The sequence below is a fragment of the Oratosquilla oratoria genome, chromosome 12, assembly GCF_046742065.1.
Source record: "Oratosquilla oratoria isolate Oo_2021 chromosome 12, ASM4674206v1, whole genome shotgun sequence".
NCBI lineage: Eukaryota > Metazoa > Arthropoda > Malacostraca > Stomatopoda > Squillidae > Oratosquilla > Oratosquilla oratoria.
In genome coordinates this window covers 40,375,466-40,443,106 of record NC_134788.1, presented here as the reverse complement: position 1 = coordinate 40,443,106, position 67,641 = coordinate 40,375,466, and the positions used below count along the sequence as shown (strand labels likewise).

Below are 67,641 nucleotides of genomic sequence, written 5' to 3'. Positions count from 1 at the left end.
CAGGTCTGGCAAGCGGTTCGTCAAACGTGGTCGAAAATGCATTCAAACGGTCAAACCAGGTGTGGCAAGCGATTCGTCAAACGCGGTCGAAATTGCATTCACACGGTCAAACCAGGTCTGGCAAGTGGTTCGTCAAACGCGGTCGAAAATGCATTCACACGGTCAAACCAGGTCTGGCAAGCGGTTCGTCAAACGCGGTCGAAAATGCATTCACACGATCAAACTAGGTCTGGCAAGCTGTTCGTCAAACGCGGTCGAAAATGCATTCACACGATCAAACTAGGTCTGGCAAGCTGTTCGTCAAACGCGGTCGAAAATGCATTCACACGGTCAAACCAGGTCTGGCAAGCGGTTCGTCTAACGCGGTCGAAAATGCATTCACACGGTCAAACCAGGTCTGGCAAGCGGTTCGTCAAACGCGGTCGAAAATGTATTCACACGGTCAATCCAGGTCTGGCAAGCGGTTCGTCAAACGCGGTCGAAAATGCATTCACACGGTCAAACCAGGTCTGGCAAGCGGTTCGTCAAACGCGGTCGAAAATGCATTCACACGGTCATACCAGGTCTGGCAAGCGGTTCGTCAAACGCGGTCGAAAATGCATTCACACGGTCATACCAGGTCTGGCAAGCGGTTCGTCAAACGCGGTCGAAAATGCATTCACACGGTCAAACCAGGTTTGGCAAGCGATTCGTCAAACGCGGTCAAAAATGCATTCACACGGTCAAACCAGGTTTGGCAAGCGGTTCGTCAAACGCGGTCGAAAATGCATTCACACTGTCAAACCAGGTCTGGCAAGCGGTTCGTCAAACGCGGTCGAAAATGCATTCACACGGTCAAACCAGGTGTGGCAAGCGGTTCGTCAAACGCGGTCGAAAATGCATTCACACGGTCAAACCAGGTCTGGCAAGCGATTCGTCAAACGCGGTCGAAAATGCATTCACACGGTCAAACCAGGTCTGGCAAGCGGTTCGTCAAACGCGGTCGAAAATGCATTCACACGGTCAAACCAGGTCTGGCAAGCGGTTCTTCAAACGCGGTCGAAAATGCATTCACACGGTCAAACCAGGTCTGGCAAGCGGTTCGTCAAACGCGGTCGAAAATGCATTCACACGGTCAAACCAGGTCTGGCAAGTGGTTCGTCAAACGCGGTCGAAAATGCATTCACACGGTCAAACCAGGTCTGGCAAGCGGTTCGTCAAACGCGGTCGAAAATGCATTCACACGGTCAAACCAGGTCTGGGAAGCGGTTCGTCAAACGCGGTCGAAAATGCATTCACACGGTCAAACCAGGTCTGGCAAGCGGTTCGTCAAACGCGGTCGAAAATGCATTCACACGGTCATACCAGGTCTGGCAAGCGGTTCGTCAAACGCGGTCGAAAATGCATTCAAACGCTCAAACCAGGTCTGGCAAGCAATTCGTCAAACGCGGTCGAAAATGCATTCACACGGTCAAACCAGGTCTGACAATCGGTTTGTCAAACGCGGTCGAAAATGCATTCACACGGTCAAACCAGGTCTGGCAAGTGGTTTGTCAAACGCGGTCGAAAATGTATTCACACGGTTAAACCAGGTCTGGGAAGCGGTTCGTAAAACGCGGTCGAAAATGCATTCACACGGTCAAACCAGGTCTGGCAAGCGGTTCGTCAAACGCGGTCGAAAATGCATTCACACGGTCATACCAGGTCTGGCAAGCGGTTCGTCAAACGCGGTCGAAAATGCATTCACACGGTCAAACCAGGTCTGGCAAGCGGTTCGTCAAACGCGGTCGAAAATGCATTCACACGGTCAAACCAGGTCTGACAAGCGGTTCGTTAGACGCGGTCGAAAATGCATTCACACGGTCATACCAGGTCTGGCAAGCGGTTCGTCAAACGCGGTCGAAAATGCATTCACACGGTCAAACCAGGTCTGGCAAGCGGTTCGTCAAACGCGGTCGAAAATGCATTCACACGGTCAAACCAGGTCTGGCAAGTGGTTCGTCAAACGCGGTCGAAAATGCATTCACACGGTCAAACTAGGTCTGGCAAGCGGTTCGTCAAACGCGGTCGAAAATGCATTCACACGGTCAAACCAGGTCTGGCAAGCGGTTCGTCAAACGCGGTCGAAAATGCATTCACACGGTCAAACAGGTCTGGCAAGCGGTTCATCAAACGCGGTCGAAAATGCATTCACACGGTCAAACCAGGTCTGGCAAGTGGTTCGTCAAACGCGGTCGAAAATGCATTCACACGGTCAAACCAGGTCTGGCAAGCGGTTCGTCAAACGCGGTCGAAAATGCATTCACACGGTTAAACCAGGTCTGGCAAGCGGTTCGTCAAACGCGGTCGAAAATGCATTTACACGGTCAAACCAAATATTTTTGCCTAATGTGAAGGTGAAAATCGACGGTATTTTTGCTTAGTGTGAAGATGGAAATCGACGGCATTTTTGCCTAGTGTGAAGATGGAAATCGACGGCAGTTTTGCCTAGTGTGAAGGAGGAAATCGACGGTATTTTTGTCGAGTGTGAAGATGAAAATCGACGGCATTTTTGTCCTGTGTGAAGGAGAAAATCGACGGTATTTTTGCTTAGTGTGAAGATGGAAATCGACGGCAGTTTTGCCTAGTGTGAAGATGGAAATCGACGGTAGGTTTGCCTAGTGTGAAGGAGGAAATCAACGGTAATTTTGCCTAGTGTGAAGATGAAAATCGACGGCATTTTTGCCAAATGTGAAGGAGAAAATCGACGGCATTTTTGCTTAGTGTGAATGTGGAAATGGACGGCAGTTTTGCCTAATGTAAAGATGAAAATCGACGGTATTTTTGGCTGGTTGTGTAGATGGAAATCGACGATATTTTGGCCTGTGTGAAGGAGGAAATCGACGGCATTTGTGCCCAATGTGAAGATGGAAATCGACGGCATTTTGGCCAAGTGTGAAGATGGAAATCGACGGTGTTTTTGCTTAGTTTGAAGATGGAAATCGACGGTCTTTTTGCCTAGTTTAAGACGACGTGAAAGGGAAATCCAGATGTTATGGTATCAGGGGGCGAAGTTTTCAGGTCAGCACGTGGCCTTACGTAACACTGAACGAAACATTCTGGGAAAGCCGTGTAGAGAAAAATGTTTTAAGAATATAGAAGAGACGATGAATCTTGACAATTGTGTTCTTATTAAAACTGAGCAAAACATTCTGAGAAAATCCTTAAATACATGTAGAGAGAAACGTTAATAGACGATGAATTTTGACATTTGTGTTGAACGAAACGTTCTGAGAATTTTTTTAAATACGTGGAAAGATGTTTTAAAAATGTAGAAAATATGATGGATTTTGATGCGACGTGACGTCATAACGTCGGCATCAGAGCGCGGGAAGATTTTTCGGTCCTTGTGTATGGTCATCGCGCGTAGGCAACTTTTTCCTTGACTTTTGACGATGAAAACGTATTTCTGTATTTAGAGGACCAAAAACTCGATTGAGATAATCAGGAAACTTAAAATGTATATATACAAATATAGCGTTTTCTATCGACGTCATGAAAATAATGACGGCAATGGAGCGCGGTGCATTGTGGGATTAATGACGTCTTTCCCAATGTGAGAATCTAAGAATTAGTGTTTTTGTCATCTTTGCATGAGCACAGTTGTATGATTAAGCAGTTGTTACACATAGATTATATTTCTGACAACATATTTCCACCAAAATGTAAATATTTCTTGTCCAAACTCACCCTTTTTGGCGCATTTCATTTACTGCAAAGTATCTACATCAAATACAATGTCTTCATTTTATTCCTTCTTCCTTAAAGAACCTAATTTTGCAAATTAATCGACAAAAGTAATTATAAAGATACCAAGTATCAAGATGATATCATGCTAATCATCAAAATTCGCAAACACAATAGCAAATGTACTCGTACCTCCAACCTTCATTTGAATAACGACAATATCACTTCCGTTGTAGACATCTAGACGTCTCTAATGACATATTCAACAGCATATGACGGAAAGATAATTTGTTGTTTGGAGATTTGAAAAATTAAAATTTGTAACCATATATCAAAATCCCACGAATCAAAATGCCAGTCAATATCATCCCATTGCTCATAATCCCACACATAATATTCCAGGATGTTGATAGTATTAATAAACACTATATGTTAAAGTATAATTTAATTTGATAAATTCACTAATGATAGGCCTAGGTTAATTGGCGTGGGATTTTCACCAATGGGATTATGACCTTATGGGACTCTGTCATGGATTCGACACAGGCAAGGTCATCATATCAAGACAACAGGTCAGGACTCACAGTAATAGATTTAAACTGGACAAATTTAGATTAAGTTGTTTTAAGAAACGGTTAGACAACTTTATGCATGGGGATGACAGGTTTTAATGGACATGGAACTGCCTAGTGTAGGCTACATGGTCTCTTGCAATCTCCTTCGTTCTTATGTTTTTATCCCACGGGGCGTCGACGACCGTTGAGAGTTCATTCGAGTCAAAAACGACGTTGGTTACAAAATTCAAATTTTCAAATAATATTTCCGTTACATCTAGCAAAGATGAAGGATGAACTAAGAGATTGTGTAAATCTAGATACGGATGTTAGACATACTGTTGAATTGTGCTTGGGATGTCTAGGTTTCTATAATAAGCGAAGTCATATTCTAGTTATATTCAATCTAGGTTGGAGGTAGGATGTCGGAGGAATAATAGCCCAGTGATTGATAACCCTCCTGGAGGTCAGCCATATTGGATTTGCAAGTCTGCACCTAGATGCTACGCAATTTTAACGACAATTATTAAAAGATCAAACTATTTGTTACGAAAATTCCCTTAATAAGAAATATAAAATAATGAAAATAATTATATATATTTTGGGATCCGGTGAATTCACCGACAACAATTCATCGAAGAATAAAAATATTCTAATTTGAAATATATAACTAGGTTGTGTTTTCATCCTTGATTTGGCATACTTTTACCTTTGATAATGAAATAATTACTTTCATAACCTTTATTTAGGATGAAGAATTTCTTTTCGTAGTATTTAATCAAGAATAGTTAAAATTACTTACTGACAGAACTATTGAAAATGACAAATTGGTCAGAACTATAAATTGGTTTACTTAAAATTATAAAGCTAGGTCATGGACTATTGCCTGCAAATAATCAACGACGTTGCTGTATGAAGGATATCTTTCTACAATTTTTTTTTTATCCGTTCAGAAGAGTCACGATATTTCTTTCTTTGTAGTCGAGATAAGCAACAGGCAAGTATTAATCGACTTTGACTTCATTATAGTTTTGTTCCTTGATTTAGCACACTTTACCTTTGATAATGAAATAGTTGCTGTCATAGCCTTTATTTAGGATACTACAAAACAAGGTAGGATTTCTTCTCGTATCTATTAAGAATAGTTCAAATTCTTTAATGACAGAACTATTAAAAATGACAAATTAGTACTTTTTAAAACTATGGCATAGGACATTTGAGACACAGGTTGCTGGACACCACCCTAATATTTGGAATTTTTTCGACTGCCTGAAGAAAGAACAAAACTATAATGAAGTCAAAGTCAATCAATTCTTGGCTGCCACCATCTCAACCACAAAGAAATATCATGACTCTTCTGAACGAGAAAAAAAAAAAAAAAAAAAAAAAAAAAAAAAAATTGTAGAAAGATGTCCTTCATATAGCAACGTCGTTGATTATTTGCGGGCAAACATGTTTGTCAAACGTGTATATAGTGATGTTTGACCGTGTGAATGGTTGTCAAACAGTTTGTCAAACGTGTTTGAAATTATGTTTGACTGTGGGAATGTTTGACAAACCGTTTGACTGTGTGAATGGTCCTTTTATACGTGAATATCTACCTTCGACATGTTGATCTGTACACAAACATTTCACATTGATATGTTTAGTTGACAAAGGTGTTTGAAGTGACATTTGACTATGTGAATGTCAATTGATTCATCAAATGTGTTTGAAGTGATGTTTGACCGTGGGAATGTTTGACAAACAGTTTGTCAAATGAATGAAAAGTAATGATACAAGATCCATTTTAACATTCTTGTAAGTTTTGACTAATGCATTACATAATGATGGATATGTATATGTTCAATATAATTCTTCTTTCCAGGCATTCTACCCATCACAACTGATTGTTTTGGAGTTCTATGGTCCTCCATACGTGCCACATGTCCTGCAGCCCATCTCAGTTTTGTTCTGCTTACAAATGTTAAGAATAATAATAAAGAAAATCAAACTAAAGGCTGCATGTAAAGGTGACACACACACCCCAACACATGCTGTTCCACAACTGCAGGTTCACATATTCTTATCTTTAGCATACTCGTAGACGTAACAGCTCCACATTTTGTGTCGAAAATAATTTCTTTTAAATGATTTTTGTTTGTTTAGGGGGCGTTGAAAATTAATTTGGCCCCTTCCAGTGGTTATTACCTTTTTTTGTTCATTAGTTAGAAGGCAGGATAGGTAAGATGGGGGAGAGGGAGGGAGGTGGGGATTTGGGGGTTTAGTGGAAGGAAAGAAAGAAATGGAAGGAAGTTAAGAGTTAAGATAGATGTGGGGCAGACCCTTTGTTCGGTCTTTTTTTTTTTCTTTTTTTTTTTTTCTTTTTTGTCCGTTGCTTTGAATTTACTCTCATAAATTCCACATTGATGGGCGTCATGTGTACATTGTATTGAGATTAGCGATGCGAAAGAAACATTTTTTTTAATAGCAAGTTTGATCTATATATATATATAATTATATATATATATATATATGTATATATATATATATATATATATATTTTAATAGCAAGTTTTATCTATATATATATATATAATGTATATATATATATATATATATATATATATATATATAATGTATACATATATATATATGTGTGTATATATATATATATTATATATACATTTGTACGTGTCCAAATTTGCTCAGATATTAAATATCAAGTATATGAAAACAGGTGTAAGTACTTGATTCATACCCCCACATATGCGTATCTACCTTATCCAAAGAGACATCAGACATCAGTATAAAAATAAACAAGTAATTGACCTTTTCAGTCAGGACTCAGATGCTGCAACAAGTGGAGATACTGCATATGGGCCAATATGCTATCTTCATAGATGAAACACTCCAAATTTCCTTGTCATGAATGGTTAAACATAAACATGAAATAGGATATACAATAAGGTGGTATGGATGCACAAATTCATCATGGTCTATGGGCCTGGAAGGAAAAAGCAAGAAGAGAGTGCAAGGAAGGAAGGAAAGGGGCAAATGGAGCCTTCGATCTGTCATGGCCATCCCCTGGAGGGGGCAGGTTCCTAGGAACAGGTCATCAGACTCAGACATTGTAGATATAGTAGGCTCTGAACTTCTGACTCCATCAATCCAAGTCCTGTGGTTCCTCTTCAGGCTCCTCTATATCAGATGGGGCCTATATCTGGGGCTGGGCGGTTCATCAATTGAGCCCTCAGAATATTCTGTTTCTGAATCATCCGACTCAAGCTGGAAAATAGGGATGTTGCTTGAAGCAGTAGAATCTCTGCTGGTTGATGACTGTGGTTGTAGTAGTGGATAAGTGGCAGGAGCTGCAAAAAAAACAAAATATTAAAATAAAAAAAAGTATCCATTTTTTGTTTGTCAAGATTTTTTTCTTTTTATAATTTTTTTCTTTTTTCATATAAAAAACAGTATTTTTTGTTTTGTTTGAGTTACATCTATAATTGAGATCAATCCATCAGTCCATTGGCCTTGGTCTCTCTTGCAGAAGGCCCATGGTCATGAGGCTCCCAGTAACAGCCTCCATCCAATATGGACAAACAAGTTTTGCAAATGTTACATTTTTGGGGGCACGTGAAGAATTGTCACCCCAGTATGCCAAATATCAACAGTGGGATAAAATTTTTGTTAGGTTAGGTTGAATGAGGGTTATGCTTAGTGTTATCAACTTTACAACCAAAGAGTCGTAAACCCAGGATGGCCCACGTGAAGAATTGTCACCCTGTCGAAGACTGGGGTGACGATTCTTCATGTGATCCCATTTTTCTTTATATCATCCACTGCAGACATTTTTTGTTTTATTGTAGAGATTATATCAAGAAGGATTTGATCAACTCTGCCAACAACAACCCTGGCGTGGTGATGTACCTAAAATCTTGGAGGCATCGACCACCTTGCATCAAGGCAGACTACTGTAAGTTTGACTTTTGCAACAGGTGGTAGCCTCTTTTAGATTGGAGCTTAAACTCAGGAACCTTGTAAAGCATGAGGGCCCCACACCTGCAGCAGTGACAAACCTAAGACCCTCATACTCCTGGTACAGTAACAGCTCTCGCCCTAATCCCTTGTAACAAAAACACTGTTACCTGCATTAATGAAAAAAAGGCATTTTCTTCCCTTTGAAGAGCTGGAGTTCTTCTTGGCCTAATAAAATTTACTGGTGTTAGCCTGAATTAAAGATTTTATATTTGATGACATTCACAGAGAATTCACTTCTAAAAGCATGCCCCCACATCAATGTTCCCTCTTAATTCTTTGCTGTGAGTGAGCACAGAAATTTGGTTGTGTGCAAATTTTGCCTTCTTTGCAAAGTATGTGTGTACTTATGTGGGTCACCATACTGACTGCAGAACACAGTACAAAGAATCTCAAAACATGTGATTTTATGAAATTGACAAATTCTCAAAATCACCTTTCTTTTGTTTTGTTATGAAATCATACAAATATTTCTTTAATTAGAAAATTTCAATTTCATCTTGAAAACCTTGTGTGCACACATCTTTTCCTTTGTGTACTATTTGTAAAACGTGTGTGCATGCACATACACACAGTTTAGAAGGAACATAGTCCTGCACCCCACCTGTCCTGCAGCATAGTAATTGAGCAAACCAAGAAATTAATTTACAATTTGATTATGACTGAGATGTATTTTTAAAGAAAATGTATCTAAAATATATAATCTTGACAATTTGTTTATGGATTTATTATCATTGTCATTATTTTTTTTTTCTACTCATGGCATATTACTATCTAGATCTATGGTTTCAATAAATGGAGGAGAGGAGTATATAAACACCCATGACCTGAATGGGGAGGAGCTAGTTGCAAAGTGGGTCGAATACATGCATGTGTGGGTGATCAGGGTACCCAGTGGAGCGTCTCCACAAATATCAACACACAGATTTCACATCAATACAGGGGACCCTGGACACGGACACATCGACACCCAGCGGTTAACACAGTCACTTTCCCAGCTGTAGTAATAACAGGTGTATATCAAGTGGGAATTATTGTAGTTTCTGGTAAAGTGATGCAGGTAATGGTTAAAGGCAGTTCTTGAGAACATATTTTGATTGCCAGATGATGATAATTGTCATGTGAAAGTAATGACTTGTTCGGAAATATTGACCATGGTGGACTTGGAAGATTTGTACAGAATAATTTCAGACACTCATACAGGGTTTGGGTATGATATATTCTTGTCTAACTTCAGTGCAAACTCCATTCAAATGAAAGCCTCTACTATGGAGTGTACTTGGGAGCCTCTTATGTATAAAATACCAATGTGTTTCCTTGGATAATATCCTGTAAAGTGTGCTAGTGCTTACAGGATTAACAGTTAGCATACGATGACGCTGGTGTCGGCATCATGAGGCATGAGCATGTATATGAGGATACTGGTGTCAGGGTCCTGATTATATTCATTTTGTAGTTGTAACTGAGTGTTGCTGTGGATGTGCTGTGTCTTATGACACTGCTCCCAGGGCAGTGGACAGGATGCAGGGATGACCCGTCATCCTGGAGGTGCCAAGATGAGAGGGAGGGGAGTGGAGTGTATTGGGGATGGAATGGGTAGGAGTGATTTCTATGCCTTTTTCTTTTTGGCTAACACACACACACACACACACCCGTGCAAGGGGGGAAAAAGCCTTTGGTATATTGGTATATGTAATGTATGTATGTAACAGATTGACCCAATGTATTCTGTGGACGGACTTGATCTTGTTTTCTGTGGTTATCCACATTCAGGGTAGAAGAGAACAAGTATTACAGCCATAACTTTATATTCTATATTGAGTGTATTGTGATGCATCATTGCATATTAGGCAGCTGTGCATGAGTATTCGACGTGTATTGAAGAGGTTGATAGTGCAATCTGTCAGTGTGTTCCTGGTTCTCTCTTTGGAAGCTAGTTAGTTCATTGGTTCATCCCATAAGTCACTCAAAGGTTCTTGTCTGATAGTTTTGGTGCTAAAAATAGTCATTATTGCATGGTAGACGTAGTGTTGAAAGTGATTTTTTTTTTTTTTTTTTTTTTTTTACAGAGCCATATAGTTTGTACTTTTATTGCTAAAATTTCCAGTTGTTTCTGCTCATATGTAAGTCTACTACTCTGATTTGTCCCAATCTTGTCATATTTGAACTGTTTCATCCATTCCCCATTTCTTTAAGATTTCATTTATTATGACAAAACTCTTGAGCAAAATTCTTAAAAAAAAAAAATTCTGTTTGAAGGAAGAATTCTCTGCAGCTCCTCCAGAATTACAGAAACAACTCAGCTGTTTGAACTGTGTGAGCAGCTGAAGAAGGACACCAGTGTCTAAATCAATTCATCAGTTGTTTTATAACTTTGTAATATACTGTATGTAGCATCTTCAGCAAAGTGTTTCTTTTACTCCAAGTATTCTTAGTTCTACGGTACTGTATGGGCTTGAAACATGCAACACTAGAGAGTAGGAGTTTGTATTGACCTAGTTGTATTTTACGGGACGAGAGCTATGCTTGTAGTGACCCGTTTTCGTATTTCTCCCCATCTAGTTTATTCTTAAAATTGTGTATAGCTTTGGCACTTACTGTTTCTCCATTTAGTTTGTTCCAGACGTCAATCACTCTATATGGGAAGCTATTCTTTTTCAGGTCTCTTCTGTAACTGTCCTTCTTTAGTTTCTTTTCCTGTCCTCTTGTTTCTCTTCTGCCCCACTTTAACAAGTCGTCTCTATCGAGAATTTCCATCCCTTTCATAATTCTGTGTTTGAGATGAGGTGTTACTAGGCTGAATAGAATGAGACACAAGGAAATGAGGAGAGTGGGGTGGAAAAGGAGTTGGAAGATGGGGTCAGTAACAATTAGCAAGTACATTATGCATTGTTGAAGTTTTTTTCTTTTTTCTTTTTCAAGACCTATTCTTTGTGTGTGTGTGTGGGGGTGGAGGCACCAAGTTGCTTTAACATATGTTGGATGTTGTCTAATAACAGCTTAACCCATAAATTGTTAGCCCAGTGTTTACCTCAAATGCTGGCATAGGCTGAATTTTGATTTTTTTGTTTTTTATTGCATGTGTCATAACATAAAAGGGGGATGGAGCATCAAAAAATTATTCACAGTTGAATATATCTGCATCTGTGACCACTCGACAGTGCAGGATGGGTCTCTTGCATGAAGATTTTCAAGAAGGGATATGTTTTTGGGAATGTACTGCTACCTGAATAGGTATGGGAATGGATGCTAAGATGAAATTGTATGAAGGGGTGATTTTGCTAAAAACATTGTATGGGGCAGGAACATGGAACATATGAGAGGAAGAATTTATATGTGTTTGACCTGAGTATGGTAGGGGTGACAAGGCTGGGTAGAGAAACAAGGAGATGGGGTGGATGAAAGAGTGTTGGGATGGTTTGGACACATGGAAAGATTGAGTGAAGAAAGATTAGTAAAAGAGGTGTGGAAGGAGTGAACATGAAGGGGTGACCAAGGATGATAAGATGGATGGGGTAAAAGAAGCATTGGGAAAGAGGGGAATGTCTGATGAGGAAGGAAGGTAGAAGACAGAAGACAGGGGTAAGTAGAGAATGGTTGTGTATGGATGATGCTGTGATGCATGGAAAGGAGTGGGTGGGTGAGGGGTGAGAGAGTATGCATGAATGATATTTTGATGTGCAGCCCAAAGGGATTTTCCCCCGTCTTCTCTTTTTCTGGATGAGGGGGTGTCGCAGATTAAATAAAGTGGCCTTACTGTGGATGTGCTGTGTCTTGCTACACTGCTTCTGACCCAGAGCAGTGGGTGAGATGCAGGGATGACCCATCATCCATGAGGAGCCAAGAAAAGAGGAAGGTCGGGGTTGTGAATGGGAGTGGAGTATGTGGGGATAAAATGGGTGGGAGTGGTTTCTATGCCTTTGACTTTGGGTATCCCTTGTACATACACACATATACCAAAGGCTTTTTTCCCCCTTACAAAGGAGGTAGCCAAAAAGAAAAAGGCATAAAAACCACTCCCACCCCTTCCATCCCAACACTTGACTCCCCTCCACCCTCTACCCTCCTTCTTATCTTGGCACCTCCTGGATGACAGGTCATCCCTGCATCTTGTCCACTGCCCTGGGTCAGAGGCAGTGTAGCAAGACACAGCACATCCACAGCAAGGCCACTTTATTAAATCGGCGACCCCCCCCTCTCCATCCCCCCCATGCAGAAAAGGAGATGGGGAGAAATCCCTTTGGGCTTCATCAAATTTTTCTCACACATACTACCTCACCCCCATCCCCGCACCCATTCCATGCATCACATCATCCATATACAACCATTCTCCATTCACCCCTGTCTTCTGTCCTCTCCCATCCTTCCTCAACAGACATTCCCCTCTTCCCCAAAGCCCCTTTCACCCCATCCATCCATCTCATCCTAGGTCGCCCCCTCATCTTCACTCCCTCCACATCTGCCTTCCGTACCTCTTTTACTAATCTTTCTTTACTCATTCTTTCCATATGTCCAAACCATCCTAATACTCTTTCATCAAACCTATCTCCCAACTCCCTTACCACCCCTGTTCTCCTCCTCACCTCCTCATTTCTCACTCTATCCAGCCTAGTAACCCCCATCATACCTCTCAGACACCTCATCTCAAACACATTCAAACTTGGTCGCCGTGGGACCAAGAAGAGGATTTATGACGAAAAAGGAAACCTGGTTTGTATTGTAGGGGTGGGGAGTGATCGTGAGTGTCCGAAATGATATCTGCAGTGCTGGTCAATTGTATTAACATGGAATTAGCAAAAATGAAAGAAAACAACGACTCGAAAGCCAACCACGAACCAGAGCCATCTGGCATCAGTCTGTCGAACCATGATGTGAACAAACACTCCCAAACCACGTGCAACAACGACAAAGAAGATTTTCCAGGATTTAGTGAGTATGAAAGCAGAAACTTAAGTCGATTATTAGAGATACAGAGGGAAATGAGCAAAAATAGGATACGGTGGGAGAATGAAATTATGGGCTTAAGAAAGGATATCATTGGCCTAATGGAAATTTCTGACCTAAGAAGAACCAACTTGGATCTTACAAACAAGATTAAAGAAATGAATAGGGATATAAATGAGATGAAGAGTGATAACGAGAAGAGAATTAATGATAATACCAATAGCGAAAACTTAAAGAAAGAGGTGAACAAAAAATACAAGAAATGACGGAAAAAATCGAAGAGAACCTAGGTGAGGAAAATATTCAGAAAATTAAGAAGTGGAAGGAAAACATTGATAATAAGGAAATTGCTTCCAAAGAAATAGTCAAGCAGCAAATGCAGGATAATGCAAAGGACACAATTATTCAAGTGATTATTGAAAAAGCTAATTGGGTCAGAGATACAAAGGATAGGAAAAAATGTATTGTGGTGTATGGACTAAAAGAAAAACAGGGATTGGCGAGGTACACAAGAGAAAAAAAAGAAAAAGAGACAGCAGTAGAAATCCTAAGTGAAATTCAGGGGGAAGACCGAGATGGAGGCAAAGACCTGGATGAGACATATAGAATCGGTCACAATTCTTAGGATAGAAATCGACCTCTAAAGATAAAATTAAGGTCACAGATGGTAGTAGAAGACATATTTGAAAAAGTAGGCAACTTGGCAAGGAATGAAAAGTACAATAGGATATGGATAAAGAGAGAAATGAATACTGAGGAATTATAAAAAGAAAAGTCACTAAGAGAAGAAGCAAAGAAAAAAAAAACTCGAAGAGAACGGAGACAGAAAGCAAGGAATTCCATTGGAGAGTAATCGACATGAGATTGAGGAAATGGCACATCAAAACGAACAAACCAAAGACAGAAAAAATAATGGAGGAAGAAGAAAATTAAAAGTGGCCTATACTAACATTGACGGATTAATTTCAGGTCTGAATGAACTCAATGATTACCTGCTAGAAGAAAAAACAGACATAATGGGAATTGTAGAGACGTCTAAACTAAGAGGTGAAATATCATCCATCGATATTGGACAAGGACTATATAATTACTGGATAAAAAACAGGGACAAGAAACAGGGAGGATGATTCATGTTCTTGGCCAAGAAAGACATAACGTGACAAAAATTGCGGAGGGCAAAGGTAATGCTGTTCTGATCATGATAAAAGTCGAAGACAAGAAAATGAAAAGTAGAAAGTTTGTGGTGACCTATGTGCCCCCAAAAATGAACGCTTGGAAAGAGAAGGAACATACAAAAATGCTAGACGATACAAGGAAATTACTAAATGAGATACTAATGGGCAGGGGTAATATGGTATTTATGGGGGACTTCAATTGCAAAGAAATTTGTTGGGATAACATGACAGTGCAAGGAGGAGACGACTTGTGGAGTAATGTACTGCTGGACATGACCATGGAATACACAATGACCAATGGGTCAGTGAAAACATCAGATACAGAAGCAATGAAGAGCTGTCGAAACTAGATTTAATATTTACAAACAGAACCTGAAATTGTGGACAAAATCCATTACAAGACACCATTTGGAAAGAGTGACCATATACTCATCGAAACTGTACTAAAAGGAGAAATAGACATGGAGAGAAATGAAAATCATAGGAAAGGAAGATTGATGTACAACAAAACGGACTTTGCAAAACTAAAGATATTCTTCCGGAATGCAAACTGGGAAAAATTCTACATGGAAGAGACAAAAGTGGAAGAGAAATGGAATATTTTAATGAAGGGGTAAACAGGCATGTACCAAGACAAAAGTGAGAGAGAGTGTACATTAAATGTTGGTTCAACAAAAGATGCAGTGAGGCAAAAGACAGAAGGGACAAAGCTTGGAAAAGGTGGAGAAAAAGATTAAAAAAAACCTAGTAAATGGCAAATAAACTATAGAAATGAGTATGATAAAGTGAGAAGAGAGGAGAAAAGGAACCATGAAAAGGATATTATAGATAAATGCACAGATCAACCTAAACTATTCTATAGATATGTGAATGGGAAACTTAAAAACAAACAGGAAATGGTGAAACTATGCCAAGGGAATATAGAATACACAGAAGAATTAGAAATGGCCCAAGTCATGAACAATCACTTTAAATCTGTCTTCACCAGAGAGAAAGTACAAAATTGGGACCAAGAAAATAACAAGCGATCTCCCACCATGAGTGAGTTTACAACACAAAAAGAAATATCAGAACACCTATCAAACCTTGATGTCAGAAAATCACATGGCCCTGATGGAATTGCAAATTGAATTCTAAAGGAATGCAAAGAAGAACTAACGGACAAAATACACAACATAATAAATAGCTCACTCAAAGAAGGAAAGATACCTAAAGACTGGAAAAATGCTAACATTGTACCAATATATAAAGGAGGAAACAAAGAAGAACCCACCAACTATAGACCAGTATCACTAACAAGCACTATAGCCAAAATTTGTGAGAAAATCATCAAGAATAGATGGGTAAAACACCTGGAAGATAACAACATATTAAACCCAAGACAATTCGGGTTCAGACAAGGTAGATCGTGCACCACAAACTTAATATGCTTTTACTCAAGACTAATAGACATAGTGCAAGAAAGAAATGGATGGGCTGATTGTGCCTTCCTAGACTTGCAAAAAGCTTTTGACAAAGTACCACACAGAAAATTACTAAAAAAAACTGGAACAGAGGAATACAAAGGAACCTACTAAAATGGATGGATGACTTCCTGACTGGTAGAAAGATGAGAGTAGGGCTCAGAGAAAAATATTCAGATTGGAAAGAGGTGATCAGTGGAGTACTGCAAGGATCTGTATTGGCACCAATGTTTGCTATTTATGTGAATGACATGGATGAGGATGTGAAATGTTACATGAGCTTCTTTGCAGACGACGCCAAACTGTTAAGGAAAGTAGAATCTGATACGGACTGTGAAGCACTGCAGGAAGACCTGAATAAGGTATGGAACTGGAGTCAGAAATGGGAAGTGGACTTTAATACTAAGAAGTGCAGCATAATGGAGTTTGGAAAAAGAAAAACAGAATATCAGGAAAATATACAATTGGAACCAAGGAGGTAAAGAAGGTAGGATCTGAAAAAGATTTGGGGGTAATTATTACAAACGACTTGTCCTATGACAAACAGATTAACAAAATTGTCGGGGAGGCATACAACTTTCTAAGATCAATAAAAGTGGCATTTGCATACTTGGACGAAGACATGATAAAAAAAATATTGGTTACATTGATAAGGCCTAGACTAGAATATGCAGCAACATTGTGGTCACCCAGTACCAAAAAGAATATAAAGAAAATAGAAAGAATCCAGAGAGCAGCAACAAAAATAGCACCTGCACTTGCAAACCTATCATGTGAGGAGAGATTTGCTAAATTGGAGTTACCGACGCTGGAGCAAAAAAGAGAGAGAGGTGACCTATTGACCATCTACAGCAGGGGTTCCCAAAGTGGTCGATATCGACCCCCAGGGGTTGATGACACCATCCAAGGAGTCGATAAATAGCCAAGGGGTCGAAAGGGGGTCAGTAGATTGCTAGGGGGTCGATATCTTTAAAATTAAATGGTTGGCATGAAATGATCCTGTTCTCTTCCAGTACTGAAAAAGTGAGAATAATCAATCAACCAATATCTAAACTTAAAGAAAAACCATGTTAGTTCACTCTGAGTCAAAAATTCTCCCCATTCTGTGCATGTAGGGAGAATCTCACATACACACAACCACATTGTGAATTAACATCAAGACGACGAGCTTGTGTAATATTATTGGCTTAACCCCTTCCATACGGTGCCGCACACGTAGGCGTCATGGACTTAGATCTCGGTGGCAGCAGCCAATGCCAGCCGTACGACGTGTCGAAATAATAATCGCATCATAAAATATAGTCACCGCTTATATCGATCGTTCTCTCTTCACCCGTGAATTTTGATAACCATAGAAAATGCGATTACAAAAGAATTAGAAAGAATGTCATTATGGAGGGGCGACTACAATAAATATAATCAAGACGCCGATATGGCAGCCTCGCGAATACACTCGCTCCCCATGACGCCTACGTGTGCGGCCCCGTATGGAAGGGGTTAAGTATCACTTATAGTAATACAATAAATAATATATGATATCACTCTTAAAGCTATTGGTAAATTATATATATTAATTTTAAAACACTTATGTTTATGTATATATGAAAGTATCTATTATTATTGGAATGCTGTCGCCTTGATGAATGTTGCCAATTGGCCTTTTTATAACGGATCAAAATAAAAAATGAATAAATGAATAGATAAAAATAAACGAATAGAATAAGTAAAATCCACAAACATGAAAACTGTGACTATGGTACAGTACTTTAAAATTACCATAAGTGATTTATGAGACCAAACAAGAACTACAGTAAAGAATTAAAACAATATTTTCAACAACAAAAATTATAATAATCATAATGATGATAATAACACTATTGATAACTAAAATCATAGTAATAATAATAATAAAAGTAATAATAATAATGATAATAAAAATAACAATAATAAAAGTAATAATGATAAAGATAATAACAATAATAAAAGTAATGATAATAATGATAATAATAATAATGTTAATGATAATAACAACTATAATAATAATAATATCACTGGCATTAATAACAACAACCAAACCAATAATGATAAACTAACATAATTCGTGAATTGGGGGTCTATAGAAAATCTTAAACTTTACTAGGGGGTCGATGAGCTGAAAAGTTTGGGAACCCCTGATCTACAGAATCATGAAAGGCACAGAGATACTCGATAGAGAGAACTTACTAAACTGGGACAAGAGAAACACAAGAGGACATGGAAAGAAAATAAAAAAAACATAGCTACAGAAGAGATCTGAAGAAAAACAGTTTTCCACATAGAGTAGTGGACACTTGGAACTGGACAATGAAATAGTATGCGCAAAAACCATTCATGAGTTTAAAACCAAACTAGACACTGCGAGATACAAAGGCGGGACACCACGAGCATAGCTCCCCTTCCTGCAAAATACAACTAGGTAAAAATACATTCAAACTCCTTCTCTCTTCCTCTCCATGTTCCATGTTTCTGCACCATACAGTGCTGTTGGCACAATCACTCCTTCATACAATCTCCTCTCAGCATCAATTCCCAAATGTCTATTTCTCATTACAGTTTTTAATCCACCAAGGCATTTACTTGATTCTCTCAATCTACATTCTACCTCCACCTCTACTGCACCCTTTCCTGCCACATTCGCACCCAAGTATCTAAAACTATCCACTTCCTCCAGGTGCTCTCCCTTAATGCTCACTTCCAGTCTGCTGCCACTTTCACCCCTTGTAAATCTCATCACCTTACTTTTATCCACATTTATCTTCAACTTTCTTCTTTCACACACTCTACCAAACTCTGTCACCAACTTCCTCAATCCCTCCTCTGATCCTGCTGCAAGCGCAGTGTCGTCCGCAAACAACAGCTAGCTCACGTCCCATTTTTCTCCATTTTCTTGAACCATCTCTAATCCCTGACCCACCACCCTTGCATTTACCTCTCACACCACCCCATTCATGTATAAATTGAACAGCCAGGGCGACATCACACATCCCTGATGAAGTCCCACCTTTACCTCAAACCACTCACTCTTTCCATTTCTAATCCTGACATGTGCTCTACTACTCTCGTAAAAATTCTTGACAACTCCTAGAAGCTTTCCTCCTATCCCGTATATCTGCAAAACCTCCCACAGTGCCTTCCTATCTACCCTGTCATAAGCCTTTTCCAGATCCATAAAAGCCCAAAAAACATCCTTACCCTTTCCTATAGCTTTCTCACATATCTGTCTTACCACAAAAATCTGATCTACGCAACCTCTACCTGTCCTAAATCCACACTGTTCCTCACCAATTACTCCCTCTGTTCCTCTCCTAATCCTCTCAATCAAGATCCTCCCATAAGCCTTCCCAACTACACTTAACAAGCTAATCCCTCTGAAACTACTACACTCACACTTGTCCCCTTTTCCCTTGTAAAGTGGAACTATACACGCACTCCTCCAGTCCTCCGGCATTACCCTCTCTCCAGCAAACATTAAATAACCTCACCAGCCAGTCCACCATAACTGTACCTCCTTTCTTCAGACATTCTGCATGGCATCCATCCAGACCAGGTGCCTTACCTGCTCTCATCATCTTAACAGCGGTTTTCACTTCATCCTTCCCTATTTCTCCTCCATTTTCCTCACTCGTCACTCTCATTTTCTTAGCGCTTCCCACTGCAACTACCTTTCCCTCCCTATCCTCCTTCACATTTAGCAACTCCCTAAAATACTCTGCCCACCTTCCTCTCACTGCCTTCTCTTCCATTATCATCTCTCCATCTGCCCTTTTAACTTTTCTTCTACTTGATTCGCCTCCTCTTTCTCTCTTAATTTCTTTCCAAAACATCCTTTTATCAATTTCAAAAATTTCTGTCATACTCTTACCCCATTTCACATCTGCTCTCCTCTTTGCCTCCTTTACCTTGTGCTTTACTTCACTTTTCTTTTCTTTGTACCTCTCATATGACTCCCTCATCCTATTTTGTAACCAATCTGTGAAAGCTCGCTTCTTCTCTTCTACAACTATCTTCATTTCCTCATCAAACTATTCACTACCCTTCCTTCTATTTGCTCCCATCCTTCTAGTTCCACACACCATCTTTGCACACGTTGTGATTCCCTCCTTGAACCATCCCCATTCCTCCTCCATTCCTAGTTCTACTCTATCCTTCACTCCCTCCCACTCCTCTCTCAGCTTCTTCTTGTACTCCTCCTTTTCCTTCTCATTTAAAGAGTTCACTCTAAGAACCTCCTTACCTTTTGTCCTTTTCCTCTTTCTCCATCTATCCTCCACTCTCAACTTACCTTCCACCAAAAAATGATATGAGATTCCCCTACTCTCTCCACTTAGAACATATACATCCTTAACTCTTCCTATTATACTCCTATCTACCACTACATAGTCCATTAATGCCATATCTACCACCCTTCCCTCCACCATCCTCTCCCATGTGTACTTATGCTTGACTTTCTTCTGAAACACTGTATTTGCTATCATCAACCCCGAAAATAGATACAACTTAGATAACACATTTTTAGAAAAATCTGAGTGCGAGAGGGACTTGGGAGTTCTGGTGAGTCCGGACCTTAAAACTAGGAAGCAGTGTATTAGCGCCAGAAATAAAGCTAACAGAGCATTAGGCTTCATTGCTAGGACGGTAACGAATAGAAGTGCAGAGGTAATTATTAAACTCTATTTAGCGATAGTTAGACCCATCCTTGACTATGCGGTACAGTTTGGGTCTCCGTCCTACAGAATGGACGTAAATTCGCTAGAATCAGTACAGAGACGAATGACCAACATGATACAAGGACTCGGAAATTTGCCTTACGAAGAGAGGCTTAGGCACCTAAACTTACACTCTCTGGAAAGACGCAGAGTGCGGGGTGATCTAATAGAAGTGTTCAAGTGGATCAAAGGCTATAACAAGGGTGATGCAAACAAGGTCATCATAATAAAACAACAGGGCAGGACTCGCAGTAATGGGTATAAACTGGACAAATTTAGATTTAAGAAGGAAATAGGCAAGAATTGGTTTACTAATAGGGTGGTCGATGAATGGAATAAACTTAGTAACCATGTAGTAAGCGCTGAAACTATCAGTTGTTTTAAAAAACGATTAGACAACTTTATGGATGGGGATGACAGGTGGTGATGGATACGGAGCTGCCTAGTGTAGGCCTTACGGTCTTTTGCAGTCTCCTTTATTTCTTATGTTCTAATGTTCTTTCTAGACACATCTCCACCATCAACTCTCCACTACAATTCTTTCTTGGAACTCCACATTTCCCAACCACTCCATCAATTGATTCATTTCCAACCCTAGCATTAAGGTCTCCCAATACTACTACATTGACGATCCTCCCTAATCCCTCTATGCACTCATTTAAATCTGTCCAAAAAGCCAACCTTTCCTTTACACTCTTCTCACTACCAGGCCCATATGCACTTACAAAAACCCACCTTTACTTTTTTTAGGAATGTCCCCTGTGGGGCTACAGGGAGAAGGATGCCTGGTCCCAATCCCTTTCCCGTTTTTCTCGCCTCTTACGATCCAAGTGGGAATACTTGGTGGCAGCACTGATTATCAGTGAAAATAAATATTACAAGCAGAAAACTACAACAAATGTCAATGGGCAAAATAGTTTATCAAAATTAGTTATGAGATTATAAACTTATACTCCAACCACACTGTTACCAAACCCCGCTTATTGAGGAAGCATGTGATGCACCAACCCTCTCGAGTTTCTCAAATGTGGTGAAAAGGATTCCTGACTGCCTCAAACCTGGGGAGAATAATCTAGAATTAGATATTTTTTTTTCTTCTCTCTATTCATTCTGTTCAATTACAAAAGATGAGCTGGCTATAATGCGAGTGAAAGGATACATACATACCTGTTCCATTTGCAGTTCAAATGGTGCATCCTTGGAGCCTAAAATACTTTCTATGTTGTACAATGATGCATTAAGCATGATAATACAGAAGCTGGCTCCTGTTTGATAAAAAAATAATAATAATAAAAAAATCAGCTAATACTCCTGTAGATATAGATTATTTCTGTTGCAGCAATACACAATTATTGATTTTCTTTACTCATTAGCTGATACTGCTACACACATCAAGGGGTGTGCTGATTAATTGACATAGGCAAGAATCGGCACTTTTTTGGTGAATCAGCATAGGCGAGAATCTGCATTTTTTTTAGAAAGGGATTTGGCATTGGCAATATTTTGCCGATGATGATGATGATGCCAATTCAGTAATTCACCTATTATTCATTGTTGTTGTTGTTGTTGTCGTTCCCTAGACTGTCTGTCCGAGCAGTCCCGTCTCCCCAAGGAAGGCCACAGCCGAAACTGGGTTTTCCCACAAATCCTTTATAGAGTGTATGTTGTGTTGTTTGCGTGCATGATTGTGTATAATGCAGTCTTCCATTATGTGTTGTATGGTATGGGGTGAAGTGTTACATCCTGGGCAGCTGTTCACAACACGGTCGTCCAGCCTCTTCTGGTAGCTTAGAAGTGCTGGGTGGTGACCGCATCGCAGTCTGGCCAAGTGGACTCTGTCCTTACGTGGGAGAGAGGATTCAGAAGGGTGGATATCAGGGGGTCTGGCATGCAGCAGTGTGTTGTCTTTCAGTGTGTTAATGGAGCGGTGAGTGATATGATTATGAATATGTTTCCGGAGGCTGGTATTTGGTGGTTGTGGAGGAAGAGAAGAGAGTATCTGTGTGTAATAAAGGTCTATGGGTGTAGTTTTAATGTTTCTTGGTGTGTGTGGGTGTTCTGCTATGTAGTGTAGCGGGTGTGATGTGTTTGTGGTGGCTGCAGCAAGTGTTTGTGTGCCTCTCATGTCGAGGTGGTCCTTGACTTTGAGGACTTTTGTTTCATGGTGTAAATGGTCTGTAGGTGATGTATTTGTGCAGCCTGTAATTGTTTTTAGGGCTTTGTTTTGTATGATTTGAAGGGTGTTGTGGTGTGTCTCACTGAGATTAGGAGCCCATGCAGGACTCGCATAATTCATCACTGAGTGTATGCATTGTTTGTATATTGTTATATTAGTTTCTTTGTTTTGTCCAAATGTTGTTCCAGTGATTGACTTAAGTGCGTTAAGTCTAGGTGTGCATTTGTTTTTTATGTTTGTGAGGTGTTGTTTGAAAGACATGGATGTATCGTATGTTACACCAAGAATTTTCAGTGTGTTTGTGTGTGGTATTAGAGTGTTGTTGATGTAGAGATGAGGTATGTATTTGTGTTCTTTTGTCCAGTTGGTGAGAAGTGTTGCTGTAGATTTGGTTGGAGCTATTTTGAGTCTGTTTGTGATGGTTGCATAGGGCCATGCAGCATATTATGTGCTATATGAGATACCACTACCAAATAATCATGGCTTTAGCACATAGCATCACAACCATAGGGATTGAGGTGGCTAGGAATCTGTTGTGGTAGTGTAAACCTACACTGCTGTCTTGTGCCATAACACACATTTCAAAAATATTGTGCAGAGGTAATTGAATCTGCAGACAAGAAGGCGTATGACCAGAGAAACTTTTAAGATGGCAGTAAATATTAGAGCAAATTATATTAATTTTTAATTTTATTTTTGTATTATATAAAATTAAACTAAAAATAATATATATATATATATATATTTTGAAACTGCAAACTTTCTATAACAGAAATTAAGAGAGAGTAATTATATGGGAGTAAATCGTCCAGGCGTCCATGGACATCAATTTTACCTGTTTATATATTCGAAAAATTGGCGGACAGATTTACTCCCGCTTTGCCGCAATTTATGGCCAAATGAATCATCTATAAAGAATTTTTTGTGTATTTTGACAAGTAAACACATAACAATACATTTTTATGCTTTTTGACAATGACAGCTATGACTTTGACTCATGTTTAGATGATTTGCTGTCAAATTCACAATCACATGAGTCAAATGTGGACAGAGTGAAACTTAGATGAATAAATAAATAAATAAATAAATAAGAATATTTTCATCTATTCTGACATTACAAAGCAAAGTTGATCAATTTTGCTCCCTCCCACTGGAACCACGTGACTTGGATTTCTTGAGTTGGTACAGAGAGAGAGAGAGAAAAAAAAATGTTCCTTTATGGAACAAAACAGACACAGTTTTTGAAAAAAAGGAAGATTTTTTTTTGCCCTTTTCCCGCATTCCATGTATCAATTATTATAGAGACTGAGTTAGGTTTAGCCTTTACTATTAAGTTAGGATTAAGAGATGGATTGATCCAGTTTACACTCTGTACATGTGCTTTATTAAAACCATGCATTAGATGATTCAAGTTACTTAAGTTAGTAGTTAGTAATGTTTACCTCTTTTTCAACCGATAGAAAATAATACAACCATACATACATTGATAATCATAAAGTGGTCAATCAATAAGCACTTCATTAACTTTATTCAATCATCAGCATCCAACAGCACAACAACTGGCGGGTATAAATCTACAGAGATTATGAAGCAAGTAAAAATCATATTTTAATTACTTTATATTAAAAACTCATATACCATAATTATTTAAAATCATATTTTAATTACTTTATATTAAAAACTCATATACCATAATTATTTAAAATCATGTATAGACACGGTAAAGGAAACATGGACTGGAGGTGAAGCTTTATTCCTGACGTTTCGTCTAACGACTTTCTCAAAGGAATGAGCATACTAGAAACATACAGAGATTATAAACCCGCCTTATGGCTCAAGGGGGTGTACGAGCGTATAGCGCTGCGTCCTGATTGGCCCGCTGAGATGTTTCTAGTATGCTCATTCCTTTGAGAAAGTCGTTAGACGAAACGTCAGGAATAAAGCTTCACCTCCAGTCCATGTTTCCTTTACCGTGTCTATACAACTTGTTCACATGGATTTTCATTTATTTAAAATCATATTTTAATTACTTTATATTAAAAACTCATATACCATAATTATTTAAAGTAGAATTGGCATTAGCAACTAAGAGTGAATAGGAATCAGCATTGGTATCAGCAACTAAGAGTGAATAGGAATTGGCATTGCCATTAGTGAAAAAGAAGAAGAAAAAAAATAAAAAATCGGCACACCCCTACATACATCATTATTTCTTTGTTATCTGAGAATATTTAGTGATGGAATTCCATATTGTCAGTTAATAACATCTTGGTACTTGTAACTTGACCACATTCAAACCAAAATATGGGTGGTGGATGGGAGTGGAATGAGTGGGAGTGGGAGTGGGTGCATGCCTTGGCTGGCTACTTTCCATATAATTATGGGGGTGAGGCCCTTGGTAGAGAAATAGATGACTGATTTGGTTTAACTTCATGAACTCCCCCCCCCCCTCTATCAGGAAGCTAGGATGGTGCTCCTTATAGAAGACTTTGTAGTATGGTCCTATTTAATGTGCCACACCCTTGGTACAACTAAGGGTGGCAGGGTTTGAATTGCCGTTGTCACCTTGACCTCTGCCACAAGTAGTGACGCTCTCTCTTGCTCAGTCAGTGAGCACCTGTTAGACAGATGATATAAAACAACTTCATATCTACGCATACCTGTACATACCAATGGACCTTCCTTACCTTACAATGGTGGCTGTGTAAAATCAAATACCCGCTCCACACACATCCGAAGCCCACTCATTACGTCTCCTACCTTAGGCTCTCATGTTCAGGTCAAAGGCAATGCAGCAAGACAGAATTCCCATGGCAGGGGTTGACAGCCAATGCTACTTTACCCACAGCACTATATTATACAATGCCCCCCCCTCTCCTCATCCACTCAGAAAATCAATGGATCAGACAAGAACATCCCTTGGAGCCATGCCATTCGTCCTTCATCCACCTACAGTCTCTCAACTCCTATTTATGGCATTCTGTCTTCCTTGCTCAGTGGTACACAATATTCTTCTTGCATCCAATACTCCTTTCACTCCCATCCATCCACCTTCTTGGTCTTCCTCTTAAATGTGGATAGCAAGAGAGCCATTGGATAGGAAAAATAGAGTGCAAAGGTGATTTGGGCATATGGAGAAAATAAGAATGGAAAGATTTGAAAAAAAAAATGGAAAGCAAAAATAGAGCGACATTTCATATGGTTAAAGCTATAAATTAAAGAGGAGAGAGAAACTTAATCCTGTAAATGATACCTACATGTGATGCATTTCTTTAGTTCATTATGAATACAAAAATGACAAATTCCTTTCCATCTTACCAAGAACCCACAAGAGGACAGCCCCGGCTCCAGCCCACTAAAAAATGGGAAGGGACACGATTCCCATAATGGCATACTGGTGGACAAGGGGGGCTTCATGGCCACCAATAACCAAAATGTTCTCGGCATTCTTCATGGATATAATATGGCATCCACCCAAAGCAGCAGCTAAACCAATTTAGAGTAGAGATCTAATGCTGAAAAAAAAAAAAGTTTTAGTATTCATATGGTGAATTGTGAGTAATGAGTTAGTATTCAAAGAAAATGATAAAAAAAAAATTGTGAGGTAACAATGAGGAGCTTACATGGAAGGGACAATGTCTTTTTGAAAGGAGTGGGATGGGTGTCTTTAGACTCAGCCACCCCAATTACTGTACAAGGGGGAAAGGGACTTTTGGGTCTTCCTGTAGCTATATGCAGTATTCTATGAATCTCGAAAATGGGCCAAGGTAAAAACAGACCATACAGATTGTAAGATGTTTAATGAAAAAGCCATAAATGCACATACATACAAATGTATACATATATATACCAGGGGCATTTTCCCTCTTACAAGAGAGGCAGCCAAAGTCAAAATGAGCAATTCCACTTCTGGGGCATTCTCAGTCAGATCAACAAGTGCCTAGCACCCTCATCAATCAGATTTTGCCAAAAATTTAAGGTTAATCCAAACAACTGTTCAGGAGATATGACTTCAGATATTTTGAGGTCATAACTAGGCCAATAACTAGGCTGATAAAAGTCATAGTTATATAAATGTATGTATATTTAGAACCGAACAAGGAATCCAAATATCAGTGTTTTTGAACTCTGGGTTGAAATATAAAAAATTCCACTTTAGCAAAAATTTGACCCCTGGGGGTATCAAAATTGAAAGAAGAAAAAAATCATATATAAATTAGTAAAAAAAGAAAGAAAAAAAAACTTATGCTGGAATTTTTCATATAATTAACACAAGTGAGCACCTTATTTGTATATTGTTTGTCAACTGTATATATTCTTCATACTTAAGCCTTTATTTAATTAATTACCTTTATTTTAATAAAAAAAATTACAAGTGAACACCATGTATTTACAAACTGCATACAATCATAAGCATTATAGACTGCCCAATCATAAGCACAATTACAACAAATATACATACATACATACATATACCAAAGGCTTTCTCCCCCAACACGGGGGGTAGCCAAAAAGAAAAAGGCATAGAAACCACTCCCACCCGTTCCATTTCCCATATATTCCACTCCCCTCCACCCTCCTCCCTCCCTCTTATCTTGGCACCTCCTGGATGACGGGTCATCCCTGCATCCCGTCCACTGCCCTGGGTCAGAAGCAGTGTCGCAAGACACAGCACATCCACAGCAAGGCCGCTTCATAAATTCGGCGACCCCCCTCTCCGTCCCCTCATACAGGAAAGGAGAAGACGGGGAGAAATCCCTTCGGGCTGCATAATTTTTTTTCTCATACATACTTCCTCATCCCCCATCCCCCATCCACTCCCCCTCATGCATCACAGCATCATCTATATACAACCCCTCTCCATTCACCTCTATCTTCTGTCCTCTCCCATCCTTCCTCAACAGACATTCCACTCTTTTGTAATGCCCCTTTCACCCCATCCATCCATCTCATCCTAGGACGCCCCCTCATATTCACTCCTTCCACCTCTGCCTTCCACACTTCTTTTACTAATCTTTCTTCACTCATTCTTTCCATGTGTCCAAACCATCCTAATGCTCTTTTGTCAACCCTATCTCCCAGTTCCCTTTCCACCCCTGTTCTCCTCCTCACCTCCTCATTTCTCACTCTATCCAGCCTAGTAACCCCTATCATACTTCTCAGACACCTCATCTCAAACACATTCAAACTCCTTCTCTCTTCCTCTCTCATGTTCCATGTTTCTGCCCCGTGTGATGCTGTTGGTACAATCACTCCTTCATATAACCTCCTCTTAGCATCCATTCCCAGATGTCTATTTCTCATTACACTTTTCAATCCACCAAGGCATTTACTCGCTTCTCTCAATCTACATTCTACCTCCACCCCCACTCCTCCCTTTCCTGCCACTTTTGCACCCAAGTATCTAAAACTCTCCACTTCCTCCAGTCTTTCACCCTTAATGCTCACTTCCAGCCTGCTGTCACTCTCTCCCCTTGTACATCTCATCACCTTACTTTTGCCCACATTTATCTTCAGCTTCCTTCTTTCACACACCTTCTCAAACTCTGTCACTAACTTCCTCAATCCCTCCTCTGATCCTGCTACAAGCGCAGTGTCATCCGCAAACAACAACTGGCTCACCTCCCACTTTTCTCCATTTTCTTTAATCATCCCCAACCCCTGACCCATTACCCTTGCATTCACCTCTCGCACCACCCCATCCATGTAAAGACTGAACAGCCAGGGTGACATAACGCATCCCTGACGAAGTCCCACCTTTACCTCAAACCATTCACTCTCTCCATTTCTAATCCTAACACAAGCTCTACTACTCTTGTAAAAACTCTTGACTGCTCTTAACAGCTTTCCTCCTATCCCATATATCTGCAGTACCTCCCACAGTGTCTGTCTACCCTGCCGTATGCCTTTTCTAGATCCATAAAAGCCCAAAACACATCCTACACTTTTCCTATAGCTTTCTCACATATCTGTCTTACCACAAAAATCTGATCTACACAACCCCTACCTGTCCTAAACCCACTGTTCCTCACCAATTACTCCCTCTGTTCCTCTCCTAATCCTCTCAATCAAGACCCTCCCATAAGCCTTCCCAACTACATTTAACAAGCTGATCCCTCTGAAACTACAACACTCACACTTGTCCCCCTTTCCTTTGTAAAGTGGAACTATACAGGCACTCCTCCAGTCCTCCGGCACTCTACCCTCTCTTAAACAAACATTAAATAACCTCACCAGCCAGTCCACCATAACTGTACCTCCTTTCTTCAGACATTCGGCATGGCATCCATCAGGACCAGGTGCATTACCTGCTCTCATCATCTTAACAGCTGCTTTCACTTCATCCTTCCCTATTTCTCCTCTTTCCTCACTCATCACTTTCATTTTCTTAGCGCTTCCCACTGCAACTACCTTTCCCTCCCTATCCTCCTTCACATTTAGCAACTCCCTAAAATACTCTGCCCACCTTCCTCTCACTGCCTTCTCTTCCATTATCATCTCTCCATCTGCACCTTTTACCTTTTCTTCTCTACTTGATTTACCTCCTCTTTCTCTTTTAATTTCCTTCCAAAACATCTTTTTATTGCTTTCAAGATTTCCTGTCATACTCTTACCCCATTTCACATCTGCTCTTCTCTTTGCTTCCTTTATCTTATGCTTAACTTCCTTTCTCTTTACTTTGTACCTCTCATACGATTCCCTTGTCCTAATCTATGAATGCCTGCTTCTTCTCTTCTACACCTTTCTTTGCTTCCTCATCCCACCACTTACTACCCTTCCTTCTTTTTCCTCCCGCTCTCCTTGTTCCACACATCATCTTTGCACACCTTATGACTCCCTCCTTGAACCATCCCCATTCCTCCTCCACTCCTAGTTCTACTCTATCCTTTACTCCCTCTCACTCCTTTTACAGCTTCTTATACTCATTCTCCTTTTTTTCCTTATTTAAGCAGTTCACTCTAAGTACCTCCCTACCTTCTGTCCTTTTCCTCTTTCTCCACTCTCAATTTACCTTCCACCAAAAAATGATCTGATATTCCCCCACTCTCTCCTCTTAGAACATGTACATCCTTAACTCTTCCTACCATACTCCTGGTCACCACTATATAGTCCATTAACACTCTATCTGCCACCCTTCCATCCACCACCCTCTCCCATGTGTACTTATGCTTGACTTTCTTCCTAAACACTGTATTTACTATCATCAACTCTCTTTCAAAACACACCTCCACCATCAATTCTCAACTACGATTTTTACCTGTCTATTGGTTCATATCCTACCCTAGCATTAAGGTCTCCCAATATAACTACATTCACATTTCTCCCTAATCCCCCTATGCACTCATTCATATCTACCCAAAAAGCCTCCCTTTCCTCTACGCTCTTCTCACTAACAGGTCCATACGCACTTACAAAAACCCACATCTCCCTTCCCAGCTTCACCTTTATCCACATCAACCTTGATGAAACCTCCTTCCACTCCACTACATGTTTACTTATCTCTTTACTTACTAGTATAGCCACCCCTTCTCTCCCTCATCCCCTCTTCACTCCTGAGTACCTCCCAGCTACACTCCCAAACTCACAGTTGCCCTTTCCTTTCATTTTAGTTTCACTCAAAGCCAGTACATCCATCTTTTTTCTCACTAACATACTGCCTATCTCTTCCCTTTTACTCTCATCTGTACCACATCCACGCACATTAAAAGACCCAAACCTTAGGGTAGTAGTTGGAAAACTCCCAGACCCTCTTATGCCTTTACTTCTTTTTTAGGAATGTCCCCTTTTGGGGCTCAAATGGAAAGACCTGGTGGTAGCATTCTCTTCCCCCACCACAGGGTCAGCAAAAAAAGAAAATGAATACTCAAAGAAATGGTAGAGGACAGTAACAAGGGGTTGAGGGACAGCATAATGAGGGAGAGTTGTAGTATAAAAGTGTCATAATTTCTCTATGAACAGTTTTCCTCTATCACAGACAAAATGATGTGTGGCTCTGGTCCATAGGGGTGCCCCATATAGACCCTAAAGTATCAACTGCATGCTACTTTGCCACAATAACATGCAGCCAATACCCCAGACGGGGCCAATACCCTGTTTGATAAAAAAAAGTGTAAATCCATGCACACTGGAAACTGTAGTGGAAGAAGCTATGGACATAACATGAATGAAAAGATAACAGAAAAGCATATATCGGTAACAATCGAGAGCAAGCCCCAGTTCTAAAATCAAGTTGGAGAAAAAATAAACAAAGCTAATAGACTTGTAGGACTTGTCACAAGAACCTTTGTCTCCTTGGATGAAGAAATTTTCAAGTCTATGTGGCACTAATCAGCCCCCATTTAGAGTATGCAAACCTAGTATGGGGTCTATGTCTGCTGAAGGACACTGAAGCTGTCGAAGGAGTGCAGCAGAGAGCGACCAAGCTGGTACCAAAACTTAAGAAACTGTGAGGAGAGACTGAGGAAACTGAAGCTATCCACTCTAGCATATAGACGTGCTCGAGGCAATATGATTGAATCACTTAAGATCCTTACCGGAGTCTACAATGAGGACGTATGCCAAGACATTTTGGCACTGGGAAAATGGCAGAACCAGAGGACCTATGAAAATAGTAAAGACCAAAATTGGATAAAAGGAAGAACTCTTTTTGTAACAGAACAGCATACAATTGGATTGCACTACCCATGTATGTCATACTCACAATCAGTTATTAAATTTGAGAGTAAGTTAGATAAAACATGGAACAACAAGATTTAATGTAAAATATAAATAAAAAATAATCGCGTAGGTGTGCACTTCTGGAAAAAAAATGCCATAAATTTCGGAGGAGTGCCTTCGTGAACTGTCCTGTAAAATTTTACCTCCCTGATTAACCTTTCGGATCCTGTGCAGCAGCCAATATTGCCTACAAGTAGGCAGTGGTTACTACAGTCGCACTCATGATCCCAGACTGCAAAGCACACTGTTTGTTCATTGGTGCAAAAAGGCACAAAAGGGAGGTAACAGCATTTTAGTCAAATCATGCAATTATGGGAATTACCTCTTGACATTTTTACAGATCATGAAGACCACAACAGACATCGTACACAGTAAATTTAATGCAAATCAGTTAATTCTTTTTTTTATCATTAATTGAAAAAAAAATCAATTTTTGAAGCACTATTTTTCATTTGTTTCTTGGAGGATATTGCTCAATTTTTTTTCATGGTGATTTTATAGACATACTCAAAGAAATTCCTCCACAGTTAACTCTTTCCAGGTTATCTTAATGTATTTGTGAATATTTATAATTTTGCATTATTTCTTTTTACATTTGGCTTGAAAAAAATCATGACACAAAAAATATGGGTACCACAGCAAAATATCCATGAATCATTTTATTCTCTAATGTGTCTTCTTTAAAATGAGACCAAGTGCAATGAAATCTGACCAGAAAAAATGGAGTTATATCCATTTCAATGTATAAAAGTTAAGTTTTGAGAAAACGCGCATCAAAGTTCAGGCATACTATACCAGTGTTGCTAAACAATCTCCAAAACTGATTGATCTTTTCCTCATCCTGAATGTACTACTGAACTGACAACATTATGGGTCTTTACCAGCCATACAGCCTCACCACTAGAACATCATGGAAATTCTGTTTCCTTGACTTGGGTTTCATAACTGCCAGCAATGGACCTCTTCCCTCACCTCCACAGAATTTCTAGCCAAGACTTATTCAGAAGGCTCCAGGGGAGTAATGGGCATCTGACAGTTGGAGACTCTTCCTTCTTGGTTTGGAAACAGTTACTTTTTCCCTTCTTACATCCCACTTCTGGAGAATATGGAGCAGATTGTTTGTTTTCGGGATTCCAAGTGCTTCACATAGATTCCCATTCTCATATCCCAAGTTATATATCAGGCAAGCCTAGGCAGCTACAAAGTCAAGCATTAACTTGGTGGCACTTACAACTTTGGGGCACGGGAGCCAGACCTGCTGTGCAAACTCTCATTGGGGTTCTGCGTTTTCCCCCTCAGACACCTTGACACAAGGTTTGTGTCTGACAGTCGTTGATAGACCGACTCCACTTCCCTGTACTGGTCTTTGTTGAGCTGCAATCTCAACTTCATCTGACTGTGGCTTGGTTCCTTTACGGGTGATTGATGCATCCCTCTGACCAGCTTTCCTAGCTGTTTCCTCCTGCAATCCCTTCTTCCAGAAACACCACCTCTCTGAACACCAAGCATGACGAGGCATGGCATCTGTTGATGTCAAGTGGTACAGTGTGGCCATGATTTGCTGCTGCATCTCTTGCACTGTACCTTCTACATTATCACTAATTGCTCTACCATAGTAAAACTGAAGCCGATTGATTACCTCATCAGTCAGTATCTTGTTCAGGGGTTTAGTTCTTTTTGGTTTCCTTGTTTTTGTTTTCTCTCTGAATTCACCTCTCACCTTAATTAAAGCTGCGCTCATTCTCTTTTTTACATGATTTTTACATTCCTCCTTTGTGACAGGGTATTTTGTTCCATATGGGCCTTGCTTGTCATTGAGCAAGGTTAGGGCCTTGTGAGCACTGCTCTCACCATCACCAATAAATGAAGTGTACCTAAGCTTGTTCTTTACACTTCTTTGCCACATTTCTATTGCCTCTTGTGCCTCCATTGCTACAGAAGAGAGAGTAAAATCCATAACTAATCCTGTGTGAGCCTCTATTATCATACCACAACCTAGGGTGGATGAGTGACCCCTAGTGTGCCAAGTCCCTAAAAAATAATAATAATAATAAGTACCATATGTACTTATCAAGTAAATACTATTTCCAACATGCACACACACACACACACACACACACACACACACACACACACACACACAAGAGAGAGGAGATTTGATAGCTATTTACAGAATCATGAAAGGCATAGAAATTACTGATAGAGAGAATCTGATAAAATGGGATGACAGAAATACAAGAGGACACGGAAAGAAAATAAAAAAAGACAGCTATAGAAGAGATTTGAAAAAGAACAGCTTTCCACACAGAGTAATAGACAGTTGGAACAAGTTAGATGAGAAAGTGGTGTGTGCAAAAACAATACATGAATTTAAAAATTGTTTAGATAAAATGAGAAATGAAGACGGGACCCCACGAGCATAGCTCCCCTTCCCGTAAAATACAACTAGGTAAATACACACACACACACACACACACCAAATACAAAAAAATGTATAACAAAACTTGAAAGAATACAAAGAGCAATTACAAAATTGGTACCAACACTCTCAAAACTATCATATGAAGAGAGACTAGCAAAACTTGAGCTACAGACACCAGAGCAAAGAAGAGAGAGAGGAGATTTGATAACTATCTATAGAAGAGATCTAAAAAGAACAGCTTTCCTCACAGAGTAATAGACATTTGGAATAAGTTAGATGAGAAAGTAGTGTGTGCAAAAACAATACATGAATTTAAAAATAGTTTAGATAAAATGAGATATGAAGACGGGACACCATGAGCATAGCTCCCCTTCCCATAAAATACAACTAGGTAAATAAAACTAGGTAAATACACACACACACACACACCAAATACAAAAAAGATGTATAACAAAACTTGAAAGAATACAAAGAGCAATTACAAAATTGGCACCAACACTCTCAAAACTATCATATGAAGAGAGACTACAAAAACTTAAACTACAGACACTAGAGCAAAGAAGAGAGAGAGGAGATTTGATAGCTATTTACAGAATCATGAAAGGCATAGAAATTACTGATAGAGAGAATCTGATAAAATGTGATGACAGAAATACAAGAGGACACGGAAAGAAAATAAAAAAAGACAGCTATAGAAGAGATTTGAAAAAGAACAGCTTTCCTCACAGAGTAATAGACAGTTGGAACAAGTTAGATGAGAAAGTGGTGTGTGCAAAAACAATACATGAATTTAAAAATAGTTTAGATAAAATGAGATATGAAGACGGGACCCCACGAGCATAGCTCCCCTTCCCGTAAAATGCAACTAGGTAAATACAACTAGGTAAATACACACACACACACAAGAGAGAGGAGATTTGATAGCTATTTACAGAATCATGAAAGGCATAGAAATTACTGATAGAGAGAATCTGATAAAATGGGATGACAGAAATACAAGAGGACACGGAAAGAAAATAAAAAAAGACAGCTATAGAAGAGATTTGAAAAAGAACAGCTTTCCACACAGAGTAATAGACAGTTGGAACAAGTTAGATGAGAAAGTGGTGTGTGCAAAAACAATACATGAATTTAAAAATTGTTTAGATAAAATGAGAAATGAAGACGGGACCCCACGAGCATAGCTCCCCTTCCCGTAAAATACAACTAGGTAAATACACACACACACACACACCAAATACAAAAAAATGTATAACAAAACTTGAAAGAATACAAAGAGCAATTACAAAATTGGTACCAACACTCTCAAAACTATCATATGAAGAGAGACTAGCAAAACTTGAGCTACAGACACCAGAGCAAAGAAGAGAGAGAGGAGATTTGATAACTATCTATAGAAGAGATCTAAAAAAGAACAGCTTTCCTCACAGAGTAATAGACATTTGGAATAAGTTAGATGAGAAAGTAGTGTGTGCAAAAACAATACATGAATTTAAAAATAGTTTAGATAAAATGAGATATGAAGACGGGACACCATGAGCATAGCTCCCCTTCCCATAAAATACAACTAGGTAAATAAAACTAGGTAAATACACACACACACACACACCAAATACAAAAAAGATGTATAACAAAACTTGAAAGAATACAAAGAGCAATTACAAAATTGGCACCAACACTCTCAAAACTATCATATGAAGAGAGACTTGCAAAACTTGAGCTACAGACACTAGAGCAAAGAAGAGAGAGAGATTTGATAACTATTTACAGAATCATGAAAGGCATAGAAATTATTGATAGAGAGGATCTAATAAAATGAAATGATAGAAATACAAGAGGACACGGAAAGAAAATCAAGAAAGACAGCTATAGAAGAGATTTCAAAAAGAACAGCTTTCCTCACAGAGTAATAGACATTTGGAATAAGTTAGATGAGAAAGTAGTGTGTGCAAAAACAATACATGAATTTAAAAATAGTTTAGATAAAATGAGATATAAAGACAGGACACCACGAGCATAGCTCCCCTTACCATAAAATACAACTAGGTAAATACACATACACACACACACACACACACACACACACACACACACACACACACACACACACACACACACACACACACACACACACTTTCAACGAACGGACGGCTTGAAGAACGTTCTGAAGAAAAGTGCAGATTGTGGATCCCAACGCAAAGAGAAGTGCCTTTTTGTATTTGCAGGGTGGGGGGAAATTGCTCGTGGGGTAGTGGGAAAGTAAGGAAAGAGGAGAAGGGGAGGGATTGCTGGGGAAATGGAAGGTAATGAGGAGGTGGAGGAATTGGCCCTGACGGGCCGCCGAAAGGTAGACAAACGACCGCAAGACGAGCTGGATGATGACGACATGTCTAATAGGAATGTGAAGATTAGAGGTATAGATAGGAGCAATATAGTAGAAAGTGATGAGAATATTTTCAAGGGATTTAAAGAGGGTGGGGGGGACACAACCCCCCCCCCGACTGACAAGACTAGAAGTGAAGGTCGATAAGATGAACGAGGACTTGGAGCGTAGGTTCGGTAATGTTGACAGTATGATACGAAGAATTGAAAAATTGGAAGAACTAGAGAGGGCGAACAAAAACTTAACTAAGGAAATTGAAGAATTAAAACAACAGTTAAAAGAAGTAAAAGATGAGAATAAAGTCTTAAAGGAGAATAATATGGAGAACAAGGAGGGTTGGAAAAAAATTCAAGAAAATAGCAAGGTTGCATTCACTGACATAATCAGACAGCAAATGAATGAACAAACTGAAAACTCAGTTATTAAAGTGATGAGACAGAAGGAGAATATAGTAAGAGACTTAGCAGACAAAAAGAAATGTATAATTATATTAGGAATGGAAGAGAAACATAACCCAGATAGAACCACAAGAATCAAAGAGGAAAATGAAAAAGTAAGCCAATTACTAGAATCAGTTCAGGAAGATGAACCAGAAATTATGAAACAAATCGAAGAGAAATTTAGACTCGGAAAGTATAGCACAGACAAGACCAGACCAATTAAGATTAAATTCAAGTCACAAACAACGGCAGAGAATATCTTATCCAAAACAGGGAAACTAGCAACAAGTGAACAATACAAAAAGATATGGATAAAAAGAGAAATGAATAAAGAGGAAAGAGAGGAAGAAAAGCAGAAAAGACTGGAAGCTAAGGCAAAAAACGAGAACAGAACGGAGTCAGAGAAAGAGAGATTCTATTGGAGAGTAGTGAACATGAAACTAAGGAAGTTCGACATACAAAAGAAAAACATAAGGGAAACAGAGAACACAATGGAAGTGGCAGAAAACTAAGAGTGTCTTACACAAATATAGATGGATTAATAACAGGATTGAATGAGCTGAATGATTATTTGAAAGAAAAAGAACCAGACATAATGGGAATTGTAGAAACAAAATTAAAAGGCCCACTACCACCCAACAGTGTAGGACATGATGCATACAATTATTGGATTAGAAACAGAGAGAAAAAGCAAGGGGGTGGAGTTATGTTCCTGACAAAGAAGGATATAAACGTGAAAGGTGTCATATATGGAAAGAATACAGTAGAGATGATTATGATAGAAGTGGAAGACAGAGATAAGAAGAGCAGAAAATTTGTGATAAATTATGTGCCTCCAAAAACAGCCTCATGGGAGGAGAGTGAACATAAAAGTATGTTAGAGGACACAAAGATAACATTAAATAAAATAATGGAAGATGGAGGAAGAATAGTTATGATGGGCGACTTTAATTGCAAAGAAATCTGCTGGGAAGAAATGACAGTAAAGGGTGGAGATGACTCATGGGGAAACGCTCTACTTGAGATGATTATTGACCACACAATGACACAATGGATACAGGAGAACACTAGGTATAGAAATGAAGAAGAACCATCGAGACTAGACTTATTAATTACATCTGAACCTAGAATAGTGGACAAGATTGAATATAAAACACCAATAGGTAAAAGTGACCACATATTGATTGAACTGGAACTTAATGAAGAAAAATATATCAAAAGAAATGAACAATATAGAAAAGGAAGAATGATGTATGAAAAAACAAACTTTGATAAAATAAGAGAATTCTTTCAACAAGAAAACTGGGAAGAAATATACAAAGAAGAAACATGAGTTGAAATTAAATGGAATATTTTGACAAAATTTTACAAAAAAGGAGTGGAAAAGTATGTCCCAAGACAAAAACAAGAAAAAGAATATGTAAAATGCTGGTACAACAAAAGTTGTAGGGAGTTAAAAGACAAAAGAGACAAAGCCTGGACCAGATGGAAAAAAGACAGAAAACCTGAAAAATGGAAAATATATACCAGTTATAGAAATGAATATGTACAAACATGCAGAGAGGAAAAGAGAAAATATGAAAAAGACGTCATAGAAAAATGTAAAGATCAACCAAAACTATTCTACAGATTTGTAAACAATAAACTGAAAAACAAACAGGACTTGGAGAAATTAAGACAAGGGGGAGTTGAATACACTGAGGAAATGGAAATGGCGGAAATTATGAACAAACATTTTAAATCAGTGTTTACAAGGGAGAACATACAACCTGAAGAGATTGAATGGAAAGAGAAAGTCCCCCCTATAGAAAAAATAGAAGTATCAAAGAATGAAATATTGATACAATTGAGTAATCTTGATGTCAGAAAATCACATGGACCAGATGAAATAGCAAACTGGATTCTGAAAGAATGCAGGAATGAACTGGCAGACAAAATACATAGCATAATAAGCAGTTCCTTGAAAGAAGGAAAAGTTCCAGAAGATTGGAAAAAAGCAAATATAGTACCTATATATAAAGGAGGAAATAAAGAAGAACCTACCAACTATAGACCAGTCTCTCTAACAAGTACAATAGCAAAAATTTGTGAAAGAATTATCAAAAATAGATGGGTAAAATACTTGGAAAAAAACAACGTACTAAATCCAAGGCAATTTGGATTCAGACAAGGACGATCATGCGTCACCAATTTAATATGCTTCTATTCAAGGCTAATAGATATAATACAAGAAAGAGATGGATGGGCTGATTGTGCATTTCTAGACCTAAAAAAAGCTTTTGACAAAGTACCACATAAGAAGTTGCTTAAGAAACTAGAATCTGAAGGAGGAATACAAGGTAAATTACTAAATTGGATGGAAGACTTTTTGCAAGAAAGAAAAATGAGAGTAGTGATAAGAAACCAGCACTCAAAATGGAATGAAGTAATAAGCGGTGTCCCGCAGGGAACAGTTCTGGCCCCAATAATGTTTGCTATATATATTAATGATATGGATGAAGGAATTGAAAGCTATATGAGCTTCTTTGCAGATGATGCAAAACTACTGAAAAGAGTGAAAACTGAAGAAGATTGTGAATCACTACAGAGAGATCTAAATAAAGTACAGGAATGGAGTAAGAAGTGGGAGATGGAGTTCAATACAAAAAAGTGCAGTATAATGGAATTTGGAAAAAGCAAAAACAGAATAACAGGATCATATAATTTGGGAGAAGAGGGAATAAAAAAAGTAGAAAATGAAAAGGACCTGGGAGTCATTGTTATGAATAATATGTCACCTGAAAAACATATAGATAAGATTTTTGGATAAACTTATAATCTAATAAGAACAATCAAAGTGGCATTTACATACCTGGATGAAGAAATGGTGAGGAAAATCCTAATCACCCTGATAAGACCAAGATTGGAATATGCAGCAACAATATGGTCACCAAGTACAAAAAAATGTATAAAAAAACTTGAAAGAATACAAAGAGCAATTACAAAACTGGCACCAACACTCTCAAAACTATCATATGAAGAGAGACTAGAAAAACTTGAACTACAGACACTAGAGCAAAGAAGAGAGAGAGGAGATTTGATAGCTATTTACAGAATCATGAAAGGCATAGAAATTACTGATAGAGAGAATCTGATAAAATGGGATGACAGAAATACAAGAGGACACGGAAAGAAAATAAAAAAAGACAGCTATAGAAGAGATTTGAAAAAGAACAGCTTTCCACACAGAGTAATAGACAGTTGGAACAAGTTAGATGAGAAAGTGGTGTGTGCAAAAACAATACATGAATTTAAAAATTGTTTAGATAAAATGAGAAATGAAGACGGGACCCCACGAGCATAGCTCCCCTTCCCGTAAAATACAACTAGGTAAATACAACTAGGTAAATACACACACACTTTCAACGAACAGACGGCTTGAAGAACGTTCTGAAGAAAAGTGCAGATTGTGGATCCCAACGCAAAGAGAAGTGCCTTTTTGTATTTACAGGGTGGGGGGAAATTGCTCGTGGGGTAGTGGGAAAGTAAGGAAAGAGGAGAAGGGGAGGGATTGCTGGGGAAATGGAAGGAAATGAGGAAGTAGAGGACTTGGCCCAAACAGACCGCCGAAAAGTAAACAAGCGACCGCAAGACCAGCTGGAAGACGACGAAATGTCTAATAAGAATGTAAAGATTAGAAGTATAGATAGGAGCAATACAGTAGAAAGTGATGAGAATATTTTCAAGGGATTTAAAGAGGGTGGGGGGGACACAAACCCCCCCCGACTGACAAGACTAGAGGAGAAGGTTGATAAGGTGATCGAGGACTTGGAGCGTAGGTTCGGTAATGTTGACAGTATGATACGAAGAATTGAAAAATTGGAAGAACTAGAGAGGGCGAACAAAAACTTAACTAAGGAAATTGAAGAATTAAAACAACATTTAAAAGAAGTAAAAGATGAGAATAAAGTCTTAAAGGAGAATAATATGGAGAACAAGGAGGGTTGGAAAAAAATTCATGAAAATAGCAAGGTTGCATTCACTGACATAATCAGACAGCAAATGAATGAACAAACTGAAAACTCAGTTATTAAAGTGATGAGACAGAAGGAGAATATAGTAAGAGACTTAGCAGACAAAAAGAAATGTATAATTGTATTAGGAATGGAAGAGAAACATAACCCAGATAGAACCACAAGAATCAAAGAGGAAAATGAAAAAGTAAGAAATTTACTAGAATTAGTTCAGGAAGATGAACCAGAAATAATGAAACAAATCGAAGAGAAATTCAGGCTAGGGAAATATAGTACAGACAAGTCCAGACCAATCAAGATTAAATTCAGGTCACAAACTACGGCTGAGAATATCTTATCCAAAACAGGGAAACTAGCAACAAGTGAACAATATAAAAAGGTATGGATAAAAAGGGAAATGAATAAAGAGGAAAGAGAGGAAGAAAAACAGAAAAGACTTGAAGCAAAGGAAAAAAACGAGATAAGAACGGAGTCAGAAAAAGAGAGATTCTATTGGAGAGTAGTGAATATGAAACTGAAGAAAGTCGACATACAAGAGAAAAACAAAAGGGAAACAGAGAACACAATGGAAGTGACAGAAAACTAAGAGTGTCTTACACAAATATAGATGGATTAATAACAGGATTGAATGAGCTGAATGATTATTTGAAAGAAAAAGAACCAGACATAATGGGAATTGTAGAAACAAAATTAAAAGGTCCACTACCACCCAACAGTGTAGGACATGATGCATATAATTATTGGATTAGAAACAGAGTGAAAAAGGAAGGGGGTGGAGTTATGTTCCTGACTAAGAAGGATATAAACGTGAAGGGTGTCACATATGGAAAGAATACAGTAGAAATGATAATGATGGAAGTAGAAGACAGAGATAAGAAGAACAGAAAGTTTGTGATAAATTATGTGCCCCCAAAAACAGCCTCATGGGAAGAGAGTGAACATAAAAGTATGTTAGAGGACACAAAGATAACATTAAACAAGATAATGGAAGAGGGAGGAAAAATAGTTATGATGGGCGACTTTAATTGCAAAGAAATCTGCTGGGAAGAAATGACAGTAAAGGGTGGAGACGGCTCATGGGGAAACGCTCTACTCGAGATGGTTACTGACCATACAATGACACAATGGATACAGGAGAACACTAGGTATAGAAATGAAGAAGAGCCATCGAAACTAGACCTAGTAATTACATCCGAACCTAGAATAGTGGACAAAATTGAATATAAAACACCAATAGGTAAAAGTGACCACGTATTGATTGAACTGGAACTTAATGAAGAAAAATGTATCAAAAGAAATGAACAATACAGAAAAGGAAGAATGATGTATGAAAAAACAAACTTTGATAAAATAAGAGAATTCTTTTAACAAGAAAACTGGGAAGAAATATACAAAGAAGAAACAACAGTAGAAGAGAAATGGAATATTTTGACAAAAATTTACAAAAAAGGAGTGGAAAAGTATGTCCCAAGACAAAAACAAGAAAAAGAATATGTAAAATGCTGGTACAACAAAAGCTGTAGGGAGTTAAAAGACAAAAGAGACAAAGCCTGGACCAGATGGAAAAAAGACAGAAGACCTGAAAAATGGAAAATATATACCTGCTATAGAAATGAATATGTACAAACATGCAGAGAAGAAAAGAGAAAATATGAAAAAGATATCATAGAAAAGTGTAAAGATCAACCGAAACTATTCTACAGATTTGTAAACAATAAACTGAAAAACAAACAAGACTTGGAGAAATTAAGACAGGAGGGAGTTGAATACACTGAGGAAATGGAAATGGCGGAAATTATGAACAAACATTTTAAATCAGTGTTTACAAGGGAGAACATACAACCTGAAGAGAACGAATGGAAAGAGAAAGTCCCCCCTATGGAAGAAATAAAAGTAACAAAGAATGAAATATTAACACACTTGAGTAATCTTGATGTCAGAAAATCGCATGGACCAGATGAAATAGCAAACTGGATACTAAAAGAATGCAGGAATGAACTGGCAGACAAAATACATAGCATACTAAATAGTTCCTTGAAAGAAGGAAAAGTTCCAGAAGATTGGAAAAAAGCAAACATAGTACCTATATACAAAGGAGGAAATAAAGAGGAACCTACCAACTATAGACCAGTCTCTCTAACAAGTACAATAGCAAAAATTTGTGAAAGAATTATCAAAAGTAGATGGGTAAAATATTTAGAAAAAAACAAAGTGTTAAATCCAAGGCAATTTGGATTCAGACAAGGACGATCATGCGTCACCAATTTAATATGTTTCTATTCAAGACTAATAGATATAATACAGGAAAGAGATGGATGGGCGGACTGTGCATTTTTAGATCTAAAGAAAGCTTTTGACAAAGTACCACATAAGAAGTTGCTTAAGAAATTAGAAACTGAAGGAGGAATACAGGGCAAACTACTAAATTGGATGGAGGACTTTTTGCAAGAAAGAAAAATGAGAGTAGTGATAAGAAACCAGCACTCAAAATGGGATGAAGTAATAAGCGGTGTTCCGCAGGGAACAGTTCTGGCCCCAATAATGTCTGCTATATATATTAATGATATGGATGAAGGAATAGAAAGCTATATGAGCTTCTTTGCAGATGATGCAAAACTACTGAAAAGAGTGAAAACTGAAGAGGATTGTGAATCACTACAGAGAGATCTAAATAAAGTACAAGAATGGAGTAGGAAATGGGAGATGGAGTTCAATACAAAAAAGTGTAGTATAATGGAATTTGGAAAAAGCAAAAACAGAATAACAGGAGCATATAAATTGGGAGAAGAAGGAATAAAAAAAAGTAGAAAATGAGAAGGACCTGGGAGTCATTGTTATGAATAATATGTCACCTGAGAAACATATAAATAAGATTTTTGGAGAGACTTATAATCTAATAAGAACAATCAAAGTTGCATTTACATACCTGGATGAAGAAATGGTGAAGAAAATCCTAATCACCCTGATAAGACCAAGATTGGAATATGCAGCAACGATATGGTCACCAAGTACAAAAAAATGTATAAAAAAACTTGAAAGAATACAAAGAGCAATTACAAAACTGGCACCAACACTCTCAAAACTATCATATGAAGAGAGACTAGAAAAACTTGAACTACAGACACTAGAGCAAAGAAGAGAGAGAGGAGATTTGATAGCTATTTACAGAATCATGAAAGGCATAGAAATTACTGATAGAGAGAATCTGATAAAATGGGATGACAGAAATACAAGAGGACACGGAAAGAAAATAAAAAAAGACAGCTATAGAAGAGATTTGAAAAAGAACAGCTTTCCTCACAGAGTAATAGACAGTTGGAACAAGTTAGATGAGAAAGTGGTGTGTGCAAAAACAATACATGAATTTAAAAATTGTTTAGATAAAATGAGATATGAAGACGGGACCCCACGAGCATAGCTCCCCTTCCCGTAAAATACAACTAGGTAAATAGGTAAATACACACACACACAGAGTGATAGACAGTTGGAACAAGTTAGATGAGAAAGTGGTGTGTGCAAAAACAATACATGAATTTAAAAATAGTTTAGATAAAATGAGATATGAAGACGGGACCCCACAAGCATAGCTCCCCTTCCCATAAAATACAACTAGGTAAATACACACACACACACATATATATATATATATACACGCACACACATATACATATATATATATATGTATATATATATATAAATATATATATATATGTATATATATATATACTGTATAAGTCCAGGTACCATAGGCCCTAGTACAGTATATCAAGTAAATATCATTTCACACACACACACACACACACACACACACACACACACACACACACACACACACACACACACACAGCCTACGCTGCATTAGTATTTCTACTCTGTATAAATGATCAAGGAACTACCTAACATACCTGGAGAGATGTCATATAGCCACAAGGAAAAATATCATGTATAATCTACAGTAATTATTGCATACACACATATAATTGGTTACTGAAATATCTATTCATATATTCACAGGATATGTGTAAGCATAAAAAACTCACCATCAAAGGACACATCAATATTATTGAGTATGTCATCTTCCTGTGGCAGTCTATGTAGTTCTTCTGCATAATACTTCCTTACCACTGTCACACTATCTTCAAACTGCCTACTCACCACCTCCTTTGCCACAGGAACTATGTGTGATTTGTACCGGGGATAGGTTCCTAAAGCAATAGGTTTGACATCTAGAAACCCAAGGAATGCCTGCAAGCTCCGGTGACCTTGGCCTCTCAACATGCAAGAGTACACTAGTCAGCACTTGGGGAAAATACTTCCTTTTCCCAACCTTCACTGTTTTCACTTTGCTCTTATAAACATCCTCTTCACAACCACTACAATACACGGACATGTCAGGTTCAATAGCATTCTTAGTAAAAGTGAGCTTGAGTGGCTCGTAACATTCCCTACACAAGCAAACGCTGTCAAAAATTTTCAGGACCTCATCATCGTCAATAACGATTTTCCACTTGATACTGCACTCTCACTACTAGATATTGCACTGGACATTGCCTTATCAAATAATATTTTTCTTTAGGTGGCACTAGGGACAGATTCCTGAGATGAAATGCTAGGAGAGGTGGTGGTGGTGGTAGTATTGGCGGCGTTGTTGGTGGCATCAGGGAGCACCTGTTGCTCCTCTCCTCTCTCCTCCTCTTTGTGGCCTGTATCCTTGATGACAGTAGTTCTGAGTGTCTTTCTCTGATGTTCTCTCTCCACATCATCACCTTTTTCTTTACACGACCCATAATCAATGTTGTGACACTACAAAAAATGCGGAGAAGATAAGTACTCCCGAATCTCTCTACGACTCTGACTCCCGCCTGTGTTTGAAAAGCAGTATCTGGATCTCATCTGAATGTTGCCAGCTTGGAGTTATCAAATAGCATGTAAAATCACGCAAAAAATCGAGATAAAATTCACTGAAAACACGAAAAAACATCAATGTGCACATGTGTTTACACTGCCGCGTCAGCTGGACATATAATGAAATACCAGCTCGCACAGAGCGTAGATATGTACGCACTTCAAGACAACTCCAGGGAATGATTGATAGGTCGGGTCGGGACCTGGCGTTATTTCATAACGCATTTACTTAATTTTTTCATATCGATCGATATTTCGACCCCAAAATGCTGTTGCCTGCCCTTCATGTAAATCATCACAGTAACGCAGAAACACTCCATCCACATTCATAACGTATACAAAACGATAGCTCGCACAACCTTCTGTCTCCACCGCCATAGCTAAACTAACGGCCACACGCGCTCCATACAACTCTAAATCACTTTGTTGTAGTGCTCAAGATATGGCTCTTGTGCTTTTTGGATTGGGGGCTAGGGTGGGATGGAGGGAGGGAAGGAGGAAGAGAGGATGGGGATGAAGGGAGGGAGGTGGAGAGGATGGGGGGGGAGTGGAATGAAAATTGTGATTGTGTTTCTATTACGAGTCAAATCAGCGTGATTGACACCCAGAGTCACTCCCCTCCTCCTCTTCCTCCTCCTTCTCCGCCTTCTCTGCTGCATTTTCCCCCACGCTATTGTAAATAAAATTTGTAATCTTTGTCAAATCATTGTATATATCAATTTTAATTAATAGCATATATTGTAAATATTATATCACATTCAAGAATGGCCATTGTATTATGAAATCTATTTGTATATAACATTATTTGCATACTTAGTATAAAACATTAATATATTCATCGTGTATTATTTATATTAAGCCTTCACCAATTAAAAGAGCTGCTACCTCTCGCTCTGTTAACGTATACCCTAATAACCCCCACAACTAGGTACAGCTATTGCTGGTCTTATAATTTGGTTGGTTGAGTGGTGGGGAGGGGTAAAAATTTCGGTTCACCGCTCCTACAGCGGTCCCGGCATGGGAATCGTAGGTCTCGGCAGCCGAGAAAAAACCGTTAGAGCTGCATTTAGGCAGTAGGGTCCCAGCATTCACGTTAACTTTCCCTTGACCTCCGTCAGATATTAACACTACCACATACATCCCAGACCGTTATTCATTTCTCTTCCTTCTTTTTTGCTTTCTTTCTATCTTAGTATTTAGTAAATAACAAATTTTCCTTCATAGATACTAATGGAACTTTTACATCTTCCGACATAACCTCAATACATAAATCATCACCATGGGGAAAATTAGAATCAAAGACCCTTACAATCCAAACAAGACTGAAGACCTAAGAAGACAAGACCTGTGGGGAGCCATTCGAAATGCTGGATTACAAGCTTTCAAAGTGTTTAGAGCAGGAAATGGATTCAACGTCATTACTTCCGATGAACAGATGGAGAATTCACAGAACCACAAGTAAAAACGAAGTTCCAAAAACTCAACTTTGAAATTATAGATCCCCCAGAACTTAATGCAAGCAGAACCTTGGTTATTACAAACGTTGACAAGTACATCGCCTCCTTCTCTGATGACGAAATCCAAGAAGACATCGAACAATCCTATGAAGACACTTTGACCAAAGAAATAACAAGAATCCCCAGAAACACACACATTCTAAAGATCAAAATGGAACACTCGAGTATGGTCACCAAATTCATGAATAATGGCATATCAATACTAAGTCAGTCTTTCCCCTCGTATTCACTTTCCAAAGACATCTACATACACATTCCACAATGTAACAAATGCTACAGCTACGAGCACACACGAACACATTGCACCCTTCCAGACAACTACACAATATGTAACAAGTGCACATCCACACAACACCGAGGAACTCAATGCAACTCCAAAACCTTCAAATGCATTGCATGCGAAGGAAACCATCCAACTTGCAGCGTAGCAAGCTGCCCTAAAAGGAAGGCTCTCCATAAACAACTACTAAAAGACGCAAGAAACCAATCAAACAATACATATGCACAGGCAACACGCACCAACAACACGACATCTCCAATCGCACAAAATAACACATATAACACATGGAAAGCACCACCTTTGGAACAAGCAGTTACTATCAACACAGCCTTAATTTACGCAAACATGAGCGAAGCAGTTTCTCCAGGCACCTTTCAGAACACACTAGACAAAATCTACAAAGCAAACGGTCTCCCAACAGTTATCATTCCATAGGAAATCAGAAACACACACGCAATACAAAACATGCTCAACAAACTCACTCTACAAACAACAACAACAAATACAGAGGAAGTCACACAAACAAGTAACAATGAATATCAAGAACAAGAAGAAGAACCTCAAGCTTCTACCTCCTCATACACCAAATAACTACAGATCTTTTTCCAGTAACAACTACACAGAATCCCAAGATCACTCAAACACAGAAAACACTCAGAATAACTCCCAAGAAGACCAAACTAACAAAAGAAACAAAAGAAATACACATTCACAACAAAAGCAATCAAAAACTAATAAAAGATCATAAAAACACACATGTTAGAACAAGTAACCATAATACAACATAACGTACTAAAATGGACATTTCACAGAAGAAACGAACTGAGCAACTATTACCTGAAGATATCTCCAGAAGTAATATTACTCAACTCCACAGGCAAACAAAACATAAAGATTTAGAACTATAACACACACTCACTAAACACATACAATGAAGACGACGGCGGCATAGCAATAGTAATAAGAAAAGGAATATCATACAAACTGCTAGACTCATTTCAGGAGGAAGTTCTAGCAATAGAACTACAAACTCAAAAAGGACCAATAATCATTGCCACCACATACTTACCCCCTCGCAGACCACATTTCCCGACACAAGACATACTCAGTCTCATGCGCAAACAAATTCCAGTCTACCTAATGGGAGACTCAAACGCACATCACATTTCACTAGGACACAGTTACAACGACACTCTAGGCATAACTATTTACAAATACATCCAACAAAACCACATGACTTACCTTGGCCCTGATTTCCACACTTACATTTCACACCAACGAGTAGGAAAACCTGACATCATTCTCGCAAACAGACACCACCACCTAATACATAGTATAAGACAAGGCGACCTAATGTCCTCAGATCATTTACCAATAGAAATTAAACTCTCCACCAAACCCATTCTCATACCAACAACACCGAAACCCAATTTCTCTAAAGCAAACTGGAAAGACTTCAAGACCACATTAGAAAACACTATCAATACACATAACATACATAGACAAACCCACACATTATTCTATACAACAAAAGACACAAAATACATAGACGAAAAACTAAACATATTCTACAATTGGATACAGACAGCCATCCGCCTACATATACCAATCTCCACTTACCGTAAACTTCCTTCACCCAAAACAACAGATAAAATCAAATTACTACAATGGAAATATAAAACAATATTAACAAACACAAGAAATGGAATTTGGAATCCTAACACCAAAACACAAATCAGACAAATCCAACAAGACCTAATAGAAGAAAGCAAAAACCTATACAACGAAACATGGAACAATTTAATGAACAAAATAAACATAAACACCAAAAACCCAAAACTTTTCTGGAATGACATAAAAAGACTAACAGGTACCAACACAACTAACATACCATACATAATAGAAAACAACACAAAATACCATACCGACAAAGAAAAAGAAACAGCATTCCGCAAACACTGGGAGAACACATTCAAAATCACTCCGGAAGAAAGCATACAATTCGACCAAACACACGAACAAATAATACTAGCTCACTTACAACAACATTCACAAGAGCTCACCCCACATGACATAGTAGATCTAAATAGACTAGACCCAGAAAACACAATAACACAGCCAATAATAACACAAGACATCAAAACCACAATAAAAAACATGAAAAATAAAACACCAGGACAATCAGGAATAAACAAAATAATTTTAAAACATGTACCAGACAACATGTTTGATTACCTAATAACAACATTAAACGAAACATTAAGCCTCGGATACTTCCCAAACATATTCAAACACTCCACACTCATATTCATCCCTAAGCAGAACAAACAGACAACAAAAGTAGGGAACTACAGACCAATTTCTCTTCTAGAAGTACCAGCCAAAATATTCGAAAGAATTATTACAAACAGACTATACACTCACTTAGTAAACAACAACCAAATCAACCCAAACCAACACGGATTCACTCCAGGAAGAGGCACACACACAGCACTATACTCGATGCATCGAAAACTGGCCGTTAAGGCGGAGCACGGGGATTCTCCCTGTGTTGCCACATATAATTATTTCATAATTTTATTTTACTTTAAATTTTATTTTATAATTTTATAATGTTGCCACATATAATTATATTATGATTTTTTGTCACACACCACCACTGAGGTAAAAATCAAAGCAATGTTTTCTATACAAAGGTTTCGTTTCCTCGAGGCGTGGATATGGCATATGAGCGAAAGAGAGTGATGTTGTCACTCCATCCCTTCTCTGGCCACGCCCCCACACTGCATTCAGAAAGCATTGCATCCACACGCACGTTCTCGCCATGGATAAATACATTATACACACACACACACACACACACACACACACACACACACACACACACACACACACACACACACACACACACACACACACACACACATATATATATATATATATATATATATATAGAGAGAGAGAGAGAGAGAGAGAGAGAGAGAGAGAGAGCGGGCGGGCGGGCCGTTGTTATCTGTGGAGATGTGGCAACATCGGGAAATTCCCTAACCCTACCTTAGCGGCCAGTTCTCGTTGCGTCTACAATAGCAACACTTTACGAACACATCGCCAACAGCCAAAAACAAAAACAAGGATGCAACATCGTTTCAAGAGACATTTCAAAAGCTTTTGATTGAGTATGGCACGAATGACTCAAATATAAAATACACCAGATAAACTTACCAGACCCCATAAACAAACTTATATGCAATTACTTAGACAACAGAACATCAAACATAAAAATAAATACATATATAGGACCAACATTCAAACTACACAGTGGAGTACCACAAGGAAGCATCATATCACCATCATTATTCAACCTTTACACAAGAGACATACCAAAACCCTCACCACACTGCTTCCAAATACAATACGCAGACGACCTTACACAAATTATCACTTACCCCAAACACAAAAGTAGAAATATGTTAGCCAAAAAGACAGAAACAGTAATACGAACAATAGACACATACGAAAAGAAATGAAAAATAGCCACAAATAAAACAAAATTCCAAATACTCTCCATTTCCGCACGCAAACCAACACCAATCACAATAGAAGGAAATAACATACCATTCAAAAAACAAATAATCACACTAGGAGCACGCATAGGAACACAAGGCATAGACCACACATAAACACACGTATAAAGTTAGCTAACGACACAAATAAAAAACCACAAAGGTTTAAAAAACAAAACACAAAAATCCAATTAAAAGTATATAAGACACTAATAAGACCACAATTAGAATACCCTCCAATACTCAACACCACATTAAACAACAATACATACAAAAAACTACAAGCTATACAAAACAAGATCATAAGAAAAGCACACAAACACACACCTCCTTACAACACTACAATGGAACAACTACACAAACAAGATAAAATAGAACCTCTTAACACAAGATGCCACAGACTAGGAAAGAAAACATGGAACAGCCTTACAACCGTCAATCAAGACCTTATAACTCAGAGCAACAAACTAGACACAGACAACATTCCTGACCACCACTGGTGGCCAAGAATTTCCCCTAGAATAAACACCAATCCACCCACACCATATTACAGCTAATTCTAACCTACACACACATCCAATAAACAAATCATATTCAAACTAAAACTTAAATATAATTAATTTGTCAATGACAATGTCATTATTTTTAGTGAGGTAGCGTGTTAACCACACGTGTCGTCACATAAATAATATGTACCACAAATCACAAATCTTGCTTCAATCAATATCTTGCTTCAATCAATTCATCTTTGACTCTTTTGCTTTACATAAATTCTTAACTTGATTTAATTCAATTCAATAGTGTAATTAAGATAAACATTAATCATAGTCTAATTAAGACAAATTGCCGTACATATTATTCCCATGTTTTATAATTAAGTATATGTGCATATATATGTGTGAAAGTGTTTACACTGTATTCACATGTATGTATGCAAAAAAAAAAAAAACCGTGCGATATACTGAAATCAATTTTACCATCAAATAATAGATACATAAGGAGAACGATAAAGAACAACTAAATAACTAAAGAGATAAATAAAAGAATTAATAAATAACATCACAAACTCCCTGAGGAGCCGGTTTAAAAATCGCACTTGTTATCAAAACATATGCATGAACATACTGTGTAATTCCGACCCTCCCCTTGCTAGTGGGTACCATTAATACCCAAACAACTAATACCCCTTAAATTCAACAACCTATATAAAGGCAAATTAAAACATGCATATACAAAAAAAAAAAAAAAAAAAATCCTTCCTTCATTTTCAATACTGTCGTCTTCTACTAACACCCCAACCCTCCTCCTTAAACCCAGCTTCAAACTATCTATCCCCCCCTTTTGTATTTGTAATAGTTTTAGCTAATATATTAATTCAGAAAATCAAACTACCATCTGAGAGAGGGGACTTGCCCCACACATGTCATAACCTTACTACTCTTGTACATTTTTCCTTCCTGCCACTATACCTCCAATTCCCCCCCTCCCCCCTATCCCCCTTCCTATCTATCCTACCCTCTAACTAATTCAGTGCACATAAAGTACAACACTAAATACAGTTCCTCCTTCTCTTAAAACCATATTCGTATGCCGTAATGTACTAACACAACGTCATTAGCCTCTCCCTCCCATCCCCCCACTCTTCCAACCGCTCCTCTTGACCTCTTCCATAGGTATTTTTCCTTGCTGCTTTCCCTCTTCTCCTCTTCCTCAGGACCCATCTCCCGGGATGCAACTTACATGTCTACAACAAATATCAGTGTCAGACATTAGCAAAAGAGTGAAATTAACGTACTGCATTAATGACCCTTTTCCAATGAAAGACATTATCAACAGTGCAAACTTTGATAAGATGTTAAGTGTGATGACAGAAACCATTAATGTCAGTATCGCCAAAAATGTCTTCCCAGAAAGTGAGAAAGTAGCAATTATAAAACCTATTCTGAAAAACAATCTTGATAACCAGAGACTAAACTCCTTCAGACCAGTGTCAAACTTAACATTCCTCTCTAAGATAACAGAAAATGCAATATTGGATCCACTAATGCCACATTTACAGAGGGTGCAAGCAATACCTGACACTCAATCAGCCTATAGACAATTATATTCAACGGAAGCTGCCTTTATGTTCAGTGGCGAACAGCCTACTTGTGTCGATGGATGATAGGAAATGTAGCGTGTTGATATGATTAGATTTGAGTGCTCCTTTTGACACGGTAGAACATGACTTATTACTAAGAGATTGCAGAAATATCGGCATAGTAGGTGATGCCCTGGATTACATAGAGTTACCTTACTGGAAGAACATATTGTGTTCAAATTGGGGAGGTGTGTTCAGACAAGAAATATCTAAGGAGAGGTGTTCCACAAGGTGGCGTACTAGGACCAATTTTGTTCTGTATTTACACTGCCGAACTTGCAGGTATTTACTACAACGACATGATGTTAATTTCAAGCTGTATGCTGATGACACGCAAATATACATGACACTAGAACACACGAGGTCCACTTTCCGCTATTGAAAATGGACCCCGTGTCGAATTCCTGGGGGTGGGGGCCTATAATTCATTTTTTCTCGCCATGTGATTCAGACCAGCTAAGGGTCGTACGTTTACTTTCCAGTAATACCAAAGATAAACCGAGAACAAGAGTCGCCATATGTCACCAAAAATCATCAAGACACTGTGCACACCCGCATCACCGAGTTCATTTGTCCTCATGTGACAATGCACCCACTCCAATTAGGCAGGCAAGGCTGAACCGGTAATGGGGAAGTCTCGTTGTCGCTTAATTAAGCAAGTGTGCTTCCGTCTTATTCTGACCTCGCTGGATTTATTTATTTAACGATAAACAAATAAATAAATCCAGGGCTCAAATGCTGAATAATTACGAGTCGTGCGATTTTTCATTTATTTTAAGGAAGATGGATAAATAATTGCTAACGAGCACACGAGTGGCATTCCAATATATGGATGAGATGATAAAAATAAATAAAATGAAATATATAATCGAAAAACTTATTCGTCTCTGATTAGGGTATGCTGTAGTGTCGTCTTAAAATAAAGATAAGTAAATCAATAGAATAAATGAACAAAATAAAGTAAAACAAGGAAAATAGAATAAAGTATTAGATAAAAACTAAATGAATAAATACATGCTAATAAAATTAACACTAATAATGATAATAATCTATCGGTATATATAATCAGAGAGCGATGACGTCACGGGAACGGAGACGATTGATTGGCTGCGAACAAAGCGATGTCGCCCAAAGGCCCCCGGATGCGGAAAAATAATAATAAATTAAGAAAATGAACTCTCACTATCTAGGACACGTTGAATAAAAATTTCCTAATTCACAGGTGATGGCCTTAGAAATAAAAAGAGAGAACATAGAGCGTTGAACGCGAGTAGATTAATTATATTCACGAAAACGTTATTATTGCACTGAATGAACACGACATGACGTCACGTCGTTTCAGCGTATCCGACATTACATCACTTCGTTGCAAAGGAATCGAAGTAATTTATTCAAATCGGCAAAGCAAAACATTAACTTTAGAATTTCTTAGCATCTGAATCATTTTACTGGAATTGTTCACTCAAGTAGAGAATTCTAGAAACAATAACGGACGTGCCCGACGATGATAATCACGATCTTTGCAAATGTTGATGAATGAAAGTGATTCGTCGGTCTGTAATCAGCACCTATCAAATACGCTCGCCAACTTTCTACTATTCCACTATATCAATTTTTGATTGCCATGGAAGAAAACGGAAACGTAATTAAGTGCAAGGAGACCGGCTCCACAGTTGAGACGAGCCAGGCAAACCGAAGAGCAGAGGGAAGAGCAACGTGGGAAAAACGCCGCGAGCTTCGCCTTGCGCAGTCGCAGGAGCGTCGAGGACAGACGTCGTCGGAAGACGCAATTCGACGTCACAGTGCAGCGAGGGAACAGGTGTCTCGAGAACAGCGCGAGAAGATGCAGCGACGGGACGCAGCACAAGATTTCTACAGGTTGCTGCTGACGTTGCACGTCATGGTGGGATGCTGGGATTACATAGACGCAGCTTCAGCAATTTGCAGTCTTATAAAAGACGCCTCTCTGTGGAGTATATTGGTGTTTTCGAGGAGTTTATTATTATAGGAGGGAGGGGGGTTCCTGTCGTGGTGGCCAATGAAGTGATGGAAAATGGATCCTTGGTTCCGGTGGTATTGGAGGCGTCTACTAAGCGTAGTGGAGGTTCTACCAACGTAAGAGATAAAGCCGTCACGGCGGCTCTCCTGGCATGAAAACGTGTAGATTACATTGGTAGAGGCCTCCTTCGGGATCTTCGGTGCAGTGTTGTTCCTCATTGTTAGGGATCTGGTCAGGTTTGACCTGCAAAAAATCCTCACACCAATGGTAGTCTCCTTTTCTCATGATGCCTTTAATGACGTCACACTCATCCCTAGACTTGTCGTGAAATTTATCTTGCAATTTTATGGCAGGTAATTGAAACAAAAATGGTCGCATTTGTGGGTGACCGCTTGAGGTCAGCCCTCTTCATATACATTTGCGGGTGAGGAGGTGAGGTCTAGAGGGAGGGGGAAGAGGCGAACAAGGAAGATGGCCACTTGCAGATTGCTGGACAATTCACATGCTGGACAATTCACATGCAGATAACTTTCCTGTTAATGCCTCAAAGTTCATGAGAATTGCCAAAATCATCTATCTGCAGTATATGTTCGTTTCGAAAGTGATTGCAACCGTATAGATAGTTATTCTATGCGATTGAACGCCACTGGACGCATTTTAGGATGACCCCACCACCAACTTCAGATGCCGGGCCCTGCTTTGACTTGCTGCATTGCTTCCGGTCCAAGAAGTGGACGGGATCAGTGATGACCCTTCTTCCTCAAGGAGCTAAGATAAAAGGGAAATCTAATGTTCTTCTTTTTTGTGATATATATATATACAGTATATATACATTATATATATATATATATATATATATATATATATATATATATATATATAAAGAGAGAGAGTGAGGGAGAGAGTATGTATGGTATCACCGTATCCATCTATTCATGTCTAAATATTCCAGCCAGCTACTACTGTTAATGTCGCCCTTACGCCAACAAATGGTGAGCAGTGTTCAGAGGAGAAATATGTACATGTTTAAAAAAATGTACCCCAGATGAAAATAATATATCAAACTAGTTCTAAAAAGTATCCAAAGAGTATCCTATCATTATATTTAGAAAATATTTTACATGGGCGTTAGTTTTTGGATATGATTATTTGTATTATTGATTTTTTCTCATACCTGAGCCCACGATGTTCCCAGAGCGTACATTTGGCAGCCAGACCTTGGCGCTGCCTGACAGACCGGCAGTGGGAATACGGAAACACAAGTGTAGTTAAATGTACGAATTTTATGCTGACCATAAGAAAAAATAAAGACTATACAATGCAAAACAAAGATTCTATTGCTCCAGACACCTGGATTCATGTTTTCTTCTCCCTGCACACACCTTGAGTAGAATTGATCATGCTGATTCTTGGCTGCCTGCCATCCATAGCATTGAATAGCACCCCCATTTCCTTTGGTCGGCTTCACCACACTATATAGTGCCGTAAGCACAACCGGTTTCGCTTCCTCCCACTTCAGGGTGAGGGGGAGGAGGAAGAACACCTTGATTCGGGCAGGCTCCCCATGCCCAAGAAATGACCGAGTGAATTGAGTTTCTTGTGTGACCAAGAAGAGATCGGTATTTACGACCGTGTCCATGTCTGTCCCGTCGAGCGTGGTACATTCTCTGTCGAGCGAGTGGGTGTCTGTCTGGCCGCTCACTCACTAGTCCCAAGTGCCTCTCTCGGCCGTCTTCCACACATCGGGCGGCACTCTTCGCCCGAGAAATCGAGTCGCCCGGGACAGTGGGAGTGGCTCTCACCGGACTTTCAATCAATTCCCGACCCCTACGATACATGCATACATACAAACATACATATTCCGCCCTCCTTTGCCCCTCTCGTCACTTTCTTCCCCTTGTTGCCTTCAACCGTCCAACTTTGTCAAATTCTAGACTGTTAGTTCCACTTAGTATTGGTTCTTTTCCTTGACAGGCTTCTTTCTACCTCTCACTTCAATATACTTTTCTGTCTAAGAGAATTAGATTCTTGGGTTTTCTCTATATTTCTTCAGTTAATTCTTATACAGCGTGCTCCAAAAGAACCCCACGAGAGAACGTATGCAAGATCCTACGTGAGCTTTGCAGTGACGCAGTGATTTCTTTAGTCCAGTGATCTTTAACTTTATATTTAAGATCCGCCCAAAGGGCGTGACCTTACATTCGTGAACCAATTGAATCTTCTCCATCCTTTCACCAATCAGATTCGTTGTTACAAGTCTATATGCGAACTTATGCAACTCGCTCGCTCACTCGCTATACTGTTTCATAAACACCTAACCTATAAAATGTAACACCCGTCCTCTACCTCACTTTCTACCTTTTCTGCTAGCCTCTTACACACACATACATACATACATTTGCAGAAAAAACACTGGGAAATAAGAAACTTAGTCCAAACGTTTTCATCTATTTAAGATATTATCAAGGAATACGTATTTCCTGAAGATGTCTTAAATAGACGAAAACGTTCGGTCCAAGTTTCTTATTTCCCAGTGTTTTTTCCTGCAAAATCATTTCACGCGTTTTTGTGAATTACTGCTCATACATACATACGTACATACATACATACATACATACATACATACATACATATGTGTATACATACATACATATGTGTATACATACATACGCATACACACATGCATACATACATTCACACATACATACATACGCATACACACATGCATACGTACATACATACATACGTATGTATGGAAAGAGTAGTGTAGGTAAAGTCCAGGAAGGAGCAGAAGTACTTTATTGTCTAACGTTTCGACAGAGTCTTCTTCAGAGATAATGGTACAGGCAAATTGCAATACATTGCTTATATACTTACTAAGCGGGTCATCTCACACTACTTCTGCTCCTTCCTGGACTTTACCTACGCCACTCTTTCCATACATTTGACTTTTCTCTTGTCGAATATGTGCGTACATACACATGCATATGTACGTACATACATACAATATATATATATATATATATATATATATATATATATATATATATATATATATATATTTGTGTGTGTGTGTGTGTGTGTGTGTGTGTGTGTGTGTGTGTGTGTAAGCGGAATAGGAAACACAGGAGTCTTAGTCTTGAGTTTATTCCTGACTAGTACAGATGGAGAGATGATAATGGAAGAGATGGCAGTAAGGGGAAGATGGGCAGAATATTTTAGGGAGTTGCTAAATGTGAAGGAGGATAGGGAAGGAAAGATAGCTGCAGTGGGAAATGCGAAGAAAATGAGAGTGATGAGTGAGGAGAATGGAGGAGAAATAAGGAAGGATGAGGTGAAGGCAGTTGTAAAGATGATGAAAGCAGGTAAGGCACCTGGTCTGGATGGATGCCATGCAGAATGTCTGAAAAAGGGAGGTTCAGTGATGGTGGACTGGTTGGTGAGGTTATTTAATGTTTGCTGGAGAGAGGGTAGAGTACCGGAGGACTGGAGAAGTGCCTGTATAGTTCCTCTTTACAAGGGAAAAGGGGACAAGTGTGAATGTAGTAGTTTCAGAGGGATTAGCCTGTTAAGTGTAGTAGGGAAGGCTTATGGGAGGATCTTAATTGAGAGGATTAGGAGAGGAACAGAAGGAGTAATTGGTGAGGAACAGTGTGGATTTAAGACGAGTAGAGGTTGTGGAGATCAGATCTTTGTGGTAAGACAGATATGTGAGAAAGCTATAGGAAAGGGGAAGGATGTTTTTTGGGCTTTTATGGATCTGGAAAAGGCTTATGATAGGGTAGACAGAAAGGCACTGTGGGAGGTTATGCAGATTTATGGGATAGGAGGAAAGCTTTTGGGAGCTGTCAAGAGTTTTTATGAGAGTAGTAGAGCTTGTGTCAGGATTAGAAATGGAGAGAGTGAGTGGTTTGAGGTAAAGGTGGGACTTCGTCAAGGATGCGTTATGTCGCCCTGGCTGTTCAACTTATACATGGATGGGGTGGTGCAAGAGGTGAATGCTAGGGTAGTGGGTCAGGGATTGGAGATGGTTAAAGAAAATGGAGAAAAGTGGGAGGTGAGCCAGCTGTTGTTTGCGGACGACACTGCGCTTGTGGCAGGGTCAGAGGAGGGATTGAGGAAGCTGGTGGCAGAGTTTGGGAGAGTATGTGATAGAAGAAAGCTAAAGATAAATGTAGGTAAAAGTAAGGTGATGAGATGTACAAGGGGTGAAGGTGGCAGTAGACTGGAAGTGAACATTAAGGGAGAGCGACTGGAGGAAGTGGATAGTTTTAGATACTTGGGTGCAAGTGTAGCAGGAAAAGGTGGAGTGAAGGTGGAGGTAGAATGTAGATTGAGAGAAGCGAGTAAATGCCTTGGTGGATTAAAGAGTGTAATGAGGAATAGACATTTGGGAATGGATGCAAAGAGGAGACTGTATGAAGGAGTGATTGTGCCAACAGCACTGTATGGGGCAGAAACGTGGAACATAAGAGAAGAAGAGAGAAGGAGTTTGAATGTGTTTGAGATGAGATGTCTGAGAAGTATGGTGGGGGTTACTAGGCTGGATAGAGTGAGAAATGAGGAGGTGAGGAGGAGAACAGGGGTGAAAAAGGATTTGGGAGATAGGGTTGATGAAAGAATATTAGGATGGTTTGGACACATGGAAAGAATGAGTGAAGAAAGACTAGTAAAAGAGGTATGGAAGGCAGATGTGGAGGGAGTGAACATGAGGGGACGTCCTAGGATGAGGTGGATGGATGGGGTGAAGGGGGCTTTGGGGAAGAGGGGAATGTCTGTTGAGGAAGGAAGGGAGAGGACGGAAGACAGAGGTGAGTGGAGAATGGTTGTATATGGATGATGTTGTGATTGCATGAGGAGGAATGGGCAGGGGTGTGTGGGGTGGGGTAGTATATGTGAGTAAATTTTGACGCAGCCCGAAGGGATTTTCTCCCCGTCCTCTCCTTATATGCAAGGGGAGAGGGGGGGTCGCCAATTAAATGAAGCGGCCTTGCTGTGGATGTGCTGTGTCTTGCGACACTGCTTCTGACCCAGGGCGGTGGGCAGGGTGCAGGGATGACCCGTCATCCAGGAGGTGCTCAGGTGAGAGGGAGGGTGGGAGGGGTGTGGAGTGTATGTAGGGATGAAATGGGTGGGAGTGTTTTTATGCCTTTCCCTTTTTGGCTACCTCCCTTGTAAGGGGGAAAAAGCCGTGGTATATGTATGTAGTTTCGCAGGTGTGCTTTTTCAAAGGAATATGTGTACAAACGGGTTACCATAGTTGGTGACGAATGTGAACATCACATTGTGGCTAACGTAACAATGAAGAAATTTATACAATTAGATATGATAACACTAATAACAAAGAAATTATTAATAGAAAATGTAACAATAGTAATGATAACAATGAAGATAAATATTTAAATAATAATATTAACAATAATAACAAAAATGATAATAGCAATACAGTAATAATAAAAATAATGAAAATAATAACAATAAAAAAAACAATAATAATAAAAATGATAATACTAATAACCAAGAAATAAAAATTATCAATAGTAATTATGACAATAATAGTGATAACAATGATAACAAAAAAAAAAAAATTAAATATTTAAATAATAGTAACAATAATAATAACAATAATAATGATAATTAAATTATTAATATTATTGATTGTTATATTGAAAATGTAATAATAATATTATAAATATATATAATGATAGTAATAATAAATATTATTTATTTATTATTACTATCATTATATATATTTATAATTTTATCATTACATTTTTATTATTACCATCATTATCATTACTACTTTCATTATTATTGTTATTATTATTGTTACTATTATTTAAATATTTAATTTTTGTTTTTATTATCATTGTTATCACTATTATTGTCATAATTACTATCAATAATTTTTATTTCTTGGTTATTAGTATTATCATTTTTTTTCATTATTATTACTGTATTGCTATTATCATTTTTGTTATTATTGTTAATATTATTATTTAAATATTTATCTTCATTGTTATCATTACTATTGTTACATTTTCTATTAATAATTTCTTTGTTATTAGTGTTATCATATTTAATTGTATAAATTTCTTCATTGTTACGTTAGCCACAATGTGATGTTCACATTCGTCACCAAGTATGGTAACTCGGAGAGGTGGTGAGGACCACCCCATGTATATAATGCCCTAGCCCGTTTGTACACATATTCCTTTGAAAAAGCACACCTGCGAAACTAGTCAGGAATTAACTCAAGACTAAGGCTCCTGTGTTTCCTATTCCGCTTACATCAACCTGTCAGAATGCCTCAACACACACACACATATATATATATATATATATATATACAGTATATATGCGTATACTTAGGCAGGAGGTTCTCCCTCTAGCAAGAAATGTTGTATAATAATGGGACCTTTCGCAGTGAGCGATTTGATGCCAGACACCGCCAGATTTTGTCATTCTTGCCGAAAAATAAATACTTTTTTGGGCAAGTATTATAAGCTTACAGAGGTGTATCGTTGTACATTATTGTGTCTGAAATTTAAGTCAATTAATTTCATGATTGCAAACGGCATATTTATAATTACAGATGATATTCGTAAAACAACCTATAATTGTATCAAGCCAAGCAATTTGTCATTTTCTACCGACTTCAATGGACGTATACTGATATATACTTTCATTTGAATGCACCAAACAATAGGCAAATCCATGTAATGTATAGAAAATATAATTTTGCATCGAAGACTTAATTTTTCCGGTACAATTACTAACCCTCGGCTTCTTGAGTCTGATGTACAGTCTGCCGCCGCACACGTAAAATTAGTCATATTTGTTTGACATTAGCTCTCAGCAGATCTAAGAGGCTAGTGTTTAAACAAACGTCGCTCACTTCAGTATACTCGTACGTCCGCCACCACCGTTAATTATTTGTTATCTTTTATCTCACTGATTATCTTCATATACAGGACGTGACAGTGATATCCCTTATTTTTCAACACTCAGATAAAATGCACAAACCGAAATCAACATCCTCTTATTTTTACTGCTCATACTTACTTCAGTAAAATTAATTACCTATTTTTAGTTTTATCTTATAATTAAATTAACAAAGCCTTATCACACACCAGTAAGTAAAAATTATAACATTAAGAGTCATGTTTTTAATTTTAGATACACTTATGCAGCAATTTATGTCGTATTTTTTTTTTTTTTTTTTTTTTTTAATATCGGTTTCCAAATTAGCTAAGCCACCCCCTTTCCTCGTGAAATCCGAGACAATTAAAAATTCTAGCGCTAATAGGAATCTCCGAACCTGACTGCGAAAGGTCCCATTGAGAGGTTCTCAGCCCTGCATGCTTGGCCCACTCACCCCTCTCACCGTTTGTCAGAATGTCATCCCCTCCCCCCCCCCCACTTCCCCTCCTTTCCAAGATTGTCTGTTTCAAAAGGTGTGTTCTAAATATTATGCAAATATTACTAAAAATCATTTTATTCTTTCCAAATTAGTATATATATACATTTGCAATTTTACATGGACTATATAACGAAGTTTTACAAATTAAATGTAAATTGAAAACATTGATGGGTATATAAAACTTGAATAATTATTATCATTATTTTTATAATGAACTATTTGACAGGCCAAACTGAAGCTAATGCAATAAAAAAAAAAAAAATCCTTGCTACGTATTACGACTTAACGTAATTTACGTAACATACATTTCCCTTACTTCTGACATCTTTAGCACCTCCCAACAATGTAGATTTCAGCAGCCAACAACAAAAGGCATTAATTCAAAGAAAAATGCAAAAGAAAGACATGTTTCTGTGGACACATATAACATCACCATAGGCGATAATATTCTTACGCGTGCGATATTATCGCACGGCGTAACACTTTTCTAATCCTAAGATTAACTTGGGTCAGCACAGGTATAATTCCAGCCCAGGTGACAGGCCAGATAGGCCAAAACCTATAATTGCTTTCCTCACCCCGTAAACTTACTGTGGTCACAATTCACCCCCAGAAAACCCAAGATTCCCAACTGGGGGTGAATTTCGCCCCTAAGGAGAACCCTGTCGTATATATTTCTTCTACATATATTGCCTCTTGATATACGTCGCCGTGGTCGCTGTATTGAACAAGTAATAAGAAAATTGTGAGTTGTCATCGTGCTATTATATATATATATATATATATATATATATATATGTATATATATATATACACATATATATATACATATATATACATACATAAACTCTCAAAGATCGATGTTGGTGAAGCCAATGAAAGCCCTGTTTGATATCGCCTGAGCACGAACCTTTTTAATGAAACTTTTGTTGTTCAAAACAAATGTATATACAGGTATATATATATATATATATATATATATATATATATATATATATATATAAATATATATATATATATATGTATATATATATATATATGTATATATATATATATATATATATATATATATGTATTTACCTAGTTGTATTTTGCGGGAAGGGGAGCTATGCTCGTGATGTGTGTGTGTGTGTGTGTATTCACTTGGTCTTTGGATCACGTGTTGGACTCGTGATCGATAGCTATTTCCCTCCTGGAAGAGAGCTCAGAGCTCGTAAGTCCGATCTATGGGTAATGCTATGACCTTGCACACACACACACACACAACTCCCCGCCCACGAGAGTTGGAGTAACACCCCTCAGCGCTGCGATACTGATATTATTTCAGCCCCGGGCGAGAGTCGAACCCGGACCTCCGTAGTGGCAGGCCAGAGCTCTAACCACAGCGCCATGAGAGGTGTGTGTGTGTGTGTGTGTGTGTGTGTGTGTATTATATATGTATAAATATATATATATATATAATATGAATATATATATATATATGTATATATATATATGTATATATATATATATATATATATATTATGGGTGGAAAAATATAAGATATTGATACAAAATATAAGAAAATATAACACATAAAAATTATAGAATATAGAATATAAAGTATAAAAAATGAAATATGAAAATAGAATAAGGAGTAGAAATAGGAAAACTGAAAAAATATATAGAAAATAGAAAACCTGCACCTCCGCAGTTTCAGTCCTCAGATTCAGGTTGATGTTCGAGGTAATTTGCTTTAGCACACATACATATAACTATTTCCTAGTCGAACTGTCAATAAAGAGTTTTGTTGTAATTTCGTTTCTTTGGTGACTTTTCTTTGTTTATACTTTGTCCACTTCCTTCAATTTCTTTTATCTTGTTTCCCTTAGTTTTTGTTTTGTAGTTTCTCATCTTTAATTAACATGTATCATTGCTTTACCGAAAAAGATTTTCCCTGCCGTTGATTAATCAGTCAGTATTTTCTTTAACTTTCGCATTTTACTCAATTGTTATTAAAGTCGTTGGCTTTGTTTATTTACATATGTTGTGATAGCCCGTCAAACCTTCAGTTCCGCACATTCAGCTGTTGGAAGAGCTTGTTGTCGTGGCTGTGCATTGTACAGGCCAAACAAGTGTGCCTTCTTGAATTTGTAAGTGGAATCATATATATAGTGGTAAGGTAGTTTAGTTCATGCTCATTGATTTTGAATTTGTTACACTTCAATTCCCGTTTGGTAGTGTATTCTGAGGAGGGGTAAACGTGTGGATATCTATCAAGATGTTTGGCAGTCTCACAGCTGCAATTACCTATATCATCAGCTAGGTTTGGTTAATCCGAGTATTTTGAATCCCAGGTATAATTACCGCAAAAAAACAAACAAACACGTTAATAGCTAATAAATAAATAAATAAATAGATAAATAACAATTTTTATTTACCAAGGGGCTAGGTTAGGTTTGGTCAAGTCAGGCCTCACAACTACAATTCATATCCATATGATTGGCAAGTTCTTATCATTATCACTTTATGAGTATTTGGGGCCTTGAATATAAATATTTTCAATTAATATTGATGTCAGTAGCAATTTAAAAGAATAAATGAAGACTGGCAAGCATTTTTATATTTATGAATTTATTTCTCTTATTTGCTTACATTGTTCTTACATTCTTATTGGGGAATGAGACTCCATCTTGTCTTTCTCTGTACAAAAATCTAGAATATATGAAGTTCAATCTGAATTCAGTGTGCAGATTGTAACATTTTTGTGAGTATAATATCTAGACTTAGCAAAAGCTTTTGATACCATCCCCCCACCAAAGAATACTTAATAAATTAGCTTCACACAGAATAAGTGGTAGCCTGTTAAGTTGGACTAATAATTGTTTGAATAATCAAAAACATAGTTGTTCTGAATGCCAAAACTTGTAGATGGAAAAATGTTACAAGTGGACTTCCACAGGGTTCTGTTCTTGGGCACCTATTCATAGTATATGTACCCTAAATGATATAGACTACGGGCTGAAACCTATTGTCTCCAGATTTGCTGATGATACAAAACTGCAGAAAGACAAATGATCACTTAAACCAATTAGATATTCAAGAAGATTTAGATAAACTACAGCAATGGTCTGAAAAGTGGCTAATAAAATAAATAAATAAATAAATGAATGCAAGGTTATGCACATAGTTAAAAATAACAGTAAGTATGATTACAAGTTATTTGGAAATTTGTTAACAAAAGTGGATAGTGAAAAGGATCTTGGTGTAATTATCAGTAACAATCTCAAATCATCTAAGCAGTGTATTTCAATCTCTGAGAAAGCAAATAAGATTCTAGGACTGATTGTGGAATCTTTTGACTTCAAAAGTTCATCTCTCATTAGCAAACGATAGATTGTTCACATTTTGAATATGCTGTTCCAGTATGGTCACCAAATCTCATTAAAGACATTGGCAGATTGAGAAAAAATACAATGGTGAGCCACAAAACTGATTCTAAGTATAAAAGATAAATTGTATGAAAATTGACAAAAATATATGAATTTGTTTTCCCTAAAAAAGCATAGACTCAGGTGACTTGATACAGGCCTTCAAGATTCTAAAGGGAATTGGCATCAAAAGGGACAAAATTTTCCCACTGAATGAGAATCTGACAAGAAATAATGTTCTCAAACTCTTACTAAATAGATTTAATTTGGAAGTGGATAGAAACAACTCCAAGCATATAGTGAATGAATGGAATGAACTTCCTGCAGAGGCAGTGCAATGTACTTCAGTTTGAAGCTTTAAGATTCGTTTAGATAATCACCAAAGGAAAATGCTGTAATGCCTTCCATTTATTTTATTTGTGTATTTGTTATTATTTGTCTATTATTATTTGCTTGATTAACATTCATCATTAATCTGTCAATTTATTATTATTTACTATTTACCTGTCTATTTATTAAACTTTACCTATTCATTATTATTTCTATTATTATAATTGTTATTTACGTATTCATTTATCATTATTATAATTTCTTTGCATCCGACCTAGTCATGGACCAAAAGGTCTCCTGTCGGCATGCTCCTTTGTAATCGTTTGTAAAATCTTGATGAGCTTTCCAATTTGCACTTGTAAGAGACTGTAAGATAAAAACTGTTGTATAGAAATGGGAAGTTGTCTTCCACGTAGAGTGAACTCACTTTGCCACTGAAGTGGCACAGGGCTAAAACACTGTAAACATAGTGAGATGTGTGTCACCAACCACTGCTTGACTGCTGCTGTGAGTATTGGTCACTGATTTTCTGTTTGATCATATATGTATGAGCACTCCCATCATATCATCTTGATAGATATAATGGAAATCCTGAAAATGGTAAACTGGTCATTTTGATAGTGGGTGCTACAACCCATTGATTATATTGTTTCACTACAATATAAACAAACACACAGTTGCCAGATCAACTCTGTGACACAAGGCACCATCCAACCAGTGTACCGGATGTAAGTGCTGATGATAGTACATCCATCTATACTATCATTATGTTCTTGTATAGTGTTCATATCTTAGAAGGAGTGGTGTGGTAAAGGATCAAATGAGCCCAAAGCTTGCAGATCATTCAGATTCATGTTTAAGTTAATAGGCCGGGGCACCTTCTAAACTGAGATAATCCTAACATCAGATAAAGGTTGCACAAAGAGAACAAGATTTTTTTTCTTTTCTTTTTTTTGTCATTATCATAAAAGTGTCACAATTAGTAAGGGAGATGTCACTTGCATCCTGAAAGATGACTGGGTTTGTGTATATATAATGTTTCTGTGATCAAATAACATGTAGGATTTTTTTTTTAAAGCACTAGTTCTCGCATTATACATTGTCTTCTCACTACTTCCACATTCAAATGGATTTTGCATTTGATAGCAGTTCTTACCTGAGTACTTCATTATTGCTGAGACTGTTTTAGTGGGTCTATATTATATGTATGTTTTTTCTAGTAGACAAACAGGTATTTTATGAAGTGCGACAATAACAAATATGGAAAGTACCTCTACAACTACTTAGATAAATTTTATTGATTGCATTTTACAAAAAAA

The 67,641-nt window shown here is 38.2% G+C and overlaps 2 protein-coding genes across 3 annotated transcripts in view; one reads left to right on the top strand and one right to left on the bottom strand.

The window, feature by feature from the left end:
- Window positions 1-6,940: 6,940 nt before the first annotated feature.
- LOC143030705 (uncharacterized) lies at window positions 6,941-11,210 on the bottom strand. Of its 2 annotated transcripts, none has more exons than XM_076193890.1 (2): window positions 10,875-11,210; window positions 6,941-7,609 (listed from the first exon to the last, which is right to left on the bottom strand). In XM_076193890.1, the coding sequence occupies exons 1-2, from the start codon at window positions 11,157-11,159 to the stop codon at window positions 7,445-7,447; spliced, it is 450 nt and encodes a 149-aa protein (XP_076050005.1). In that variant the 5' UTR covers window positions 11,160-11,210; the 3' UTR covers window positions 6,941-7,444. The 2 variants fall into 2 exon arrangements, with proteins under 2 accessions (XP_076050005.1, XP_076050006.1); XM_076193891.1 differs by lacking the exon at window positions 10,875-11,210 and adding an exon at window positions 8,387-8,775.
- A 53,106-nt stretch (window positions 11,211-64,316) lies between these two features.
- Window positions 64,317-67,641, top strand: part of LOC143030704 (uncharacterized) — a 5,280-nt gene continuing 1,955 nt past the window's right edge. Inside the window, exon 1 of the mRNA XM_076193889.1 lies at window positions 64,317-64,714. The gene's annotated coding sequence lies outside the window, so the exon portion shown is untranslated. The remainder of the gene's footprint in view (window positions 64,715-67,641) is intronic.

Excerpts from the sequence above, each read along its gene's own strand:
- LOC143030705 (XM_076193890.1), bottom strand. The coding sequence starts at position 11,159 with ATGTACTTGCTAATTGTTACTGACCCCATCTTCCAACTCCTTTTCCAC. Across the intron at positions 7,610-10,874 it reads ACAAACTAAATGGAGAAACA|CTCCTGCCACTTATCCACTA; the intron begins GTAAGTGCCAAA and ends TTTTTTTTGCAG.